We start from the raw sequence: 72,089 nt of genomic DNA on the forward strand, positions 1-72,089 counted from the left end.
GTTCTAATTTTTCGAGAAGTTCCCCGAGCCTATCGTTGGTCTCGGCAATACGATGACACTGTAAGGGAGACTTAGCTTTGCCTCCGCAGAACCAAATCTCCCACGGGGCTAGATGGGGGATTCCCCCTAAAGTCCCACGCACCATTTTTAAGTCATTTTTTGAAAAAATTCCTACGCCAAACCCTCTAGCACGCTCTAACGAATCGGTTGCAGAAAACCCAAGGACCAAAAGCCCGTTTCAAGGCCAGAAGGCTGGTAGAGTCACGAGACAGCCTAAGCCTCCGAGCTACGGCGCTCCCTCACCACCTTTCGCCCAAGGGACGGCTTAGGCTCCAAAGGGGTTTCTTGTAAAGAAATCAGATCGGAGACAACAAGAGGGCAGAGGCTCGGAAATACAAGACAAACGATTAAAGAAACACGAGTACTTTAAAAAGAAAGGCCTCGGCGGCCACAAGCGTTATGATACAAATCTAATTCCTACTCTATTTACATGGCCACCTGGGCCCAGGTCAAGGCTCAGCACCTCCGACATCGGTAGACAGTGGGGGAGGGACCACCTCCTCTTCAAACAACGTTGCCAGCGTGGTGTCAGGGCCTTTCGCCGCCTCCAACAGCTTCGTCACCACCTCGTCGGCCTCGTCGTCATCATCGGGCAAGACGTAGCCATCGCTGATGGCTTGAAGGTCAACACCAACGTAGTGCGAGGCGATGACGGCCAGTGAGCGCTTGATGCCTGTGTGCAGCGCTCCTCAGAGCCGCTCACACACTTGACCACTCAGTGTAGTCAGATAGCTCCCAAGGGAGCTGCCTGACTGAACCCCCTCGACTGCCAAGGCATCGCAGGTGGCATAGGCGGCACTCTTTAGTGCCTCGTGCTCCCCAATCTCGGTCTCGAGCACCGTCTGCACCGCGCTGGAAGCCTCGGCTGCCCGAGTAACCTCCGCCTCTGACTCTACACCATGGAAAATGGAATGAGGTTGAGCGAGGGAAAAAACAACCTAAATTAGGGGCGGAAGCCTACGGAACTCACCCTTGGCCTTCTGCTCCCAGCGTCGGGTCTCGACCTGATAGGCCTTGGCTTTCTCCTTCTAGCGCAGGGCCTCGGCCCAGGAAGCCTCGGCCTTCTCCTTCAGGCGCTGGGCCTCGACCCAAGAAGCCTCGGCCGCCCTAGAAACTTCACTCCCCAGCTCTGCGTGACACAAGGAAGTTAGGGAACAAACATAAGGAAAAGAAAATAAAACAAGGGGACTAGGACTCACCCTCGGCCGCCCCCTCCAAACCACAGCCTCAGTTCGCAAGGCCTCAGCTGCTGTAAGGGCCTCATCCAAAGCACCTTTTGTTAGCTGGTGTGCGCTCTATTCTGCCCTTAGCTGCCCAGCAAGAGCCGTGGCCAAGGCCGTAGCTTCTACGGCTCGAGCCCTGAAGGCATCCCGATCACTGGCCGCGTGGGTGAGCTCCTCCTCCAACTCCTTGACCCACGCCGCCAGAGGGGCGAGCTGCTCCTGGGCTGTGGCCGCCTCGACCTTTGCGTCGGCACAACGAAGGCGGAGGTCCTCCACCTCTATGCTCCGTGCCAATAGGAGCTCATTGGCGCTGGCAAGAAGGCCCTTCTATCGCTGAAGCTGGTCCCAGACATCCCTCTCCCAGCGGAGGAAGATCGACTTCCCAAGAGACTAGGTCTCGAGCTCCTAAGGGAAATAGAACAGGGGTCAATCCCTATAGAGAAAGCCCAGAAAAAGACCACCACATGGGAAAAGAAAGTACGAACCTGGGTGACTTCGGGCAAATCGTTGGCCACCACGGACAGCGCCGTCCATAGAGACCGCTCCACCAGCTGGCGGTACTGCTCGAACGTGTCCCAGCGACCGCCCTCGGCCGCGTCCTCGAGGGCAAATATAGGCCCTACCTCAGGATCATCCCGGCTTTGCCATAGGACACATGGGTGGTTCCACCTATGGGGTTCGGGTCGCACCTGCGTGAGGGCTGAGCTTCCCTCACCCAGAGTTGGAATCGGCTATTCCACGACACCGACCGCCTCGGCGCCGGCCATCTCTTGTGCCCGGGAAGTATCATCAGAGGAGATCAGAAGAATCTCTACCTCCCGAGTGCTCTCTCGCAACGGCGGCGGGCCCTAAACCAAGGGTGCCGCCAAGGCCTTCGCCGCCTTCATCTCCATTTCCTAGGCTAGCAGCCCCGCCACGATCGCGTCAGCGTCGGTGGTCCCGAGGGCTCCAGCCTCTGCCATCGTGGCCTCGGTGGTCCCGGGGGCTCCGGCCTCCACCATCGTGGCCTTGGTGGTCTCGGGGGCTCCGGCCTCCGCCATCGTGGGCTCGGTAGTCGTGAGGGCCCCGGTGCCCGCTGCAGCGGCCTCGATGGTCCCGGGCACCGTAGTCTCCATCGCCCCAACCTGCGAAACCCCGGGGACCTCCTTCCCGATGGTCTCGGCGGCCAAGGGAACCTTGGCCGCATCCGACCCACGAGCCTCGCCATCACGGGGCGGAGGCGCTACCTCCCCTTCCTATGTTAGGCCTGCCTCGGCAGCCCCTCCTGGAGTGGCTGACTCCTTCAGGTCAGCCCTCGCCGATGCCGCACCACGATGCAGGGCGGCTTGCACCTCCGCCACCCAGTGGGTGGTGGAGCCCGGGTTAACCTTGAGCGCTTTGAGGGGCGCCAAGGTAGGCACCTCCGCAGGCCGCTTTCGGCTAAGGACAAGACGATCACAGGGTCAGTACAAGACAAAAGAACAAACGGAAGGCACTGCGACCCCACCAAAAATACACCTACCTCGAGCGGGGCGGCAACTGCTTTGCCACGGCGACCCTCGTCCGCAAAGGCGGCGGCGGCGGTAGAGGCATCGCCTCTGTGTCCATCGGCGTCGGTTGGTCCTCAACGGACCCCGGCGCCCCCTCGATCCTCTACGGGGGCAGTTGTGTCGCCTCCGCCACCACTTGTTCCACCACCATCGCCGAGCCCACCGGGCTGACGACGCGTTTGCCGAACGCCCGCGCCTCAGGCGTGTCAGCCTCGGCCCCAGAGCGGGCAATTGCCGACCCCAGGTCAGCTCCTCCTCCTCCCGGGAGTGTCGGGCTGCTTGCCAATGCCCTGGGCACCACCTCCACTACATCAGGGAGATGGTCTAGGGGACCTTGCCCCACCTCGCCCTCGTCATCCCCATCCGAGGCCTTCATCGGCAGCGACGGCGACGGGGATTCCTCCAACGGGAGACCATCCTTCCTTTGTTGATGGCGGCGCTTGTCCAGCTCCTCGCGCGCGAGGATCTTCTTTGTGCGCTTCACCGCCTTGGCGTCTTTCCGTTTTTTCTGCACGTCGGCGTGTGCCCAGTGATTGCCCGCCGCCTTGCGTCCTCGGGAACAGGCGGCAGAGAGGAGCGCATGTCCCGCATCCCCTACAGGAATGACGAACGCGCATAAAGGAACAAGAAGTAAGAAGAAACGGAGGAGGCTCGGGAGCTACAGCGGCACATGACTTACCAGCGAGAGGAACCCCCGCGATGGTCGCATCATGATGGGGGTCAAGTTGCCACCCCCGCCTCTACCGTCTCCCCCACCCAACGAAGAATTTCCTCGTTGGAAAGGGCGGAGGAGGACATCCGGATGCCCTCAATGGGCTCACCCGGCTTCATCTCGAACAGCCACCGCCATCGAGCCATCAGCGGCAGCACCCTCCGGTGGTGGAAGGCAGCCATGACCATAGCCATGGTAAGGCCACGGCCCCGTAGCCTCTCCAGCCCCTCCAAAAGCGGCTGCAGCTTGGGCTGGTCGTCCTTCGGGACGCCGTACTTCCACCTCTCTGGGTATCTCCCCACAATCCGCCCAGTGTAGGGGGGAAGTCCTCCATCGTCGTTACGAAGGTAGAACCAGCTCGTGTAGCACTGGCGATTGGATGACGCGAGCTAGGCTAGGATGTAGAGGTGCTGGTGGTCCTAGCGCACTTGGAGAGTGCAGCCGCCGGCCCTCATCGCTTTCCTCGTGCCCAACGTGCCCGTCGGCTTAGTGGTGTGCCCTGCCTAGAAGAGATGGAGCCACAACTCCCAATGGGGAGCAATCCCTAAGTACCCCTCATAGATGGCAACGAAGATGGCCTCCTATGCGATAGAGTTGGGGTTGAAGTTGTGTAGCTCCACGCCATAGTAGTGCGGGAGCTCCCGCATGAACCGATCCGCCGGGACGCCGAGGCCGCGCTCGTGAAAGGAGATGAAGCTCACGACGTAGCCATCGCGAGGCCTCGGCTCTGGCTTGCAGTACGGAGCAATCCACTTCGGCCTGTTGGGGTCTGTCACCAGACGAAGGAGTCCACCGTCGACGAGCGACTGGAGTGTCTCCATGGTAACGTCGAAAGGATCCCAGGGGTCTGCCTCGACAACAATGATGTTGCCAGCCATGAGTGCGGTGGAGGGATCGGATGCGGCGGTGAGTTTTTCTCTCTCTCACTCTCTCGCTTTTTCTCGCTTTCCCCCTGGCTTGCTCTTCTCCCTTCTTCTTCTCGGCACCCGCTGCTCTAGCGACGGCTCGATGGAGGCAGAGCTAACATAGGCAAGGTAAGGTGAGGAGGGGTGAGACTCTTTGAGTATTTATGCAGGGGGAAGGTGAAATGAATGGGCGATGAAATTGGGGAAGTTTCCCCTCGATCCGGCGTAGTTAACCATGATCCGATTTTGCCGCCCACGCGCCCACTTCTTTCTCATTAATTATGGGAATAGTTACATCCCATCAACCACGTCACGCTTAGCCACTACGGCAGCATGCGTCGTTTTGCCTCCCCAGGAAACCACCTCAAAAGGCACGTCGCCCGTTGCCGAGCCGATTGGGAAGATATTCCCCTGACCCTATTCCTTTCAGGTGAAGGAACCGGGCTCCGAGCCCGTTACGGTCCAGGGGTTCGAAGGCTAGGCCCCTAGGGGTTTCGATAGCCACCCTAGGATAACAGAGTTAGGGACGACCGTGGGCGAGCCTATACGAGGCTGAGGCCCAAGCAAGCAAAATGCTTGGGACGCCCTAAAGTCATGTTCGAGATCGACAGGGAGGTCTCCAAATGGGATCCCACCGTAGGGAGGCACCGAGCCACCGAGCCCCAGCGAACAGCCTTGGCACCCACTAGAGAAACCCTTCGGTACTTTTGGAGTGCGTCTCTGGATCGCTAGCCATCCCCTAGCAAATGGGGCACGGGCCTCCACTCGGACTCACCCGGTAACAGCTCACCGGAAGTGCCAACGCTCGTGCCCACCGAGGGTAGCCTAGCACATTCCACCCCTCCTTCTGAGCAAAAAGGAAGCGTGAGGGTCATACAAAAAAGCCAGGGGAACCCCCGACGGACCTCTCGCCCCGTGCAGAGGCTAGGGGGCTCTTTCTACAATCTTGCCAAGACCTAGCAACCCCAGTTCGCACTCAAGGGGGCTCGGCAAAACAACCCCTCCTTTCGAGTGAAAAGGAAGCGCGAGGGTCGTACAAAAAGCCAGGGGAGCTCCTGATGACCCTCCTACTTCATGTGGAGGCTAGGGAGCCCTTCCTGCAACCTCGCTGAGACCCCGCGACCAAGGCTCGCGCCCAAAGGGGCCTCGGCAAACAAACCCTCAAGCGCAAGGGGCGTATAAAAAGCTAGGGAAGCTCCTGACGGTCCTCTCGCTCCATGTAAAGGCTAGGGGGCTCTTCCTGCAACCTTGCTGAGACCCAGTGACTCTGGCTCGCACCCGAATGGGCTTGGCAAACAAACCCTTCGTCCGAACGAAAAGGTTATGTGAGGGTCGAACAAAAAAGCCAGGGGACCCCTGACCACCCTCTTGCTCTAGGCGGAGGCTCGGGGGCTCCTCCTGCACCCAAGACAAAGACAAACGATCGAAGCCTGCGCTAGAAGCTTCGTTACAAATATGATAAAGGGCACCGAGCCCGTTACGGTCCAGGGGTTCTAGGGCTGGGCCCCCTAAGGTTTCAACAGCCGCCCTAGGGCAATAGAGTCAGAGACAACTATGGGTGAGCCCACGAATGGCCGAGGCCCAAGCAAGCGAAATGCTTGGGACACCCTAAGTCGTGTCCGAGACCGGCAGAGAGGTCTCCGAATGGGATCCCACCGTAGGGAGGCACCGAGCCACCGACGCCCAGCGAACGGCCTCGGCACCCACTAGAGAAACCCTCTGGTACTCTTGGAGTGCGTCTTTGGACCGCTAGCCATCCCCTAGCGAACGGGGCATGGGCCTCCACTCGAACCTACCCGATAATAGCTCACCGGAAGTGCCAACGCTCGTGCCCACCGAGGGTAGCCTGGCACATTCCACCCCTCATTCCAAGCGAAAAGGAAGCGTGGGGGTCATACAAAAAGCTAGGGGAACCCCTGACAGACCTCTTGCTCCGTGCGGAGGCTAGGGGGCTCTTCCTGTGACCTTGTCGAGACCCCCGCGACCCGAACTCGCACTTGGGGGCTCGGCAAACATGATAAAAACTCCTCACTCAAACACAAAAACAAAAAAGCCCCTGTAGGAGTAACTCCACTCCTCTAGGGCCTCGGGGGCTACACCCGGCGGATGCGCTCGCACGCACCCACCAAAACCTTAGGAAGCAAAACACAATCCCTACGGGAGCGACTGCAAGCCAAGTCTCGATAAACCCTCAGGGAGAGTGCACTCACTCCCCCTGAGGCTTGGGGGCTACTGTCGGGTACCATAAAATGGGGTACGCCGAGCGTACACCAAAAGGGGCACTTAAATCCCATCAACGACAAAGTTAGAGGGTAAGCCATGGGCTCATCACTAGCCCTGTCCGAGCCCACCTGGCTCTTCGTATCCCCTTAGGCCTCTCACAGGAGGTCTCAGCGTCCTGACGCAATTTCCGCCTCGCGCGAGGCCTCTCACGAAAGGCCTCGGCAAGGAGCCCAATCTCCGTCTCGTGCGAGGCCTCATTCTCCGTATCGCTCGAGGCTGGCTTATCCACAGCCCATCGCCCCCGCCTCGACCGGTCTTCCCGACAGCACGTCATGTCCCATTAATACGTCAACCACTCCCGCAATCTCAGCCGGACGATGGCTCGACACCGTAGAATGGCCGACGGGACATGAGGTCGCATCAGCACCATACCGGCTAAGACAGGGCACGGCGGGGATTACCGACCACTGTATTCTGACACTGTGCCCACGATCAGTGCCCGCACTACACTATGCCCCGCGATCCCTGCCTCGAAAACAACATGACATGGGCAGCCTGGCCCAGGTCATCATCGCCTCCGAGCCTCGGCACTCTGCACCGGGGTCTCGGCTATCTCGGGATTCGTGTCTGCCGAGACCCCCCACTGCGGTGCGGCCTCGACACCGACCGAGCCTCGGCCTCGCACACAGTCAATCCACAGCGACCCGCACGCTGACCGCCGCACCCGCTTCGAGGCAGCCCTGGAGCTCCCATGACGCATAGGATCGGATGTGACCTGCACGCCGCCCCAGTGCTCCAAGGACGGACCACTCCGACGACAACTCCGCCATAGGCTACAGGGCTCGGACATGCCGCCTCTGTTCGCATGACGCCGTATAGTTAACACATGTACTGTCCTTGTCCTCCCTTCAAACTATAAAAGGAAAGGACTTGGGCTATTTCTGGGGGGTAGGTTCTCACGAAGGGCAACACTCTGTAACACGCACACTTCCCTGCCGCTTGAGAGCAACGTCTCAAGCAGCCCACATCACTCCTCGCCGAGACCTGGGACTGGTTCCCTCTCTCGCCTAGCTTGTAACCCCGTACTACAAGCACTTCGGTGCAAGGAATACAAGATCAATCTCTCAGACTGGACGTAGGGCCCGAATTGCCCGAACCAGTATAAACCTTGTGTCTCTTTGCATAACCATCGGAATCGGGAACACGCAGGATAAATTCACTAGTTGGTTGAGGACCCCCAGTCCGAAACACCGACAAGTTTAATTTTAGTTACAGAGGATTGCACTGGTACTTACATATAGCTTGTTCAAAATTTGCTCATTATTTGATTAAATGGATAATTGGTTGATCTGGGTTCTAACAAAAATAAGTTTTGTTCATAATCAAAACTATATCAACAACTTAGCGGTAGGAATATTTATTTATTAATGAAAGATAAGTATATTTATTATTTGTTTTATACAGAAGGACAAATAAAATGAAAAAAAAACAAAAGGCATGGGCAAAAAATTAGTCACATATCTTTTTGCATGCATGCCCATACCCAATCCCCATGCATATGTGAGTCGGTGACAATAATAACATGCCACGGGTACATGTTCGTCCAGGAAAACAGGCATGGAGAAATAGGCCACCTCAACCCACGACAATGAGTCTATCTTTGTAGTCCCATAAAAACTTTCCATGATTTAATATTCAGAGGCGAACTGAGTTGGACAAAAAAAAAGTCTTCTTGATTTCTATTTTATCTTTTTCTATTTATTTATTAGTATTCGTATTCAACTTACTCAGGATCGGAGAGATCTATTTATCTAGGTTACCTAGGATATCTTTGGGGAGTTTTTTTTTTCTAGTCCTTTTTTTTTCTTTTCTTTTCTTTTCTTGGCGGGCGGCTTATTTTTTATTTAGACAAATAAGTCACTACTGGCTGGCGTGGGATTTGGGATTCCGATTTTTTTTTCTTGTGCACACGCTCTATTCGTTTTTCTATTTTCTTATTAGCGTACGTAGAGAAGTTTTTTGTTTGATTTTCTTTGTTGCTTTACAGTATATGAATATGTTTTGTTTTTTTCGTGTTCTTTTTCCACATCCCATTGGTTCCGTCACTTCTGATTGGTTTTCAATCCGTTACTTTTTTTCTTTTTCCAATTTTCAATATAAATATTAAAAAACATAGGAATCTAGACTTTCAGTTTCTGACCTAATACGTTTTGAAATTGAACTTCGTATCGCGCTAGACAAAAGATATATTCTAACTTATCTGAACACGGGCTATATATATATAAGTCGAGACAGAAGAAACTCTCTTGTGGGGTAGTTAGAGGGAGGCGGACCAAAAAATATATGGACAAAAAAATTACCGGAAATGCTCCTTTATTACAAGGGATAGATATATCAGTGACGCACAAATATATATGCCTCAAACAATGCATATGCATATAGGTCTTAGAGCTAATGAGACAGGCAGACAGCTGATCATCATGCATCCAAGCATACCAGACAACTGACCATACGCCTTTTCACTGATGTTGCTTATCAAACGACTGACTGACGCAGACTCAAGCACGAGATGCGTCGCTAATGATATGAGATATATCAAGCATGCTTGTGCGTCTTGGACGGCGGCGGCGGCGGCACCGGGTAGCGGTGGACGCATCCGTTCCATGGGTTGTCGGCGTCGGGCGCGGCGTCCCGCAGCGCGCGCCAGACGTTGCTGCACGCCTTGAACCCGGTCCCGAACGCCAGCATCCAGAGGCGGTCGCCGGCGCGGACGCGGCGCTTGGCCTCGAAGTAGGCCAGCTCATAGAACACCAGGCTGCTGGAGGTGTTGCCGAACCGGTGCAGCGTCGACCGCGCCGGCTCCACCACGTAGGGCCCGAACCCCATCAGCCGCGCCACCGAGTCGATCACCGCCTTCCCGCCCGAGTGGATGCAGATGTGCTCGAACGCGCGCAGGAAGTCGGGCACCTCCGCCGCCGCCGCCTTGCGGTTGCCCGCCGCGTAGGCGCGCGCCACGCGCCACGCGTACCGGAGCATCTCGGACACGGGGAGCACCTGGGGCCCCAGCGTGGTGATGTGCCTCCGGAGCGCCGCGCCGGCGACGCGGACCAGGTCCTTGGTGAGCGCCACGCCCAGGTTGCCCTCCTCGTCCTCCATCTGCAGCGCCGCGTTGAAGGCCGCGTCGTCCGCGCCGTGGTGCGTCCGCAGCGTGCGCACCAGCTCGTACTTGGCGTCCGCGCGCCGGGCCGGGACGTCCGTCACCAGCGCCGCCGCACTGCCCACGCGGAAGATGCAGTTGGTCACCAGCATGTGCTTGTTCTTGCCGAAGTACCAGTTCAGGCTCGTGTTCTCCGTCACCACCACCAGCGCGTACCCGCCGGACCCCGCCCGCCGCGCGCGCAGCGAACGCGCCGCCGTGTCGATGCCCACCGTCCCCGCGCTGCAACCCATCCCGGCGACGCTGTACGACTTCACGTCGGCCCGCATCTTGAACCGGTGCACGATCATGGACGCCAGCGACGGCATCGGGGAGAACATGGAGCAGGCCACCACCAGGACGCTGATGTCGCTTGGACTCACGTCCGACTTCGCCAGGAGCTGCTCCACGACGGCGAACAGGCCCTCCTCGGCCTCCTGGATGGCGAAGGCCAGCGTCTTCTCGAACTTGCCCGAGTAGATGAAGGGCGGCGCGAAGGTCTCCTGCCCCAGACCGGACTTGCTGTACACCAGGCGCATGAAGTCGGCGATGTCGTCGGAGTAGCGGCGGCACTTGAGGCCGAAGTACTCGCACACCTCCAGGTTCACCTGCCGCTCCGCGTCCGGGAGGTGGCAGCTGTAGTTCAGGAGGTACACCGGCCGCTGCCGCCTCAGCAGGCGCCGGAGCACGGTGGCCAGGAAGACGAGCGCTGAGGCGACGAGGGGCACGATCACCGGGAGCGGGAGGGTGCGCAGCGATGCCATGGCCGCCGCCGTGCTCGACAACATGACCACCGAGCTCTGCCTGGAGAGCTAGAGTGCACTGCCTAGTTACTGTTAAGTGCACGCACTCTTGGTGTGGTGGCAGGGGACTTGCTCTTGGCTGGAATGTACTTCTATTTTATAGGCATAGAGATACAGTACGATGCCGACAACATACATCCCGTGTTTTTGGCATAGAATGAGGTAGTGTTTAGTTTCCAAAATTTTTCAAGATTTTCTGTCAGATTAAATCTTTGGACGCATGCACGAAGTATTAAATATAAATAAAAAATAAAACTAATTACACAGTTTAGACGAAATTCACGAGACGAATCTTTTAAACCTAATTAGACTATAATTAGAGACTAATTATTAAATAATAACGAAAGTGCTACAGCACTATTTCGCTAAAAATTCCATCACCTAAACGTGTTACTGGAAATAAATATAATTATTATAATAATACATCAATCATTTTCGGACCTAGGATCCTATTTCATAGAGCTTCGAGTGACTACTACTTCTAGCGAGCAGTCTTTTTTTTTTCTCTCCGTCCTTTCAAAGCAAATTAGGTGGCGAGGAGTAAAGTCTACAGACGTCGCATCACGTATTATACTGGATGTCACGTGAAAGTGTTTGCACAGTAATAATAAAATAAATTATAGAAGTCCTCAGTAATCCACGAGTTGAATTTATTAAGTCTAATTAATCCACCATTAGCATATATTTACTATAGCACCACATTGTCAAATTATGGACTAATTAGGCTTAAAAAATTCGTCTCCTAAATTAGTCGCAATCTGTGCAATTAGTTATTTTTTAGTCTATATTTAATACTCCATGTATGTGTCAAACATCCGATGTGATATGGAGTAAACTTTAGGGGGAGAAAATAAACAAGGCCTAAAAGTTCTTTTTTTTGCTATCTTCGGCTCCTCCGCGCACCGGAGCAAAGAACCGAAGATATGACGACCAAAGCTAAGATGTATAAACAGGTATATGGATAGATATTTGGCGGACCCCCCAGGCGATTTGGGCAGCCCCAACCCTAGCTGTCGCCCCCTCTCCTATCTAGCCGTGCCGCCGCTAGCAGGGCCGTGCGCCTTGCCGAGGTGGCGGCGGTGGGGCCCCTCATGATTCGGCAACTTGGTGGCGCGAGCTACGACAGGGCGCCAAGGCGTGGCCTCGCTCGAGTAGCGTGGAGCTCGGTAGGGCCGGCTGGCCGTGGCTATGACAGCGTGGGTAGGAGCCCAGGCAGGCACAGGGTGGTGGCAAGTTAGAGCAACTCAGTATGACCTAAAACAAACTATCCAAACGAATCCTAGTAGAGGATGACATGTGGGTCCCACATGTCATCCTCTCTCATGTTCTTCTCGCCATAGATGGCCGCAGCTGCGTCGTGGGTAGGTCGGAGGTGCGCCGTGGCCAGCCTGCTGCGCACGTTAGAGCCGCCCGCGCCGCTGGGGTAGGCCACCGCGCCACCTTCCTCGCCAGGGCAGGCCGCCGCGCCTACCAGAGCCGCCTCGTGCGCCGGCCAGGGAAGCACGTTCGCCACATTGTTGACATTTCTTAGCATCACTCTTAACTAAGTTGTCATCCCTAGCATGATGCTAGAAATACGTTGTTCGTAATTATGAGAACACTTGTAAACTATATATATAAGGCGTCCGCAAGCGCACATATAATTTACCATTATAGCATTTTACTCGAAGATATACCTAGTATCATTATTTATATTTTATCCACATGGAGGAGCTATGGGGTTGTGTTGACATAGAGATATTGACAAATATGTAAACTTATGATAAAACCACTCTCATGCTATGGCAGGGGTAAGTCAAATGATAAATAAATGATAAGTGTAAGGTAATAATGGTGTTCCAGAGGTAGAAATAGATACTCATAAAATGTAGTAAGGCTAAGCAGAAGATTCGTTAAGAGCAAAATATTCCTAAGTCATTACTTATCTACTAAGTCTTTTGTACATCCAAGTATATACACTCTCATCTATAGTATAACTAACTTTGGATCTATGTATAAGGAACATTACTAAGGAAGATTAAGAACAAAGCTTGTCTTCCTTCGCAATCACGTTCTACATGCTCTACAAACGGAGAGTGGACTACAAAGAACTCAACGGGAGTGTCACATCCACGATCTACCACATGACCCAGAGTGTAGAATGCATCCACAGACAAACAATATCTAAGCACCATGCTTATATAATGTCGACCACTTAACTTACTCAAGTACTGAGCTAAGAGCTTTGTGAACATATACATATATTCATCATCAATCATAACTATATCAAGCATATTACTAGAGCAAACTAGGAACATAATAAATAGCAACATAATATTGAAGTAGCACAAAGTCATAAATAAAGAGATACAATGGCTATACCAGTCTCCAGACGATAGATCCAGAATCCTAAGCGATAATCCAAACTCTACTTAAACCTTGCTAGCTAGCCTATACTAGAAACTTAAAGAATTGGAGCTCTATTCTCTTCTCTCTTGAAACCCTAATTTTCTAATCTAATCTTGACTTATGGCAGCGTGCCCTAGAGGGGGGCAGGCGCTGGTTATATAGGCCGAAGCATCCAACGTGAGCCCTTGGATCAAACTGACTTAAAGGACGGCGTAGATGCATCCTAGGAGGCGATGGGGAACCGACGTATGAAGGAGGCTAATAGGTGGGTCCCACAGGGGCCGAGCGGCCTCTAGGTGGGGCCGGTCGGCCCCACCTAGTAGTGGCTTGCCCCCCTCTTCGGTGTGAAGTACTCTCGAGTCTTCTGGAAACTTCTGGAGTTGGTTTTATTTGACGATTTGATCCTCTTTGACGGTTTTCTGGAATAACCCTGCTAAAAACACAGATTCACCAAAACTCGTGAAAATTATCAGTATAAACCCCTAAGTCTATATTGGTGATCATGTTTATGCTTTTATACAAGTAAAGTTGACTGTTTATGTTGTATGATAACTATCATCAACACACGCCCACGCTGCCGGGGTAGGCCGCCGCGTCAGGGCAAGGCCGTTCGCACTGGGAAGGGTCGGCAGGGATGGCCGAGGGGCGCTAGGGAGATGGCCTGGAGGAACCATGCTGGCGGTGAACCACCAAATCCAGCAGCCCAGAGGTCCAGCGGCGCACCGGGGCGCCGGTAGGGAGGACCGACGGCTGCAAGAATCAAGGAAACGCGAGGAGAACTCGTTCCGCGTAGGGAGGAAGAGCAAAGAAGAAAATAGGTAGCCTGATTTGTTGGGCCAATAGAAGTAGGTAGTGGAAAGAGAAATTTGTTGGGCCGACAGATTTAGGTAGCCTGATAGGTAAAGTACTGGAGTGCGTTTTTTGGCCTCCGCTAACCAAATGTAGGATAGGTAGTGGGTTTAGGTAGTCTCCTGGAGTTGCTCTTAGAAGTTTTTTTTTATTTTACTATCTCTGGCTCCTCCGTGCACTGGAGCAAAGAACTGAAGATATGACGACTAGAGCCTAGATGTATAAACAAGTATATGGATAGATTTTTGGCAGGACGACCATGCCCCCGCGTCGTCCCCCCACGCGAGTGACTCGAGGGCGGCCCCAAGCCTCCATGCGACTTGCCGAGATGGCGGCGGCGGGCCCCTCCTCATGATTCGGTGGCTTGGCAGCGCGGGCTGCGGCGCCCCTCGCTCAAGCCGTGTGGGGCATTCATAGAAGGTCTATCTTTCGGAAGGAAATTGTGGTAGAGTTCAATATTACGTAGGAGATAGAAGGAGGATATATAGTTTCACAATGCAAAACCCACTGCTCCAGGACGATGAAGCTAATAGTGCACTTGAATGGGTGTTGGTTTGGAATGAAGCAAACACGTACATGCCTACTTGGAGATTGTGAATCCGATGACCTATTTATATAAAAAAAGGTTGTTTATAAAAAAAAAGGTTATTTGGATGGAGGCTCCAGTATCTGCCTAGGCCAGGCAACACTCCCAAACATTCAATTTAGGTCCCCTTTGGCAGGGCTCTTGGAGGCTCCGGCTCCTCCTCAAATTCACTGCAGTGACACTATAGCAGGAGCCGTTTCGGAAATCGAGGCAAAAAATGAACTGGAGAGAGTCAGAGCCGGCGAAGCCATGATTTCGAGCTTCACCGGCTCTGTGCTACAGTACTGATACAGTACCTGGAACCGGAGAAGGTGCAGCCCTGCCAAAAAGGGCTTTAATTTCGAGGGTTGGAACCAGGATGGATTTGTCGGACAGGCAAATATGCTAGGAAGGCCTCCATCCAAACATGTTCAAAGCGCACGCAGCATGCTGGTAGACAAAACAGAAGCCCAAGAGAAACCATTCACACTAGATTAATAGTGAAAACCAGTGAAGGAATAACTAAAATTGGCAACGGAGTAGCAAACCAAACTAATATGACCAAGAGACGAAGAGCATCTTCAAGAGCCTTTCTAAATCTCACTCTCTGAATCATCATTTGGAGAGTCATTTACATAAAAATCGCTTTCTATATCTTTTCAGTCTCCAACAGTTTTTTTATATCTCATGCGCATTCTAGAGAGCTATTCTCGTCTTCTATTTTTTGCTAGTAAAAAATCCGGAATAGAAGATGGCTATATTTGGATGACCATTTAGAAAAGCCGTTGGATGTTAGTTTTTTACCAAAATCTCTATTCCTAGTAATTATGAAGGATATGGAGAGTCTCTTGGAAATGCTTTAAGGGTATGTTTGTTTTAGAATTTTTATGGCTTCTGGCCAGGGAGAAGCTAGAAGCTGAAACAAACAACTTACCTATATTGAACTGGTTTTTGAAAAGCTGAAAAGCTATTTTCTGGAGATAAAATCCCTCCGCCCCCGCCCTCGCCACAGACAAAAAGAAAAACATCTAAGTATCAGGAAGTTGTCCGGAAGAGTTTCATTGGTCCTAGAGGAATTTTCTGTCTAGACTGTACGTTTTTCTTTAAGATACAGGGGTTTAGGACTTGACCATGAATGAAAAAATGGAAAAATGCAGATTGATAAAGATGGACTATGGTCAAGGAAGCTAGTGCATGACAACATTTTGTTTTGTATGTCATGCGTCCTCCATTTAACAAGAAATTACTCTATATGTCATGAAAAATTACAGCATCAAAGGATCTATCATCTAGGCAACGCCTAGGTTGTACTCCCTCTAGGTTCCTAAAAGAATGCTTTGGACAGCGACATGGTTTCCAAAGCATAACTTTGTGCTAACGGCAGGACGTGATGGGCCAAGCCTCGCCGCCAACACACAGAGCAAGCCGGGAGAAATTGCGTGGAGCAGATCCCGAGCTCTCCCCAGGCTTAGAAAAACACCAGACCGGATGGTCGTGATTTAGGGCGTGCCAGTCCGCTTGACCCTACAATTGACAAGGAGAAGAATTTGATCAGTAATTTAAGGTGGAACATGTTGGTGATGTTTCAGATAGTTCCAAATGTGCGGCTAAATAACCGATGAAATAAGGCTATCGACTAAAGAGTCGATATCCAGCATGTTCATGATGCAAAGTGAATAAATAAGCATGTCGGCAATTATCAGATATATTTAAACGCATAGATCTTAGCAGCCGATGATCATGAGAGCATGTAAAGATATACTGGATAAACATGAAAGCATCTATACTAACTGAGAAAACATACCGGCTTTTAATCAGGATAAAAACAATCACAAACATATGAGTAGCCATTATATTCTTAATAAATAGGCTATCGGCTAAAATAGCCGACTCCGATGAAAGAAGGCTCATAACATGCAAACACTCGACCATCAAACATGGACAAATCCATAAACCTATCAAATCCAACATATTATCTCTAACAGTGGGGTTCGACTGGGTCGATGACAACCATAATAAAGATAATAGATTAAACCTTTAAAGAATATGGGTCTATTCACACTTGATGGAATCATGAAAGCATATTACGATCGTGAAAGCACGAGTGATCGGCTAAATAGCCGATGTAAACATAGCATGCAGCCGGATGCTATGTTTGACTATAAGCAAGACTTACTACTTCATAATTTCCTATCTATAGTGCTAACAGTGGGGGTCGATCGGATCGATGGCAGCCATAATAGCAGTTCTAGACCAGATCTCATCAACTTGCAAGCTTACTTATGATCTAACATGCCTTGACCACATGCTATCTTCGATCAAAATTGAGATAAAACGACTTCTAGCTGAAACCATCGTCAAAGCGAGATCTAAACCGAAGAAAGCAACAAGACGATGGTTCACAAATATGTAAAGCCGATCCATTCCAAACTTAATCGGGTAAGGGGTGATATTGTTATAAATAGTAAGAATACTAATTATAATAAGATCGATAACTAGCAAATCTATTAAAAACAATAAGGAAACCCTACCAATCTTAATAGATTTAATCGATAACTAATCCATATCAAAATTTATATGAGATCGAGTCAGACCGATGCAACCGTACAAATTTTGATAAGAATCGAAGGGTAACTTGTATCAGAGATTGTAAGAGACTCGATGAAAGGTCTTAATGGCTAGAGGAGGGGTGAATAGCCTATTTAAAAATTCTACAATATCACTTAACAAACCGGTTAGACAATTATGAGGCAAAGCAAGTGTTGCGCTAGCCTACTCAAAATACAATCCACCTACCATAATTCTAGTTTAGATAATATCTATCCACACAATAGTGATGACACTACCCTAAGTTAGTGTGCTCTCAAAAGCTAACTAAAGAGCCACACCAACCAAGCAATTAAGCTCTCACAACTAGCTACACTAAAGAGCTTGATAACTAGTTTGCGGTAAGGTAAAGAGAGTAAGCAAGATAGTTATACCGTCGTGTAGATGAAGGAGCCAATCAATCACAAGGATGAATAACAATGAAGACCAATCACCTCGGAATCAATGATGAACACAATGATTTTTTAGCGAGGTTCACTTGCTTGTCGGCAAGCTAGTTCTCATTGTGGCGATTCACTCACTTGGAGGTTCACGCGCTAATTTGCTTCACACGCCAAACCCTTAATAGGGTGCCGCACAACCAACACAAGATGAGGATCACACAAGCCACGAGCAATCCACTAGTGTACCTTTTGGCTCTCCGTTGGGGAAAGGTCAAGAACACCTCACAATCACCACGATCGGAGCCAGAGACAATCACCACCCTCTGCTCAATGATCCTCCCTGCTCCAAGCCGTCTAGGTGGCGGCAACCACCAAGAGTAATAAGTGAATCCCGCAGTGAAACACGAACACCAAGTGCCTCTAGATGCAAACACTCAAGCAATGCACTTGGATTCTCTCCCAATCTCACAAAGATGATGAATCAATGTTGAAAATGAGTGGGAGGGCTTTGGCTAAGCTCACAAGGTTGCTATGTCACTGCAAATGGTCAAGAGAGTGAGCTTGAGCCGGCTATGGGGCTTAAATAGAAGCCCCCACGAAATAGAGCCGTTATACCTCTTCACTAGGCTAAACACGGGCCGACCGAACGCACCGGTCAGATCGACCAGACGCTGGACCTCAACGTCCGGTCACACGATGCACGCCACGTGTGCCTCTCTTAAAATACTGTGCACCCGATCTCAACGATCAGAAGACCACCGGACGCAGCAGCTAACAGTGATTGGACGCTGAACCCCCAGCGTCCGATCGTTTCTAGTAAGCTTCTAGAAACGATTTTTCCCGACTGGACGCGTCCGGTCATGCTTGATCAGACACAACCGGCGTCTGGTCACACGGTGTCTTCCTCTGTGCTGCCATGTCAGTATGACCAGATGCAGCCTTCTAGCGTCCGGTCGCTGAGCGACCCAACGTCCGATCATGAGACCGAAACGCATGCCCTCTGTTGCCACTGACTGGACGTGCCGGTCCAACCGAGACCAGCGTCCGGTCACTTAAAGTGACCTCCGTCTTTTCTGTCTAGGGCGTCGGTGAAGTTCCTAACCCTTGCTCAAATGTGTGCCAACCACCAAGTGTATCACCTTGTGCACATGTGTTAGCATATTTTCACAAATATTTTTAAGGGTGTTAGCACTCCACTAAATCCTAAATGCATATGCAATGAGTTAGAGTATCTAGTGGCACTTTGATAACCGTATTTTGATACGAGTTTTACCCCTCTTAATAGTACGACTATCAAACCTAAATGTGATCACACTCTCTAAGTGTTTTGATCACCAAAACAAAATAGCTCCTACCATTTATACCTTTGCCTTGAGCCTTTTATTTTTCTCTTTCTTCTTTTCTATTCCAAGCACTTGATCATCACCATGGCATCGCCATCTTCATGTCATGATCTTCATTTGCTTCATCACTTAAAATGTGCTACCTATCTCATGATCACTTGATAAACTAGGTTAGCACTTAGGGTTTCATCAATTCACCAAAACCAAACTAGAGCTTTCACTCGAGCCGGACCGATGCAACCTTACAATAACTGATGATAACTAACTTATACGAAGCTTATAAGAGGTCAGACCTAACCGATGCATGCCGAAGAACTCGCCGAGATCTACTCTACTCTTACTGCTAAGGGGTGGCGTAAGCCGAAAAGTAAAGGTATGGGTTTTTGATTGATCATAGAGATGTCTATTATAATAGCCGGGGTCTAATGTTTATACCTAAGGCTTGACTACGAGTCCTGGTCAAACAAGACATGTTCCAAAAAACATAAAAGAAGACGAACATTCTAAATTAAGATAACTTGGACTCCAATCTTTCTCTTCTACGGAGTCCACCATGCTTTTCTGCTCCTGATCGCCGTCACCTTCCATCGGCACAGCCTATTTTTGAAACGGTGACATCATGGAATTCAGCCGATCCTGATGCCCTTTTGGCAATGTAACCTTGAAGACACTTCAGCTTTCCCTAACAAATGATGAAATCCAAGGGCGCTATACTGATCCAAATTTGGTGTGAACACTTTGACTTTTTATTTTTATAAAAATATTTATTAAAAAATGATATATGCATATTTTTATGAAAATATTTTTTAAGACAAATCTATTCATATGGTTTTCATATTTTTAAACTCAATAATTTAAAAGTTATTCATGATTTATAGTCCCAATGTTCGACGCCTATCATATTGTCACATCTTACTTTTTTTGTTTGGTTTGTTAACATGTACTGGATTGATCCATTGTTAACTCGTCCCTTATAAGCTAACAATTAATATTAGTATAAAGAATATAATTATTTTGTCAAATTTAAAAAATGGACTCACGGTTATTTTTCAAACCAAACAATCTTGTGTCTGCCCTGGTTCAACGCTGTTTGAAACATTGTTCGTATTACAAATAGATTGAGATGTTCCAAGCTAAGTTGATCAATCCATTTACATTATGGACCTGTTCGCTTATCTTATAATTCGTCTTTTTTAACTTATTTTTTTAGCCGGAACAATATTTTTCTCGCACAATAAATCAGCCGAAACAGTATTTCGGTTTATTTTTTCAGCAAAGCGAACCGGAGCTATGACCCTCAGTACCATTTTTATTACAGTTCCACCGGTGTAGCCTAGCTAGTAGCTAGTATATCTACATACATGTCCAAATGCTTTCAAACTAAATATTTAAAATCTCTCATGATTTTATGAACGAAGATTGTTTCAAATAGGGTTCCGCCATAGGGTATTTTTTTACATGTCCAAATGCTTTCAAACTAAATATTTAAAATCTCTCATGATTTTATGAACGAAGATTGTTTCAAATAGGGTTCCGCCATAAGGGTATTTTTTTACTGCATGCATGCATCTCGAACGAGCAGACAGACGTACACAGTAGGTGCACTATATATCCACAGTTAAAACAGCAGACCCAAGTCATATACTACTTTATATCATCACGTCTGTGACTGCGTGCACATGGGCCGTCGATCGACGGATGGAGCCATCCAGGTGGACGCAACAGTTAAAACAGTGTCAGCACTGCACTGCAGCATTAAAACTGATACAGCCTTAATTTATGAGCCTTCACCAAGCCTCTGCCTACCCACCCACACCCACTGCTAGCTACATGCTGTCGGACTGTTTCGTTTGGCCGTGATTTGGTGTAAATGATTATAAATTTTTAGTCAAAATAGTATTTTTTCTTATATAAATCAGTCAATAGTATTTTTTTACGAACCAGTAACCATATGATCCAGCCAACCGAACAGGCTCTATGTCGATCTGTCTCCACGGCATTGGAGTATTGATGGGTGTTTGGGGGCCATGACAGTACTTACTCCCTTTATACCTAAAAAAAATACAGCTGTTTTAGACATGGTCTCTGAAGTATAACTTTGACTTCTTGTTTTTATAAAAATATCTATCGAAAAGTGGTATATATATTTTTATGAAAGTATTTTGAAGAAAAATCTATTTATTATAGTTTTCCTATTTCTAAACTCTATAACTTAAAAGTTATTTATGATTTATATTCGTAATGTTTGATGTAAGCATTACTTAAAAGATTTCGATCGATGGCGTGCATGCATCATGGGCACTCAAAATTCCCATCGGTATGGATCTTAACATTGATGGATGAGCTCGATGGAGACGCGGCCGGCCCCTCCATGAGCAGCAGGAGCCACCATTTTTGGGTAGAGACGGCGATGTGTCGAATACCATACCGAGGGGGAACAGCCAACCAAATGATGAACAGAGCTCGGCAGCTCGCTCGCTCATGGAGCTCCGTCCGGACTCAGGCGGCCAGCCGAGCCGATCTGGGCGGCTTCGGGTGATTTCGGCGCTGGTGATGGCCAGCGGTGGAGTTCTCCGACGCGGATGGTGTGCACAGTGGCCAAGGACGTTGTTGTTATTTTTGTTTTCGTTAGGGGCTTTTGTGCAAGTTGGTCGGGACAGATGTGCCTGTATCCTATTCTTACGTATCTGTATTTGTCTGTGTCAGTGTATGTTTTCCTTATCTAAGGGGCTGTTTGGTTCTTTAGTCGCTCCTAAAATTTATGTCATATCGAATATTTAGATACTAATAAGGAGCATTAAATATAGATTAATTACAAAACTAATTATATAGATGGAGGCTAATTTCCGAGACAAATTTTTTAAGTCTAATTAATCTATCATTAGCGTATGTTTACTGTAGCACCAAGGTGTTAAATCATGGACTAATTAGGCTTAAAAGATTCATCTTGCAAATTAGTCACACTTTGTGCAATTAGTTTCGTAATTAGTCTATATTTAATACTCCATGCATGTGTCTAAATATTCAATGTGACATAAATTTTAGATGGTCTTATAGCAACCAAACAGGGCCTAAGTAATACAGATACGTTTTATCAAAAAAAAAAAAAGAAAAGAAAAAGTTGGTGCTCGATTGGCAGGTGGCAACGGCATGGCGCATCTGATGCAATGCAACGGGCGTTATATTAACGACCGAGCCCGTATCGCATTAATTAATTTGCACGACTTAGCACGGAGCCGGCCAAAGTTGGTGCATGTGGTGATGACGTATCTATCCGCCGCCGTCCGTTAGATCTCTCGTCGCCTACCTCTAGCAATGCAAAGGGGTCCGCCATGCTGCTGCCACAAATGCAGCAATCATTGACTCATGGCCGGCCATGGCTAGGGCCTAGCAGGGCGGTCGTCGATGACCGTGACGCAGAGGTCCATCCACAAGACTCGCGCAGGCCATGTGTGCATTCAAGTTTGGAGGTAGGGGACGGCGTGTGGCAGTGGCAGGACCTAGCTGTAGCTCCTGCCTGCCCCCTGACATGTCGCGCTCTCTCCTCTAGGGACGGCGATGGCCATGCCTCGGCAACCGTGTCGTGACGACGCATGCAGACTCTCTCGCCCATCTTGGAGAGGTGCACTACCTACTGTACGTCCCACCCACCTTGCCGAATTTTCTACTATTTAGCCTTTTTTTAAAAAATTTTCTCAAATAGATCTCTGGCGGAAACAATTTCAAAAATAGACCCTTGGCTCGGCGCCACGGTCACTGGCGCCGAGGTTATGGGCACGGGAAAATGGCCTACCAGGGGCTCGGCGCCAGAGTGACTGGCGCCGAGCCACCTGCATTTAACTCATCCTGCACTTCTTCCCCGAGCGTTCTTCCTCTTATTTCTCCTCGGGTTTTTTTCTTGCCACTTCACCCTACCTCACGAATCGACATATTGGACCTTGAAAACCTTGATTTGATCCATAGATCTTCAAGAGCAAGGTATACTCGCTCACCTCCTTATTTTTCTCGCATCGATTCGGTACATATTAGTCGGATTTTTTAACCTAAGAATCGTCATCACTTAGGGTTTCATTGTATCCCTCAATATATGTATTATACAACCGTATGTTCATTTCAAGGCGTGGAAAAAGCTAGCAAACCAAGCCGCATGTAGTTATGTTATGGGTTTATTGTTGTGGATGAAATGAGAAACCCTATGTTTAGGGTATAATTTTAAAAGTTTTTGGTTCTTAGAACGAAATTGATTGTATTGTAGTTATGGTTCTTATTGATATTTTGTTGTGATGTTTTTATTTATGTTTGTTAAATTACATCCTATTTGTTAGATGCAAGAAATATTTTGGGAGGAGTTTTGACGAAAATGGGGTCATCCTCGAGAATTATACCCCGACGCGTCTAGCAAAGATGCCCCCGTTCCTCCTGACCTTCCTGTCCCTAACTGTGACTGTGGTTTCCCGGCCCATGTTTTTCAATCGAAACATCCGAACACAGCCACGCGTTGCTTCTACACATGTAGTCGGTTTAATGTAAGAAATTGTTTGTACTATCTTTTTTCTTTATTTGTTTAAGTATGGTACTAATATTTTATTGGAATCTCGTTGTGTAGTACCATGAGAGGTGCTTTTTCTTTCAGTGGATCGATGGTATAGACAAGTTTGATCCTAGGTATCTCTTTTTCGACGATTGGTTTAGAGGGAGACATCCACGTGAGCACTTCAAGCGGTGGGTTCCACCCCCCCAACCCTCCGACAATGACGGCTAAGGAGAAGCACCTAGCCACAGTTAGACGACTCGAGGAACCTCCTTTGTGCGATTGCGGAGATCGAGCTGTGATAAACCCTGAGAATACGTTGGAGTTTGTGTGTCCAAACAAGCATAAAGTAAGTGCAAAGTGTATGTGTTAAAATCTTGAGCTATATGTGTTTATGTACTAATGTCTCATTATTTAGGTGTATTCAATGGCGAAGTGTCATTTCAAGGAGTGGTTGTATGGTCCTAAGAACCAATGGCCGGAAGAACCGCAGAGGGTTAAGGAAAAGAAGAAAGAACGGGTAATCTACAAAGCACCTCCTGTCATGTGCGAATGTGGTATAAAATCCAACTATGGCCTAGTCCCTTCGGAGCTTGGAATAGGTCATTATTGCAGCCATATGATTGAGTATGATGAGGTTCGTTATTTTTCTGGTAAACATGAAATCGTATTTTGTTTGTTTTGCTAAGACATATATGATATAATATTTGTTTTAAACAGAGCACTAGGAAATATAGTTGGAATGTTATGATGGTCAAGCTAAGTTCTTGGATGAACTGAAGAAGAGGCAAGTAATTGCACGGAAGAGGGGATATGGACCTGACTAACATCACAAAGAAAAGATGCGTGAGTTTGCTAGACAGAGCGGTATTTATAACCCGATCGATGTTGGGCTTAACAAATGGGGATTGGAGAGGTGGACGACGTTAGAGGAGGAGAGGGCAAGGAATGAGGCAAGGGAGGAGATAAGAGTACAGATGCAGGTCTTGAATGAGCATGTTGCTACATTATGTGTCAGTGAGTGCTTGAAAACCTTTTTTTCGTTGCCTGGTTTTAAATGTAATATTATCGAGTTGCTAACTGATTGCATTTTATACATCAAGGGATTAGTTGCAGCGGGGAACATGCTGCAGAGGTGGCTCGTGCAAGGTATGAGGAGAAGAAGTTAGATGGCCATAGATCATGAGCTGGTCGCACTGTTCAATCACCGATTGTGCTGTGTGATGATGGAGACGAGGATGAGGACAACACTGGTAGACTAAGTGAGCTCATTGCTCTAGCAGAGGCGGGCATACAGGCGTAGGAGGCTGAGGACGACACTGGCAGACTAAGCGAGCTCATCTCTCTAGCAGAGGCGGGCATTCAGGCGTAGAAGCCTGACGACGACACTGGCAGACTGAGCGAGCTCATCGCTCTAGCAGAGGCGGGCTTACAGGCAGAGGAGGATGACGACGCGTTCTTCACTCAGGCCGCAGCGACCATAGATGAAGCGGAGGCCGCTTACTACAAGCGACAGGCAGGTCAGAGCAACACAGTTGAGCCTAGCCACAGCAATAGGGTTGTAGTAGAGGACTGGTACTCGGATGATGAGTTGCTTACTCAGTACGTTTCAGATTGAGGATTTAGAAGTGCATTTGCCCCTTTGTCTACCGTCGGCACTTAGTTGTACTATTAATATGTTTTGTAATATGACATAGTATCGAACTTTTCATTATGTGGTTGTTTTCATTATCAATGGTCTTAATATTCTGCTTAATGATACAGACTTATTTCCATTTGAACACGTGCTGCAAAAAATAATTAACGACATACGATTTTATAGAAATCAACACACGAAACACATTAAATGGCATGTGACTACATGTACCGAACCTGGGTACATAGTTTACCATAAGTTATCACATATCCTCCATACAACGCCTCAACGGTCCTAACAATTGTTCTCACCTTCATGTTGGGTTCTCCCTGCAAAATTCCCATCAACCGCTTGGCAATGAGGGTAGATGTCAACTGCCGATGCCTCAGTGTCAGCTCATGGTCAGCACAATTGTGTGGCCCAATAACTTTTGTGATCTTCCATTTTCCGATCACCTGTTGCTTCCTTGCACAAACCCTCCATGGGCAGTGTTCCTTGTCACACACAACTGTGTAACGGCGCTCCACATATAAATGCAATACCTTATAAGGCCTCTTTCGTATCACTGCAAAAGCCTGCAACCACCTCTTCAAAGCAGGGAGGTCACTGAACACCCTCTCCTCCTCAATTACCATGTTAGGACCGGCCTCAAGAGCTTCTAGGAGCTCATCATCACGTCCTTCTACAAACGCCAGATCAGAATGAGCAAGATCACTAAACTCGTGAACTCTAGGATCACGGCGGTCGGGAAAGATACGCCTCATCATCTCAACATCACTCTCCGTCAGCTCTCCAACAGGACGATCATCATTAGAATCAAGAGCCCTAGCCATCTCATATGGCTCCAAATCATTCATAATTTCAACATTATTGGAGCCACGAAATCCATCTGAAAAGTGCACTTGCGCAGCAACATGGGGCACATCCATATTCTCAAGAATTTCTCCTGCAATGTCATTACAGAAATAAGGAAAGAATGAAACAAATAGATGTAAGGAACGGGATAAGCTCCCAAAAACCATACGGTTAAGACACTTACTCGAATGATTCTGTGTCAAAGGGATCTCATAAGAAGGATCTGCCACGAAAATATGAGTATGACAACCATCTCCAAATAACGCATTGGGGGCAGATTGAGCATCAGGAACCGTAGGCGCAATCTGCACATGCAGGTAAGGTTCTAGAACGGGACAACCTAGGTCAAGGCGAACAACCACGTCTAAACATTGCAGCTGGCTCTTCATAGCTGATCTCACATAGTTGTCCCACTGATCCGCACAACCAATTGAGATCATTCGCCTGAAGATGTTCGGAGGACAACCTAGGTGCAGTACACCATCAACTGCAATATCATCATCTCCAAAGCAATGCATCTCCTCCCGAGCCCTTGCAACCATATCACTAAATGAAGGCCTATCATTGAATAGCATAGGCACGCTTTGCATGTCAAGAAACTCAACATATCCATAACGATCGCTTTCAACCGTGCCTCCATGATATATGGTCACTAGGTTGTTCATCTATTTCAAAAACGTAACGAAACACATGTCCTTTAGTCCAAATTAGACGATAGATAGTACCTAACAAGTACTTTCTAACTACAAACTAAGTAATCATGATAATAACTACGTATATATTTATAGTGTACTCACTAAATAGCAAGATCATATGTAGTTAACTACAAATATAACTACATATCTAAGTAGCTATCTAACTATATCTATTTACTAATGTATCTATGTTTCCATCTATCTACATATATATATATCTCACTAAATCAACTAACTAAGTCATCACAGTATAACTAGTAAATAACAAACATCAACTAAATAGGTATATTGCATATTCATATTTTTTACCTTTCCGGGTCAACGGACGATGGGCGTAGGTAAAGGCGAAGATCCGGGCCTGTGGTGGCGCGGCCAACGACAGAGGTGGCGCGTGGCGGTCGCAGGGTGCCCGGCGCTCCGCGCGGCGAGACCGGCTCGACGGGCGCGGGAGGCGGGGCGAGGCGAGGGCGGCGGTGGACGTCGGCAAGGCGGGGCGAGGCCGAGGCCACCGGTGGAGACAAAGGCGAGGACGGCGGTGGAGGGCGTGGCGGCTCGGCGCTGTAGCCAACCAACGGGCAACAACGCGAGGGCACGGCGGCAAGGGAGCGGAGGCAGCGGCGCGGGCGGGCGCGGAGGCAGCGAGCGCGAGCAGGCGGAGCAGCTGCGGCGCGGGCGGGCAGGCAGGCGTGGCGCGGCGCGGGCGCGGGCGGGCGGCACGACGGGCGCGGGCGCGGGCGCGGGCGGGAGCATGTGGGCGCGGGTGCGGGCGGGCGTGGGCGCGGGCGCGGCGGTGGAGCGGCGACGGCGCGGGCAGGGACGGCTAGGGCGAGATGGGGAAGAAGAAGGGTCGGCCGGTAGATATTTAGGGGGCTCGGCGCTAGAGTGACTGGCACCGAGCTCGGCGCCAAGATCTACGGCGCCAGTCACTCTGGCACCGAGCCCCTGGCAGGCCATTTTCCCGTGCCCAGGACCTCGGCGCCAGTGACCGTGGCGCCGAGTTCGGTGCCAGTAACTCTGGCGCCGAGCCAAGGGTCCATTTCTAGAATTATTTCCGCCAGGGATCTATTTGAGAGAAACTTTCGAAAAAAGGGCCAAATGGTAAAAAATTCGGCCCACCTTGCAAGAGAAGCCTGTAGTATAATAAATAAAATAAAAGGAGATAAAATTCATTCAGTGCCACTGGAATTTACCTTCTCTCTAACTTGCGCCTTGTTTAGTTCCACCCCAAATTCCCAAAAAGTGCTACAGTACCTACCACATCGAATGTTTGCGGCCCGTGCATGGAGCATTAAATGTAGACGAAAAAAACTAATTGCACAGTTTGGTGGAAAATTGCGAGACGAACGTTTTGAGCCTAATTAGTCTATGATTGAATACTAATTGCCAAATAAAAATGAAAGTACTAAAGTAGCCCCAAATTCTAACTTCCTGCAGCTAAACACGTGCTTGGTGTGTTTGGTTCCGAGCCGGAACCGGCCATGCGCGCTGTGACGTCGCCACACTTTATAGCGCCAAAAACGGCCACCTCACCTGTAGCATGGTTTTCCACTAACAAAAGTTATGGCTGTCAAACAGCAGCTTTTGCATGCATGTCGTGCCACAAGTAAGGTGTGGCAACGCACCATGGGGAACCAAACACCCCAGCTCTTGTACCCTCGAATATTAGGATTGCCTTTGTTCTCATTCATCACTCTATAATTTTGGTTCCCCTACATGTCTTGCTTAACTTTCCGTTAAGACCAGTTTTAGTGGGAGTTTCAAAGGAGTTTCATTCTGATAATTAATGTTGCGAAGCATCAGCAAATTTATTGAATTGAAATATTAATTATGAAGAGAGAGAGAGAGAGAGAGAGAGAGTTTCAATCTAGATGAAACCCGTCATTACCATTACCAACACAAAAAACTAACGTGACAGTCTTCGTAACTGTGTCATGAAACTCACTATTAAGACTAGCCTAAGTCCACAAAACAACGCTATATCTCTCATCTAGGCAGAACAAAAAAAAAGAGGCGTCGCAGGGTGTTTTGGCTGTTGTGTGGCCAAGGTGGGGCGCTGAGGGCCAAGCAGCAACCACCCAATGCGCGGGAAGGCGATCGCGGTGGCGAGTGGTGGCTTCTGTGTGGCGGTGATGAGTGCGCATGTACTGAGAGCAGCAACCCGCGGTAGCGGATTTAGAATTTTACCTAAGGTTTGCCGAAAAAATTGAGATACATTCAATAAACCATTTGCTAGTTCAATAAACAATTATAAAATTTGACACATAATTCATTTATATGGATTAAATAACATAATAAGTCTTAAATTTGAAGATTACATTGAAAATTTTTACATAGTACATTATAAAAACATTTCAAATATCATAGTTCAAAATATAAGTATAAGAGAGAGAAAGAGAGTTACAATACTAGTTGTCTGACCGTTTTTAGCCTACACTTTATAATGGGCATGGATGTCTTGATTATATATCTCCATTTACTTAAAAAAAATCACTATCCATGAATATGGCTAGACAATCATCTGAAAGACTCCGAAAAACATATGCAATGTCTTCACTCTTCTAATTTGTTGCATGCTCTTCCAGCCAGCTGAGAATTTGTAAATCAATATTAAATCAAAATCAAGTCCAACAATTATGAATCAAATTTTGATAGGTTCCCTTTTACATCCTGCATGAATGTTGTATGATTTATTATGGACAATGTTTAGTGTATATTTTTAGAAATTTTTTGTGTTTAATAAATCATAGAAAAATTACAATAGTACGGCACTCCAATAAGAATCACTTATAGGAGCTCACATGAGAGTGCAGCCAATACAACCGTGTTTCTCTCCTCTCCCATCTCTCACAGCTAAATACGCTAAAAAGTGGACGCTTTATTAGTGCGACATTCAACTTCGGGTCGTGGGTCTGCCTGTGCGATCCCGCCATGGTGGCCTCTGGGGGTTCGCCTCGCACTCCGCAATCGTCGTCTCAGATACATTTTTCTCAACATCACATGCGTTGCAATCAGACCAAAGTATATTTTCTGGCTTGGGTGCAAGTACTGATGTTGAAATTTAGATGGACATTCTCAGATACATTTTTCTCAACAGTACATGCGTTGCAATGGGAACACATAACGGGCAGGCATCTGAGCTATCAAACTTGCCTTGCTGCATTCAGCGCCGGTGATTCTGCACTTCTACAGTCACACCACACTAACTGGCAGGCATTTGTTCCTTGGACGCAGGCACCGAATGCATTCACCTAAAGAGGATAATCAGTAGGCACACAGACCGTGTCATTTTGTTTTCATGGACTTAAAGTTTGGCACGAGTTTTCTAATAGCATAGTCACTCTTTCTGTCACGTTTATAATCCTTTCATGTTTAATCCTCAACTGCATGTGATTTCCAATGAGACCCTAAGTTTCATATGAAGTTTTTTTCCTGAAATTATATCCACCATAATTAATATGTATATCATGTGTTCAGTTCTATGATGCAAAGGTATGACAAGAAGCCTAAGTTTCATGTGCAGATGCAAAGGTATAACAAGAAGCCATAACAAATGTTGCTGTTTATTCAGTTAGTTATTCACATTATTCATCGATCACTGATTCTGTGTTATGATTTCAGCTGATGTATGAGGAGGCAAGTCAAATAAAAAATGATGCAGTGAGCAGCATAAGGACAATGGCATCATTTTAGCTAAAGAAAAAGTGATGGATTTGTTCAAGAGAAAAATGTGAAGGACCTTTAAGTGGATCAGGACACAAATACAAATGAAATTGGCTTTGGGGTTTCCTTCTTCTTGCTCACATATATGTTGTAAGGAAAATGGACCCTAGGCCCATTTACTTTGGATTTTGGTGTTTGATGACCAACACAACCAAATTGGACTAATGCATTTGCAAGTGATTGTTTTGTAGTTCAATAGGATGCAAGACGTGACTTGGATGAAGGCAACGTGATGATCCGATGATCAACACCATAAGTAAGACCTTAGAAGCACAAGAGAAGACCCAAGATATCAAGCAAAGTCCAAGCATGAAGATAGGAACCAAGCCACACGTAAGATCGCGAAGAAACGAGCTCATAGAAGTGACCAAATGCTGGACCAGACCCTAGCAGCACAGTGACCGGACGCCCCGATCAAAAGGCTCGGCAGCAGTAGTGACCGGACACTAGACCGGACGTTGGCGGCAGATCGACCGGACGCAAAACAGTAGAGTCCGGTCGAGTATACAGAGGTTCTAGAGCGGCGAAAATGCGACTGGACGTGTCCGGTGGCATGTGACCGGACGCTGGCAGCGTCCGATCAGTTGATCGTGGCTCCAACAGTCAGGACGACCGGACGTGTCCGGTCAGGATGTGATCAGCGTCCGGTCAGTAGCAGAAAAGCAGGATTTCATCCCCAACGGCTACTTTCTCAGTGGGGCTTATAAATACAACCCCCAACCGACCATTTGAGTAGAGTGGAGCTAAGGAAACATATCAAGGGTATTGATACACCATTTTTGTGATCTCCACTTGTATAGTGCTTAGTGATTCATTAGGTGATTAGCGTAGGTGCTTTGCGAAGTGCTTAGGTTGATTAGACCACCGCTTATGCGCTTGCTCTAGGTTTAGGCCTAGTGTTTAGTGAGGTTTTCATACCTCTTACCACTCGGTGCTTGCGCGCACCATTTTTGTACATCGGAGGGGCTTGTAGTCTTGTGAGATCACACCAACCGTGTTTGTGGTGTGGCCGCCACCGTGTACCGAAGGGAACAAGGCCCGCGGCGCTTTGGCTAGAAGCTTGATAGTGAAGACGGTGGGGAGCATCCGGGAGAGGCTTGCCGAAAGGCACGTCGGAGACCCACTTACGCGTGGGGAAGGCCCGAGGCTATCCACGGAGTTATCCAACCAGGAGCTTGGCCCTTGCGATGGATTCCTTGTGAGGGGCTTCAACAAGGACTAGGAGAAAGCTTGCATGCTTCTCGATACCTCGGTAAAAATACCAGAGTCGTCGACAGGAGTTTGCATATCTCTACCTTATTGCTTAGCTTCCGCATTTACATTGATTGTATTACTCCTTTTGCGGTAGAAATAGTAACACATTACCAAAACCGTAGTTACACATTTAAATTGTTTATCTTTTACATAGGTTTTGCTAAGGTTAGAAAAAGAGGTCATAGTTTAGAAGTAGACTTTTTAAGTTACCTAATTCACCCCCCCCTCTTAGGCGTCACGGTCCCCTTCAATTGGTATCAGAGCCGATTGGCTCAATTTGGACTTTTGGCTTAACCGCGGTTGAGCCGACGCTATTTAGAGTGGTTGGGATGGATATCTCGAGGCCTCCGCACTTTGACGGCACTAACTTCCTCTATTATAACGCTAGAATGGCTTGCTACCTTGAGGCGGTTGATTTAGGAGTTTGGAGAGTCACTCATGACGGGATGAAATCCATTAAGAATCCCGATAAACCCACAAAGAGTGAAGAAAAGGAAATATATTTTAATGCTAGAGCTAAGAATTGCTTGTTTGAATCTTTTAGTATGGATGTATTTAACCAAGTGTTCATTTTAAATATGACACATGAAATTTGGTTAAAACTCCAAGAGCTCCATGACGGCACATCTAATGTCCGTGAGCAAAAACATTGTCTAGCTAAATAAAATTATGATTCCTTTACAATGAATGATGATGAGCTCGTTCGTGATATGTATTCTTGTTTGAATCTAATTATCAATGAGCTCCATTCAATAGGATTAACAAAGCTAGATGATGCGGACATCATGAGGAAGATCATTTTCGTACTACCACAAAAGAAATATACAAGCATCATCATCATCCTTCACAACATGGAGAACTTGAGCACCATGACCCCGGGCCTAGTCATTGGCAAGATAGTGGCATTTGAAATGTCATGTAGGATGGGTCAAGGCGAAGTCTCTTCATCAAGCAAAAGCAAAGCTCTCGCATATAGCAAGAAAAAGAAGATGAAGGGCAAGCAAGTTGAGACAAGCTTAAGCTCAAGCTCCTCAAGTGAAAATGAAGAAAAAGATGAGGATGATGATGAAGAAGATTCAAGTGAAGATGATGAATCTTCCTCCTCCACCTCCAACCTTAATGAAGAATCAATCAAACTTATCAATAAGGTGGAGAAGATTATCCAAAGGCTCAATGTTAAGGGTGTGCCCATCCAAATCCAAGATCTTATTTTCACCAATCAAAGAAATGATCAAAGAAAGAGAGGATGCTATGGATGCGGCGAGTTGGGGCACTTTGTGGAAGTTTATCTAAACAAGCCCACACCCAAGACAAAAGAAGAAGGTGTGCCGCGTGCAAGAACCAAGCCCTCACATCAATAAGGTCATAGGATGATTCTTCAAGTGAAGAAGAACACCATCACAAGAGGCGAGGGCGCAAGCACTCATCATCAAGCTCTTCTCGTATGTGCCTTATGGCATGAGGTAACAAAAAGCTCATCCTCTAGTAAGAGTGATAGTGATGATGAAATACCTTCTTATGATGAAATTATGCAACAAAATCTTAATTATGCTAAAGTTTGCATTAGTCAACAAAAAAAGCTTGAAAAATTAAAAGGGAGGCTAGATAGTTCACAAGAAATATATAAAACTTTGCTTGAACAATATGAGAACTTTGCTAATCTCAATGTTAAACTATCTACTAAAATTGAGAAACTTGAGGCTAGTGCAACAACAAATGCATGCACAATCAATGATGAGCAACTTGTAAAGAAAAATGAAAAATTAAAAGAAAAGTTAGCTAGCTCACAAGATGCTTATAAAAGTTTGCTTGCTAAAATGGAAACCATGTGCAAACATTGTGATGAGCTAACTAATAAAGTTGCTAATCTTGAAGCCGTTAGTACAACCCCCACCAAGACATCTCAAAGGAAAAGCTCTATCTTTAACATGCCTAAAAAGGATGCTGATACTTCTTGTAATGACTTATGTTTAGACTCACCTTTGTGCAACCAAGTTTGTGTTGAGAAAGTTGTTGTAGATACATGCACATAAGAGGTTGCAAAGGAGAATGAGCAACTCAAGCAAGAAGTAGCTCTCCTCACCAAGGACTTGACTCAAGTGAAAGTCAAGACAAAGCAAGCCCAACTTCATCAAGATAACACCATCAAAGGAGTGAAGAAGCTTGATGATGGACAAACCATGGTTTGCTACGTGTGTCATAAGGAATGGCACATGTCCTATGGGTGCAAGGTGAAGAATGGAGGAGTAAAGAAGAAAGAGAAGAAGCAAACAAGCAAGCTCTCCAACACCTACACCAACAAGGTGGACAAGAAGGCCTCCACACCATACTTGTTAAAGAAGAAGAAAAATGACAAGGTGGTGGCCATCAAGGTGAACAAGCAAGCCAACAATGGGGTCAAACACTTTTGGGTGCCAAAGGAAATCATTTCCAACATGAAGAGCACCAAGAAGGTTTGGATCCCAAAAGGAAAGTGAGAAGTCCGATGGACTTCGGGGAATTTGGAGACTTGGCAAAGTATGGGTGTATTTCATGGAGTGCATCATGATGGACAAAATCATTGCCAAGTGGGTTAGTGAATACTATGGACCCAAATTCCCCTTCCCATGTTAGGTAACTAGATTCAATTTCCTTCAAGTAGTATCAATTTGCATTTCCTACAACTGGTATTTCTTACAAATTGGTATCTTTAAGCATCTAGTTACTTTTCATGCCTATGTTTGCTTTTGCATTCTTATATCTTTTTGTCATGCATACACTAGGTATAGCTTATGGTAGGCTTGCTCGGTTTCATTCTTAACCCTTGGAGCAAACCTACATGGTTTAAAATTGTTTAGAAGCATGGCACATAGCTTGTCTTTTGATTGTTCACCTAATATGTGCCAAAGTCCAAATTATAGATAATTTCTCCCAAATATCATCTTTGAAAATGATTCTCACATTCATGAGATGTCATCTTTCAAGTGGTATTATTGATTCTAAAATCAATGTGCATGACGTCTACAAGTATCCCACACTTGTGTGCACAAATTTAGGAGGAGGTTACTCTACAAGTTGGATGCTTTGAGACTAACACCTTTTTAAGCTTATCATGTGTGTAGTAGTCTCATTGCAAGAAAAATGGAGTCCCCGGAGTTAAGCATCATACTTCAAATATCACCACCTATTGCAAGTGGTAGAAATCAAATTGGTTTCCATATGTGGTATTTCTAAACCGATATCATCATGTTGATTTCATTTTGATATTTATATGCTTTCTCCATGTATTATATAGATTAAATTCCCTTGAGCAATAATTTGCCAAATATGCATATGCCTTGCTTTCTCCCATATGTATGCATATATTTAGGGGGAGCTTAATCTATATAATGTGAGAGTCAAATTTTGTGACCTATTTCACTCTACATACAAAGGATCACAAAGTTTGACCCTCCCTCGTGCTACTAATGTCTTTCTTTTCGATGTTTGATTCCAAAGGGGGAGAATTTGATGGACCAAAAGCAAGCACTAATTTGTAGGACCAAAAGCTAGATCATAATAATTTACAAGTGGTAATGGTCTACAAGTGGTGTCTACAAGTGGTAATGGTCCAAGAAAGGGAGGATAGTGGATTATGGATTAGCCTATGTAATGGGGAGAATTTGCGGCTTAAATCCATAATACCACATGGGGATTTTTGCAAGGGCAAGATAAGTGTTCAAGTGGTATCTTCTAGTCTTACAAATAGTATCTTTAAGCATCATATAACCTTGCCCTTTGCATTGCATCCTAGCAAGTAGATAGTTTTTAAAATTCCAAATTTTTATTATTTACTTGCTTTGGTCGTGTTGTCATCAATCATAAAAAGGGGGAGATTGTAAGGAAAATGGACCCTAGGCCCATTTACTTTGGATTTTGGTGTTTGATGACCAACACAACCAAATTGGACTAATGCATTTGCAAGTGATTGTTTTGTAGTTCAATAGGATGCAAGACGTGACTTGGACGAAGGCAACGTGATGATCCGATGATCAACATCATAAGCAAGACCTTAGAAGCACAAGAGAAGACCCAAAATATCAAGCAAAGTCCAAACATGAAGATAGGAACCAAGCCGCATGCAAGATCACGAAGAAACGAGCTCACAGAAGTGACTGGACGCTGGTAGCACAGTGACCGAACACCCCAACCAAGAGGCTCGGCAGCAACAGTGACCGAACGCTGGACCGAACGCTGGCGGTAGATCGATCGGATGTAGAACAGTAGAGTCCGGTCAAGTATAGAGAGGTTCTAGAGCGGCGAAAATACGACCGGACGCGTCCGGTGGCATGTGACCGGACGCTGGCAGCGTCCAATCAGTTGATCGCGGCTCCAACGGTCGGGACAACTGGACGCGTCTGGTTAGGACGTGATCAGCGTCCGGTCAGTAGCAGAAAAGTGGGATTTTATCCCCAACGGCTACTTTCTCAGTGGGGCTTATAAATACAACCCCAACTGACCATTTGAGTAGAGTGAAGCTAAGGAAACATATCGAGGGTGTTGATACACCATTTTTGTGATCTCCACTTGCATAGTGCTTAGTGATTCATTAGGTGATTAGCGTAGGTGCTTTGCGAAGTGCTTAGGTTGATTAGACCACCGCTTATGCACTTGCTCTAGGTTTAGGCCTAGTGTTTAGTGAGGTTTTCATACCTCTTACCACTCGGTGCTTGCACGCACCATTGTTGTACATCGGAGGGGCTTGTAGTCTTGCGAGATCACACCAACTGCATTTGTGGTGTGGCCGCCACCGTGTACCGAAGGGAACAAGGCCTACGGAGGTTCGGCTGGAAGCTTGATAGCAAAGACGGCGGGGAGCATCTGGGAGAGGCTTGCCGGAAGGCACGTCGGAGACCCACTTGCGCGTGGGGAAGGCCCGAGGCTATCCACTGAGTTACCCAACCGGGTACTTGGCTCTTGCGAGAGATTCCTTGTGATGGGCTCCAACGAGGACTAGGGGAAAGTTTGTGTGCTTCTCGATACCTTGGTAAAAATACCGGAGTGATCGACGGGAGTTTGCATATCTCTACCTTGCTCCTTAGCTTCTGCATTTATATTGATTGTATTACTCTTTTTGCGGTAAAGATAGCAACGCATTAGCAAAATCATAGTTGCACATTTATATAGTTTATCTTTTGCATATGTTTTGCTAAGGTTAGAAAAAGAGGCCATAGTTTAGAAGTAGATTTTTTAAGTTGCCTAATTCACCTCCCCCCCCTCTTAGGCGTCACGGTCCCCTTCATATGTCAAAGTACGGATAAATAAGTAGTAGCCTAGCAGGTGACATCAGTTCTTTCCATCCTGTGATATATATTCCTTTTTGTTCCCTCGTCAGTTGCCAATGAAGTAAAATCAATAAATGCAAAAATCACTGTTGCAGATCTATAGCTTGAAAGCAACAGAGCCTATAAGAATATATATGGATTTTTCAATAGACAAATGTGTGGAGTAATCCATCAAAGCAACAAGGAATATGTATATTTGTTTAAAAAAACTAGAAATTTGTATACCAAAACGGTCCTGAAGCTGTACTAGTGCAATTTATAGATTTACCCATATAATTGTTTTCCTGAATTTATCATCACTCTGCAATACAATGACGACACTTGCAATTGAATAGATACGGCCAACTGTCCAGATGATCAGCTCAGTAGGAGGGTCGCGTGATGAGGTGATGTGCATTAGCATATGCTTTCGGGCTATGAGAAGTTCAGACATAGGCAATTGAATTAGGTTCTTCCTTTGGGGGCATCATGTGAAGTTGCCAATTTATTTCTGTTCTGAATATTAGTAATTTGCTAGGTTTATTCAGAGTAGATATGAGATCTCCACCTCCCAGCTCCAAGGTTGGTAACTTTTAATCATTGCAGTGCTTCATGCTTTCTACAACCAGATATACCACTGATGTTTTTTTGCTAATTATTATCCTAGTAACTTTTGATCATTTCTATTTCAGTTATTGATGGTGGTTCGAAAGAACAGTCTGTGTTTGAAATTTTGAATCATTTATGAATTAGTTTTAGCCTATACAATTGATGAAGCTCAGGTGCCACTCTATAACTATGCTTATTTGAGACGGAGAACTGAGCGGGAGACGGAGGCTCCTACGATAAAGCCGTCGGCACCAGACTCTACCCCGACCCTGCAGCAAAGCTGCCGGCTACTTCAGCCTGCAGTCAGTTCAGTGATAGGGTGGCAGAGTTTACAGATCTGTGTGGCATCACTGGTTGGCGGCACTTGACCCTTTAGTACCATGGCTATTGTGTGCCATCAATGCATTTGTTGTCAGCTGCAGTCCTACAGATATTGGCACTCCATTTGCAGATAAATTCTCAAATAATTTCTACTCATGATAATTGACATGATTCTTTTTTACTCCCTCCGTTCTAAATTATAAGTCGCTTTTGTTTTTTTGGTACATCCATTTTGCTACGCATCTAAATAAATAATATGTCTAGATACATAGCAAAATGGATAAACCAAAAAAAAGTGAAAGCGACTTATAATTTGGAACGGAGGGAGTACTTCTGATATATGCCCACTGATTTATTGGTTTTGATCTTGTTGCTAAAAAATACATGGAAGTAAAATGATGCTTGATTTGGCTATTGCCATGACGATTAGTTTTATCTATTTTAGGCTACAAATTTTAGAGTATCTATACGGTATATTTCACTTAGTGAGTCACCTTTTCGTAGCATTGATTTCTCATCGATGTCAGCCTAAAATTCCTAGGGGCTCTTGCGTTTGTACCCTTATTTTGTATCGAAATTGTGATTTTGCCCCTATTTTTTGACTTTGTAAATTTACCCCTACTGTGCCGTTCACGAAGCACCAGTTTGCCCCTGCTTCGTCATCCACCCCTAACGATGTTAAACTTTGTACAAAAGGACATAAAAGCCCATGCAATTTTGCCCCTATTTGTTATGCCTAATTGTGATTTTACCCTGATTTGGAATTAGACTTTTTTATTATATGCTGACAATTGATTAAATTTGGTCAAACATATTTGACACAACTTGCAATTATTTGAACTCAGATTTAATATTGATAAATATTCAAAATTTTGAGACCAAAACGTTCATAATAATGACAGATGTAACGAGCCGTGTGCACGAGCCGGCAGGTCAGCCCCGTGGTGGCTCCTCGATCTCTGCCCTTGAACCAAACTAGTAGAGTTATATACCAAGAACAAATTTGATTAGGGTCGACTAAAATTTTTACATGCAAAATTCAAAGAAATTTGGCAAAGAACAGAGCTACTCCAATCAAACACAAGGCTCTGTTGAACTCGTTAGCTGGCTGCTCTGCTGGCTACTACAATCAAACAGCGGCGCCGGCGGGAACTGCACAACGGGCGGGGACGGAGCTCCGTGGGTGGCCGGGGATCCAAGGGAAACTGTAAACCACCAACTTGAACAGCTCCTTCTTTCATGGACACGGTAAAGGTGTTGCCACTCCCTTTTTTGCTGCAAGTGCAATTCAAAGCTGAGTCAGAACTGGAAACCAAAATGCACTTACGCACAATAATTTGTACAGCCTACAAGGATGATACAAGTTGCAGCACACATTATCTAAGTTCTTCCTGAGTGCAAATTGCTTGAACTACAAATGATGAGATGAATAGGACAAGTCACATCACAACCCACAACAGTTCATATGACAGTTACAGTCATAGAAAGTTAAATTTACTCTGTTGGAAGGGCAGGACCAGTAAATTTCCATGAGCAGGGACAAACTAATAGATGAATAATCAGGGAGCCAAACTCAATATTTCGGAATTTAATGGCTACATTTTCTATACACATATATATCAGCACTACAATTTTATCAGAAAAGTAAACCATTCTTACCAGACAATGCTATTTCCACAGACCAAAGCAATGCAAGCATTCCAACCTACATGACATGAGAGATTATTGAGGTATTCATGGCTATTAAGATTACAGGATTATATGGTAAATGTTGACAGCAATTTCATAGCACTAGAAATGAGCAAGGAGTAAGAACTCATGAAAGGTAGATTAAAAGGCATCCTATGGGTGCAGCTAAATACCAGGTTACACCATTAACTGTCAACTGCTAAACTTTTCATTTAAAAACTTCCTGCACCAAGAGTTGTTAAAACTTTTTTTTGGCTAAACATTCCCTAAACGAGGAGTCCTAAAATTCAAAGTAAAGAGAGAGCTGATATCATCATCAAGCAGCACATATGCTTTATATCTAGGACCAGGAGTTAGGAAGAAAAGATGATATGAAGCCACCCAAGACCAATGCAAAAGGCTCTGACAACTGGGACTCTACCTTCTGCAACCGATCAGAAAGCTAACACTCTAAAACCTTGTTTTCTAAGGGATCTGTTACTTATTATGCTCCTTTACTGTGATAATTGTAATTTCAGTAAGTAATAACGCAACATTTCAGGGAATTGGGAAAACTGAAGTTCGTACAAAACAGAAAACTGGAAATCTGGAATGATGTGTTATTGTACAGAACTAAAGTAGTGATAAGGAAATAATTTTACATGAATGATTGTGTTGCAGATTAGCAGCTCTAATAGCAAAAGAAAAGTGCAAAATCTTGGCTGATCTCAATTTCAGCGTGTCCGATACAATACACAAACCTACAAAGCTAGACCATCAGAATTTTATTCAAATATATTTTCCAGCATTTACAAGGCCCTTTCTGGCTCCTAAACAGTCATAGATAATCTGAATCAGTCGCAAGCTGCAACCAGAATGATCAAATATTCAAATCTGCAGTTCCACTGCAGATGATGTAGCTTCTTTTTTTTGATAATAATGATGTAGTTTTCAATGGCATGAAAAAAGATATAACTAAAGGAAGAAAGGTCTTACGTTCAGATGGTATAATGGATCCATTTAGTTGGCGACTTAGCCCCACAGCATAATCACACATGTCGATGATTTCCTACAAAAAAGAGGACAAATCAATGCAGTACCAACTGACCTATTCAATAGTGCTGCACATATGAGAATGGCATGTTTTAGGCAAAGTTGCAGTTCTAATAGATATGGAAACAGTAACGAAACCTCATAGATGATAATGTAGTATATATAAATTAACATCCTAAAACAGAAACGCAAAGATGAGCTGTGAAGTGTGAACTCAGTGATGGTACTTTTCATGAGCACAATAAATGGTGTGCAGATTGTAGACAATGCACTAGAAGAAATCAAGCAAGTATGATCCTACCTGAACCTCACCGATCCCTTCAGGAAGAATTTTCCCCATCTCAAGTGACACAAGCGTGCCAAGGTGATGGAGCTTTGCTCGCAGTGCATCACCGATTTGCCTAACAATCTCTCCCTGCTTTGGAGCAGGAATCTGGACACATTGGCAATGACATTATGATTTATGAGCACATTGATAGGAGTAAAATTTTGGAATCAAATCACTTGATGGACGGAAAAGTTTTTAGCAATGCTACCCAGTCCCAGCAATGAACTTGTGGTGTCGTGTACCTTGTTGACATAAAGAAAAACATATAGATTCCAAAATATGATAAACCCAAACATGCATGGAGTCTGAAATTGCAGTATAAATTCTAGTTCACAGATGCAAACCGTACACTAGAGATCCGTGTTCCTGGATCAAATCGAGAACCCATATCACCTGGAATGATCCAAATCATGGAACGGAAGTAGAAGAAAGGCCCTGGATTTGATTTTCGTACGTACCTTGGAGGTTGTGTAGCTATTTACCGACCAATGCAGCTGAATCCCCGGCAGACTGCGAGCCAGGCGGTGAAGAGGATTGTGAGGAGGAGGAGATCCGCGAGGATGACCATCCAGAGCTGCCGCCTCCACGTCCAGGCGGGTCCGGCCCAGCCCCGGTGCGAGGCTCGGTCCCTCTTGGGCGTGGTCCGCGCGGCGAGGTCAGCGTCCCTCCGTGCGGCCTCCTCCTCCGCGTGTGCCTCGGCGGCGAAGACCTCGTCTGCCTCGCGTGCGTCGTCGCCCGGTGGGAGCGGCAGGCACAGCATCTCGTCCCGCATCTGGGCCTCGGGGAGGCATCGCAGGCGGTGGAGCAAGAGCAGGAGCTGCGACGCCGGGAGGTGGGGCGCCCGCGAGATGGCGGCGAGCGCGAGCGGCGGGGACAGGAGCAGCGCGTGCGCGCGCCCGGCGGCGGTGTGCGTGAGGTGGCGGTGGTGCGGGAAGGAGGGAGGATGAGCCACGCCGGGGGGAGGGGGAAGGAGGGAGGAGGAGCTGTGCCGCCGCCGGCAGCTGCGCCTCTGCCAGGCCGCGAAACCATGTGCGGGCCGCGACTTCTCGTCGGAACAGGTCGAGCGAACGGATGAGAGAGGAGAAAGCGACTGAAGGGTATCATTGTCTTTTGATATATGTGTCTTTTCTTTTTCTTTTTTTTATCATTTAATCGAAGCACTTTAGACGGTGGTACAAAACAGGGGTAGATGGGAGCTTCGTTTGAAAAAAAACGAGGATAAAATCACAAAGTTAAAAAAAGAGAGGCAAAATCACAATTGAAGTATTGGACAAGGGCAAGAACGCAATTCTCCCAAATTCCTATGGTCATAGCATATATTTACATGTTTACGGGAAAATGTCCCCTTCTTTTGCATACAGTGACGAATGAAAAGTCACAAAATAACTAAATAAGAGTAATCATGATACATGAACTGCAACCATTGTGCTGATAATTGTTTCAACTTTTATACACTTAAAAGCTTTCCTGTTCGGTAGTGATTAATTGCAGCCATTTCGGCTGCAGCTGCAAGCCAATTGTACTACCATCTACATGTTTTGCCTGTGGAAATGTAGGGGTGTGTGTTAAGTTATTGGAGCCTGCTGTCTCTTTTGCATTTAGCTGATAGCTAAATAATAAAAGCCACTTGTTTTGCACTTGCATTTAGTGCTTCTACTTGGATGAGAGGCGTGGGCTGATTTTCGTGCTGGTGATGGTGGTTATGCTGCCTGTTACATACTGTTGTAGCAAAGGTATGGTTTAATAAATTTTCACTTCTGATTTTTTCGATTTGGCCATATTGCTCAATGGAAAGAACTCTTCTATTGTTCCTACAACTGCTCACCAGTCAGTAAATTAAAAAAATCAGGCAGCAGATTGCATAGGAACTTCTGGATACCCATACCCATCTGGTCTCTGGCTCCTAGGGGCTCTTGTCGCTGCATCAACACATGAAGGAATTCAGTGCCGCTCACAAGAAATTTTGCAAGCTTAGGGCCATATGTTCCGCCTCAAGGCAGGCATGAGGTCGACGCCGCTAACTGATTTTAGATGCCTTAATTACTTTTTTGAGCAAGAATGAGGGAGTGTTGTATAAGGAATCTGAGCGTGCACTATATAGTGTTTTGTATCCATACTATGTAAACATTCTATGAAAACAAAAGGTATTATGTATGAATCACTAAGATGTGAATATTCTGTTGGTCTTGATATTTGCATTTAAACAAATAAATTTCATTCAAGTTTCTTGCTACGAAAGAATATATTTGAAAATTACTTGCATATGTTTATTTTTTTATTATGGTATATGCGCCATCCATTTTAGGCGGATGAGCATTATAGGGACTAGGGGAACTTGTGTTGCGAAGAAATCATTTCTCTCGTTCCAATAATAATGATGTTAACTAGTGGGAAACAAAGGTAGCATTGATATTTTTAATTCATTGTAAGTCCATAGAAGATATAAAATCTATGGCATGTAACTATAGCATATTGTTTTTTTCTTTTCTCACACAACTATCACGAGTACTTTCAGTGTAGTGTGGCTGACAAGATAGATATTGTTGAAGGGAAGTCTCGAGCGGACGGTATATATAACAACACACGGGTACAATCCTAGCTAGGATCATGTTAGGATAATGTTTTTAGATTAATTTGGTCTAGCTATGACACTTTGCTTTTTTGGATTAAATGTCACTTTAACATTGATATTTAATTTTTACAGTATTATTTTATCTTATGATTCTTGTGTTTTTAGTATAAATTATTAGATATCCTGTAGCAACGCACGGGCACGATACCTAGTCATCTAAAAGACTTCGAAAAACATATGCAATGTCTTCACTCTTCTAATTTGTTGCATGCTTCACTCCTCACTCTTCCAGCCGGCTGAGAATTTGTAAATCAATATTAAATCAAAATCAAATCCAACAATTATGAATCAAATTTTGATAGGTTCCCTTTTACATCCTGCATGAATGTTGTACGATTTATTATGGACAATGTTTAGTGTATATTTTTAGAATTTTTTTGTGTTTAATAAATCATGGAAAAATTACAATAGTACGGCACTCCAATAAGAGTCACTTATAGGAGCTCACATGAGAGTGCAGCCAGTAAAACCGTGTTTCTCTCCACTCCCATCTCTCATAGCTAAAAACGCTAAAAAGTGGACGCTTTGTTAGTGCGACATTCAACTTCGGGTCATGGGTCTGCCCGTGCGATCCCGCCATGGTGGCCTCCGAGGGTTCGCCTCGCACTCCGCAATCGTCGTCTCAGGCAATCATGCGCGGTTCACCAAATCAACGCACTGGGAGAAGGGACGATCCCACAACCGCAATTGGATCACGCGCATCCTTGAGGTCCCTGCTCCGCCGCTCAACCCACCATCCTCCGTTCCGCACCGCACCGCCGGCCGGCCAAAGGCCTGAGGCGCCCTACGGCCGGCCCCTCCCGCTCCGCAGCGTGCTTTTCGCCAAGCCTGGGCCGCCCCGCAACGCCAACTGCCGCCGGACGCCAACCCCCGATCCTCCCCACCCAACGCCACGCCGCCTGGCCTGACGAGCAGAAGAAGACATCCAGAAGAACGACTGCATCACCCACCGTGCCCTGAGTAGGGTGGAGCTCCCGGATCCCGCCGCAGCGCCGCTCGTGGGATCGGTGGTGGAGGGGAGCAGGATTCGTCGCGCCACCGGCGGATGCGCCTACCAGCGACCCGCCTCGCCTGCTTGGCTCCCATTGGACCAGTGCAAGCCATCCTCCTGCAGTCTCGCTTTCGCCATCGCGTGTGCCTCCTCATCCTGCACCCTCCTGCCGTCAAGTGCCAACCACAACCTTCGGCACAACAGCCGAAGTGTCGGACCAACGCGCCCAAGAATCCTTACACTAGAGCAGCGCCACAGCAGGCACAAGAAGATTTGCTACTACAAATCTACGATCTAATAATCTTCCTTGTTCCGCAATTATTTATTTGCAATTTCTGTTATATTATTACATGATTAATCAAGCCTATAGGCTATAGCAGGATGAGTAAATCATCCGGGAGTTCTGATTTATTTCATATATAACATTATCAACAACGTCCATTTTTCTTGCTCCTTGGTGGTTGTCCGATGAGTTCGCGTCAGGGTCGTCAATGGCCTTCAGGAAGCCTGCCAGGTATGGTTGCTCTTTGCCATCTGTTTTCAAATTCTTTCTCAACCATACAGAACTTTGGCTCCTACTGTCAAAAGATGCATATTAAGAGGAATTTGGTGTGTAGTTGTTCGGATCAGAATGCATGCCGCAGCTTAAGAGGTGCATGCATGAGCAGGCAAGGCTGGGAAGTCGCTGGGGACCTGCTCACACAAAACATTCTGTCTTTCCTGTATATGCCATCATTGCATTACATTCGACAGCTGCACTTATCAGTAAAGTTACATGGGGAAGCTGCAACAGTTTATTAAACTCACGGGCAATTTCACCAAAATATTTTATTCCTTGCCTATCTATATATTAATTTAGACAGAAGGTCCTATCTATATTAATTTTCACAAACTTTCCTATCTATATTAGGAGTAGGTAGTTGGTGTACTCTTGTACTCAGGAGTAGGTAGTTGACCAACAACTATGTACCTGGCAGAGGTACAGCTAGAGTTGTATATATTCCATCCAAAGGGTAATGGAATACTCAGTTCAGCTGCCATAAACCAAAGGACAGGGCTTCGGCCAACGCTGATGCTTGTGCTAAGTGTGTGTGTGCGTTGTTCTCAATTTCTTCTTCTACCTCTAGCCATAGTGAGTGAGTGTGTGTGCTGGTAAGCTAGTAGCTTACTTGTGCAGGGCAGCTAGGGATCAACAAGTTGTATCAGAGCCGTACAAGCGCTGTCGCCGGACTAACCGCTGGCGATGACGGACGGTTTGGAGATGTGCGACAGCAGCGGCACTGTTGTGGCTGCCCACTCACGACAGGAGGTCGTTGTGCGCATCAGTTGGCCGACGCTGACTCGCATCAACTATGGTGAATGGACGGTGACTATGAAGGTTAAGCTCAGAGCCCGACGGCTCTTGAATGCCATTGATAAGGGCACCGACAATGAAAAAGACGACATGTTAACGTTAGAAGCCATCCTCGCTGCTGTGCCAGCGGAGTACAGGGAGCCATTAGGGGCAAAGAACTCTACTAAGGAGGTGTGGGAGGCCATTACGACGATGCGCGTTGGTTCCGACCGTGCAAAGAAGGCGACGGCCTAGTTGCTGAAGCATGAGTACGCCAACCTCAAGTTCAAGGATGGTGAATCGGTGGAGGACTTCTCCCTCCGTCTACAGACGCTCATCAGCAAGCTGAGGAGCTCCGGCATCACCATCGATAAAGAAGAGGCGGTCTCCAAGTACCTCCACTCCATGCCGGCGAAGTACATCCAGATTGCTCTCTCCATAGAGACGATGCTGGACTTGTCCACCCTCTCCACTAAGGATGTGACAGGCCATCTGCGGGCGGTGGACGAGCGCATGGAGCAGGCCACAGCAGCGATGGACAACGGCAAGCTACTGCTGATAGAAGAGGAGTGGGCTACCCAGATGAAAGAGAAGAAGTCTAGGGAAGCCTCCTCCAGTCGCGGTGGTGATGGCAAGTGCCGTGGCAAGGCTTCTTCGGAGAAGAAGAAGAAGAAGGCAGGCCCTAATGCCAGCCGGTGCTATAGGAAGACGAGCCATTGGGAAAAGGAGTGCCCAAATCGCAAGCAGGAGAAGAAGGCTGAGGCTCATCTGGCACAGGCTGATGATGATGATGAGGCCACTCTCCTGATGGCGACGTTCTGTGCACTGCACGACATTGAGGCCAAGGATAAGGGAGAGGGGATGGCGATGGAAGGGTCTAGGAAGGCTCTGAAGGCTGTCAACCTCGACGAACAGCGTGCCCAAGTCCACCTCGGACGTGTGGGTGGCGAGCAAGAGCAGCGGTGGTACCTGAACTCCGGCGCCAGCAACCACATGATGGACTCCAAGGCAGCCTTCTCCGAGCTCGATGACGATGTGACCGGCATGGTGAAGTTCGATGATGGCTCAAGGATGGTTATCCGAGGGCGCGGCACCATCATCTTTAGGTGCTAGAACGGGGAGCACCGCACACTAACGGGTGTATATTACATCCCGCAGCTACGTTCAAGAATCATTAGCATTGGCCAGCTAGATGAGCGCGGCAGCGAGGTACTGATCAAGGACGGCGTCCTTAGGATCAGGGACTGGGAGCAACGGCTTCTTGCCAAGGTGAAGATGTCCCAGAATTGGTTGTACCTGCTCGACCTAAAGGTGGAGTAGCCCATCTGCTTGGTTGCATGGCGCATGGAGGAGCCATGGCTGTGGCATGCCCGGTATGGACATCTCAGCTTCGACGCTCTTGGTCGGCTGGAGAAGATGGTGACTGGGCTGCCTCACATCGAGCACGTAGGCGAGCTGTGTGACAGCTGCCTAGTCGGGAAGCAAAGAAGGCTGCCATTCTCGAAGACAGTGAAGTACCACATGGTAGAGACACTCGAGCTGGTCCATGGTGACCTCTGCAGGCCGATCATGCTAGCGACGCTCGACGGGCGCAAGTACTTCATCTTGCTGGTGGGTGACTGTAGCCAGTAATGTGGCTGTAGCTTCTGACCAGCAAGAACGAGGTGGCGAAAGCGGTCAAGAAGTTCAAGGCGCGCGCAAAGGCGGAGAGCGGCAAGAAGCTACGGGTGCCGCGGACTGATTGCGGCGGCGAATTCACTTCGGTGGAATTCGCTGCGCACTGCGTGGATCAGGGCATGGTGCGACACCACACCGCACTGTACTCACCACAACAGAATGCCATGGTGGAGCAGCAGAACCAGGCGGTGGTCGGTATGGCTCAATCCATGATGAAGGCTAAGAAGATGTCGGTAGAGTTCTGGGGAGAGACGGTGACCACGGCGGTGTTTATCCTCAACCACGCGCCCACCAAGGCCCTGAAGGGCAAGACACCATTTGAGGCTTGGCATGGATGCAAGATGAATGTGTCCTTCCTCAAGACATTTGGCTGCGTCGGCCATGTGAAGAACACCAAGCCTCACCTCGGCAAGCTGGAAGACAGGAGCATGCCGATGGTGCTCCTAGGCTACGAGGAGGGCAGCAAGACCTATTGGCTTTATGATCCCAAGAGAGGCAAGGTGGTGATCTCTAGGGATGTGGTGTTCGATGAGAAGGCGGCCTCAGATTCGGATAGTCCGAGCATGGGGGAAGCTAGCGGCTTCACTAGCACCTTTATCGTCGAGTGCATGGTCATCCACGATGGTGGAGACGCTGGAGAGGAGGTGCCAACCACTCCAGCAATATAACCGGGCACTCCTAGGGTAGTGCCAAGCACTCCGAAAGGAGTGTCGAGCACTGTAGTGGGGGGTCGAGCACTTTAGCAACAGTGCAGAGTGTCCAGCAGTAGAGTCGACCACTACAGGAGTGGTGCCGACCGCTCCAACAGTGGATCCGACCACTCCAGCAATGGTGTCAAGTGGTCCAGCAGCGATGCCGACCACTCTAGTAGTGGTGCCGAGCTATCCAGCAGTGATGCCGACTACTCTAATAGAACAGGGAAGCCGAGGACCACCAATCGAGTTCACCTCCCCTCCGAGCGACATCAGTGAGTTTGTGGATGCCTTCCACGATGGCGAGGAGGTCCGGTTCCACAGGCTGGACAACATCATCGGCAATGTAGGGGCCACAGGCCTGGCAAGTCAGCTGCTCGATGAACTAGAGTAGTTCCTTGTTAGTGCTGAGGAGCCACCAACGTTTGCAGTGGCTGGACGCGACGCCAATTGGCGATGGGCGATGTTGGAAGAGATGAAGGCATCAAGGACAATGGCACATGGGAGCTGGTAGATCCACCGGTGGGCTGCAGGCCGATCGGCTTGAAGTGGGTCTACATGGTGAAGTGGGACGAGCGTGGTGCCATTGTCAAGTACAAGGCTTGGCTCATCGCCCATGGCTTCATGCAGCGTGAGGGCATCGACTTCGAGGAAGTCTTTGCTCTGGTGATGCGAATGGAGTCCGTTCACTTGCTGTTGGCCATGGCAGCAGTGAAGGATTGGTGTGTCCACCACCTCGACGTCAAGTCTGCATTCCTCAATGGTGAGCTCAAGGAGACGATATTCATCAAGCAAGCTCCGGGCTTTGCCATCAAGGGCACTGAGCACATGGTGCTCAAGCTACGTAAGGCGCTCTACGGGCTGCGGCAAGCCCCTCGGGCGTGGAACACCAAGCTCAATGCCACCTTAGGTGAGCTTGGATTCACTCACTGCGCTACAGAGCACGCGCTCTACACGTGGCGATAGGGGAAGGAGGAGCTCGTCGTCGGCGTGTACATGGATGACTTAATCGTCACCGGAGCGCGAGCAGAGGACATCGATGGTTTCAAGCGTGAGATGGTGGCTCATTTCAAGATGAGCGATCTCAGTGCGCTCTCCTACTACCTTAGTATCGAGGTGAGGTAGGGGAAGTAGAGCATCTCCCTGGGTCAGCGTGCCTACAAAGAGAAGCTGCTGGAGCACAGCAGCATGGCAGAGTGCAAGTCGTGCACGACTCCGATGGAGGAGCGGCTGAAGCTAAGCAAGCACAGCATTGCTGCGAAGGTGGACGCGATGCGCTGCCGGAGTATCGTCGGCGGGCTGTGCTACCTCACTCATACCCGACCGGACATTACGTTCGTGGTTGGGTACATCAGCCATTTCATGGAGGACCCACACGAAGATCACTGGTCGGTAGTGAAAAGGTTGCTGCGCTATATCAAGGGGACGCTTGATTAAGCGATCATCTTCCCCAAGAATAGCGGCAAGGGAGGGTTGCGGCTCATGGTGTTCAGTGAGGCACCCCCAAGGCAAAGGAAGGTGAGCCGGAGCTCACTGTTTTCAGCGATGCGGACATGGCGGGCGACATTGATGGGCGACGGAGCACCTTCGGCGTGCTCGTCTTCTTTGGAGCGGCCTCCATTGCTTGGCAGTCGTTGAAGCAAAAGATCATGGAACTGTCGACGTGTGAGGCGCAGTACTTTGCAGCGGCCATGGCGTGCCAGGCTGTCTGGCTGTGCCAGCTGCTAGGCGAGCTGACTGGTGAGGAAGCTCACCCGCTAGCTCTAATGGTGGACAACCAGCCCGCCATCACCCTCGCCAAGAACCCTGTCCTCCACGACCGGAGCAAGCACATCGACATCAAGTTCCACTTCCTCCAGGACTGCATTGATGGAGGGCAGATCACCATCGAGTTTGTCGAGACCGGCAGACAGCTCGCCGACATCCTCATCAAGTCACTCGGACGCCTACGGTTCATGGAGCTGAGGAAGATGATTGGCATGGATGAGGTCAAGGCATCGAGTTAGCAGCAAGATTAGAGAAAGAATTGTTAGACATAATCTGCTACTCCCCATTCTCTCCTTGGTTGGAGACTGGGGAGTGATCGGCTCTGCTGACCACTCCCTGTTGGGAGTTGGGGACTGATTGGCTCTGTCAACCAGTTTCTGTAGCTGTAGCAGTATTGCAATTGATCACCTCTAGTACATTAGTTGGTAGCTATTATATAAGCCATGTTCTGGTAGCGGGCTGAGGTAAGCTTTGTACTGCTAGGAGTAGTTGGTATACTCTGTACCTTAGGAGTAGATAGTTGGTGTGTACCTTAGAAGTAGGTAGTTGGTGTACTCTTGTACTCAAGAGTAGGTAGCTGGCCAACAATTATGTACCTAGTAGAGGTACAGGTAGAGTTGTATATATTCCATCCAAAGGGCAATGGAATACTCAGTTCAGCTACCACAAACCAAAGGGCAGGGCTTTGGTCAACGCTGGTGCTTATGCTGAGTGTGTGTGCGCTGTTCTCAATCTTTTCTTCTACCTCTAGCTATAGTGAGTGAGTGTATATGCTGGTAAGCTAGTAGCTTACCTGTGCAGGGCAGCCAGGGATCAACAGCTCTGAAATGCCTTTTTATTCTGTGGATTGCTTTCTAAAGTGCTAGAACCACTATATTGGTGTAACTGTTTTGGGCCTGGAAGTTGTATACTGTCTTTAGTAACTGATCATTATTTATGGAATATGAATAATGGTAGTCAGTAGTCTTCATTTGCCATTGAAATCTGAGAGTATGAGCAAGAATTAGGAGTCCTGCAGTACCATGTTGTATCGGCTTCAGCAAACCTTAAGGAAACAATAAATTGTTTTTGCTTACATGTTGTACATAAGAGAAATATTTGCCATGGCTGCTAGAATATACACAGGTTGCTTGCAGTGCATAGTTCTTTTTGTGTGTGAACTTCCATTCTTTTCAGTTATAGGTGGACAGGTGCTGCCCCATTGTAGTTTCATTTACTTGTGGTTTAGTAAAAATGAAAGCGAGAACACTGCTGCCGTGCACCACTTTTTCCTGAATCTGGTGCCTACCTGTGTGCATGTTCGAGTTATTTTGCATGAGAAACCAGAGTTGCTGTAACTTTGCAACTGCACAAGTCTGGAACGTTTCAATTGGTTTTAGAGCAGTGGTTAGCAGCTTCAGATGATTTATACATGGTTTCAATTGGTTTCAATTTATTTGTTCAAATTTAATTCGGTTGTTAATTAAAACAATTCGTCCACCCATTCAGTTAGTTGTTGAATAGGATGATTATTACTGGCAGTGACTTTGCTCAACTGAAATAGATAGTGTTGAATTCAAAGATATCTGTCACTCCAGATGTATTCCTTTCAAAGATATTCCACTCTGATTTTGGTGCAGTCTTTGATTTCCGGCGATTCCATCAATAAAGGGATGCCCTTGTCGTATAGAACTTGCCTTGAAAAATGTGTGCACAAGAAAATAGATTCCCTTGCCACGGTTAGTTGTGATTTTGCTTCAGGTGTTATATGATAGCTTATCTTCATACAGCTAACTATCACTTTGTTTTCGTTTTTGGGCGAAAACTGGGAATTGCTGGAAAGGTGAAAGAGAATTATTTTAGATGATCAGGTGCTCGCCAAGTCTCGATGAATTTAGTGAGGTTTGCTTCCTTGAATTCACAAAGGGGAGCATTATGCAGATTCTTAGCTTTGGGGACGCTGTTGCTGTGTATCCTGCTTGCTGGAAAAGGTCTCCCAAATATTAGTTGGATATGATGTCGTGCTCCAATTTTACATCCAGGTTTGCACTGTCAATTCTCTTGTGCTCCAGGGAGCATATTGAAGCATGAAATGGCATGGAGATGAATAATACAAGGAGGCAGCACAGCTAGGCAAGGTTCATTCAGTTTCCCTCGTATATCAAGTAACATGTTAATGCTTCCGCAACGCTGAAGCCAAAAGGCTTGTCGTTTTCTAGACATTAAAATAATAATTTGTTTATTAAATTTACCGTTGTGTTTGTTCCCATGTCTCATGAAAAGTTTGTAGCTGTATCTCGTTGTATGCAAGCAGATAGTGAGAAATGTTTTTTTTCAATGAATTGGCGTGATGTTGTAGCCACCCTATTTTGTAGCAGGGCATTAACATTAAAATGGCTTACTTGCATATTCAATTTTGGTATGAAAGCTACTTTTTATTTCAGTGAGGGATAACCTCTTTGAAGGGCAGACCTGGTGCAAGCGGCAGAGTCTTACCGCCTGTGACTGGAAGGTCCTGAGTTCAAGTCGCGGTCTCCTCGCATTGCACAGGCGAGGGTAAGGCTTGCCACTGACACCCTTCCCCAGACCCCGCACAGAGCGGGAGCTCTCTGCACAAGGTACGCCTCTTTTTGAGGGATAACCTCTTTGAGGATATTGTTATCAGAGAAATAAACATTCTTAGCAAGCTGATTTAGAAAAACTGTGAGGATAGTTCATCATCAGTTAGTTTGTTGTAAATAGACCTGTTCTTGATGGTCTTGCCACAATTCTATTCAATAGTAGATGCTCAGATAAATTTTTCGGGATCTTATGAGAAGAAATCGACTTAAGATAAATTTTAGAGCTAAATCATATGAAGTACCAGAAGAACTATTGCTCACAAATTTCAGGCCTAGATCATATTAAGTGACATTGCTCAACTGTTTCAGGCTCCTTCCTTTGAACCAGACCGTCAGCATGCCGGGGATCCTAGCAGCAACAGTTGAGCTCACCCACTAACCCCTTTTCTAGCAGTATATTAGAAGCAAAGAATATGGGTCAGCATTTGACAAACAGATGCGGTGAGTAGTTTTGCTATTTTTGGATATGAATATTTCATATTTGTATGGTCTCAACTTGAACCCATGTCTACTGAAACGACCCCGATTTTCACGAAGGGAAATCCACAGCGTCGAAGTGTAATAAGACCGTTGTAGATCATATTACCCAAATTCCAGTCGAATATCACATCCATACAATGATAATATCAGAGTACAAATAGTGCGGAATTACGTACATTATTACATCGCCGCATTGACGGAATCAAAAGTAGCATTCATCCAGAACAGCTTGAAGATAAGATCGCCAAACACGAGCGTAGGCACGAACCCCTCATCCGTCAAACTCCTCAGAGCTAAACTCCTCAGCAGAACCTGTGTGCCAAAATTTATCAGTTGGATTTGTACTGGCCACTTCCAACCCTATGAGCATTGCTTTGTGGAAATTGGATGCAAGTTGGACATAGTCAAGGAAACCTATAAAGCTGGGGTTTCCTATGCATTAGCATATAAGTAAATAATAATAGTTTGTCAAGTTTTAACACTATTCCCACACGCATTCCACTCCATTCCCTTTTCCGAGCCAGGTTTCGATCCTGGGATCGATACACCACCGTCTCCACACCATCACCATACTATAACCATACCATCGCTCAGTCGACAGGCCAACTCCCTCTCGGCACTGTCTCAAGGCACATAGCCCCTGGCTACGACCGACACTCTCTCACGGGGGAAGAAGAGAAGGACTCATCTCTCTATCTAGTTTAAGCGAAACCCAGGAAAGGTCCATAGCCGACGAGTCGGCACATGTATCGATCGATCAACCATACACTCTGCAGAGGTTTTACATAACCACAAGATCCGCCTTCCTCGCTGACCGTCGTCAACTGGGCTGATTCCGGCCGCTTGCTAGCCTAGGATAATGCCACTCTACCATTCAGCCCTGGTACACCCCAAGTCTAGTCTGGGGTGGCTGAAACTGTGAGTCATGAGCCGGGTCCACAAGGTCTCCATGAAGTCTCGGAAGGGTGTGGGGGGAAATCCTCCGCGCCCTGTACCTCCTTACACTGTCCGCTATCAACCTAGCAGTAGTGGCAATATCCTACCAACTAGTCCGGCCGTCCCGCAGCATATAGGGCGAGTGGTACGTAAGGCTTCCTGATGAATCTGAGTACTAGTAAGTCCTTAGGGGTGACCAAGCCAGAATGTCTTCATCAGGGTTTCCATATATCGTGCCACCATAGCACCTCCATCCCGGGCTCCTCCCATCACAGGTTCACACCCAGAACCACCTCATATACCATTTACCCACCACAGGTATCCATTCCAAGGGTGCCTAGGTAGCACCACACGGCATGACTTGCCCCAGGCTCGTCGTATACTCCAACTTGGTCGACACAACCCTCACCCTCCACACACCCAAGTCACACACGCATCACTCTCCCCGTAGTCCAGAATACACCACGCATTAATATAGTATAAGCATAGTAGAAGTACGAGCAATTAAATTATAACAGTGAGCGTGTGTCTAACCTAATAGCAGGGTATGCAGGGGTAAGGTTGTGTCAAGGTAAAGGCCATCAAGAAAGCATACTACCATGCAAGTCCTATCATAGTGTGATTATAACAGTAAAGTAAAGCAATAGCAGTTCTACATTAGCCATGCGTAATAGGTGCTACGAGATTGGGTGGGATGTGGCACCTTCAGTGTAGTCGTCTCCGTACTCCTCACGGTACTCAGGATCCTCGTTCGTTAGGTTCTCCTCTGAGTCTGCAACGTTTGCATTATAGTCGCGTTAGCGATGTCTATAGAGTAGCACAAAGAAGCAATGAAAATTCAAAAGAGCCAAATGCACTCAAACATGGGTTCATTGTGTAGAGCTTGATTTTAGATGAATTTTAGTCCTGGTTTCATATTTTTTTGAGGTCGTATGAATTAGTTATGAATTTCTGAAGTTTAAATCTATTTCTAAAAATGGAAAAAAGGCTGAATTAATCCTGGGCTGACACGTGTCATGCTGTGGTTGGTCCACGTGGCTTGCTGACGTCAGCATGATGTCAGCATCATGGTTTCGAGCTGACAGGTGGATCCCAGCTGACGTCAGCGTGACGTCATCAACGTCGTCCACATCGACAGGTGGGGCCAAAGGCTATTGGGTCACTAACAGGTGGGTCCGATCAATGTCAACGGTGGTCAACGTTGAGTCAACGGTCAATGGTCAACATTCAGGGTCACTAACATGTGGGGCCTGGCTGCTGACGTCAGCAGCTGATGTCAATGTGACGTCAGCATGACGTCACCCTAGCTGCATGGGCTGCTGACATGTGGGTCCCGTGCGACGTCAGCATGACGTTAGTGCCTGTCGTGTGGGTCCAAAGTGTCCGTGTCACTAACATGTGGGGCCTGGTCAATGGTCAACATTGACCAGTCAACGGTCAACACGGTCGGGTATCAACTGGGCTTCGGGTTGGGCCGGGCCGGGCCGGACACGTGGCACGCTGTGATGCTGCCACGTCATGGCCGTGGGCTCTTACTGGGCCTCGTGTTCAGGCTGTGGGTGTGGGCTTGGCTCACGGTGGACCCAAGTTCACGGTCCATGGACCGCAGACTGGTCTACGGTGGACCGAGTCCATTGTCTGTTCCTCTCGGCTCGGCTCATATGCACCGAGTTCACGCAGGGTTGTCAGCGAGGGGGGGTGTTTCCCCTGTCTTTCTCCCACAGCGGCGCTCCTACCAGCGGTGAGCTTCACTGGTGAGCCTCCGTGGCAAGGCTGGTGCCCAACTAGGGAGGGGAAAAGCTACCCTAGGCCACGGCGATCATGACCCTAGGGCCCTAGTGGTGGCCGGGGTCTTCCAAGTCGTTGGCCACGGCGGCTGGCGGCTTGGCGGTGCCCGCCGGTGGCAAGGTCACGCACGTCGGCTCTCCAGTAACTAGGCTAGGCAGACGATGGCTCTGGTGGTTTCATGGGTGCACGACGAAGGCATCCAGGGCTCAAGCGGGGCTTTGGACTCCCAGGTGGCCGTTAGGGGCTCCAGCGGCCATGGCGACACGATGTCGACGGTGATGCGCACGGGCGATCAAGGGGGCTCCTGTGGGGTGGTCACGGCATGGTCACGGGGTGTGCGTGGGTGCATGTGTTCCCAGTGGCCGGGGACAAGGCACTGGCCTATGCGCTCCAGGTGTGGGGCGCCATGGCCGATGGTGAGGTTCGGTGGTAGAGAGAGATCGGAAGGGGGAAAAGCTCACCGTGGGTGGCGTGGAAGAGTGGGTGGTGATGCCGTGTCGATTCGAGGCCGTGCAGCTCTGGTGGCCGTGCAGTGCAGCATTGCCCGCGTTAGTGATGAAGACGACGGCGTCGTCTTCGGCTCCAATGACCTCATCCCCCACGTCGGCTTTGGCATTTTCTTCCCTCCCCTTTCTTCCCCTTCTCCCCCTTCTCTCTTGATTCAGATGCGTTGTGGACGGCCACCAGAGTGGTGGCGGGGCGATAGAGAGGAAACTAGGGGCTCTCGGCCGAGGCTTTTATAGCCGGAGCTTCGGCCATGGCATGGACGAGCGACAGATGGGGATTAAGGGTGATCGGGGCGCGAGCTTGCATCCGACGGTTCCGAGTGATTGCGTGGGCGCGGCGCAAGGAAACAAGGTCATGCCCCGGGCGTGACCCCCCTGGCCCGCCCCTGCCACCGCTGTCGGCCTCCGGTCAGTGGGCGGTTGAGGCATTGGCGTGGAGAAGATGACACTGTGGATGGGGTGGCTGACGTGTGGGGCCTGTGTGGCAGCGGCTGCAAGCGAGGCAGACAGGGCGCGCGGGCGTGGGCGATGCGTTGGGCCACGAGCTCGGCCGCGTGCGCGCCGGGCGAAGGCGGGTGTGGTTGGGCTGGCTGGCTGGCGTGGTGGGGGCTGGCTGGGCTGCTGCATGCTGGCGGGCCAAGAAGCCGAGCAGGCCTAGGCTGCGAGGCCTTCTCCTTTTCCTTTTTCTATTTTTCTTTTTCTATTTTTGTTTTATGCTTCACACATGTGTATATAAATCAAGTAGCTTGTTGCACCCATGGCATAATGTTCCATGGTGAAAAAGTGTTGGTCATGGTATATGTTTGGGATATTGGTTCCATGTTAATGTAATTATTCATTGTGGAATTCAATAATTGGTGGCTTTTATTAATCAATACATAATTCATAAAAATCCAAATCACCATTTTAGTTAACAATGTATGCAACACCTTGATTGTTGGAAATTAAGTAAACATAACTAACAAATGACATGCCATGCTTATGTGTTGACTTGGGTTGGGTTAGACCTAAGGCATCTCTTAGGTTGGGTTTCTATACATGACACTCATCATCACATGGGAGTTTTGAGAAAATTTTTGTAGTTGATAATTTTGGTGTATGGATTTTTGGGTTGTTACAGTCCTACCCCCTTAACAGGATCTCATCCCCAAGATTAAAGCATAACATACTCTTCGAAGAGGTAAGGATATCGTAGCCGGAGGTCAGACTCCTTCTCCCATGTTGCTTCTCTCTTAGTGTGATTACTCTATTAGATCTTGCACATAGGGATAGTCTTGCTTCGGGTCTCTTTGGTATCTCTGCCCAAAATTCTGATAGGATGTTCTTTATACTCAAGTGTATCTTGAATGTCAAGTGTATCAGTTGGAACTACTTCATCGGGCACTCTCAAACACTTTCGTAGTTGTGAGACATGGAATACGGGATGTACACCCGCCAATTCCTCAGGTAGCTCAAGTTTGTAAGCGAGCTTTCCAATTCTCTCGTAAATCTTGTATGGGCCAATAAATCTAGGGGCAAGCTTTCCTTTCACATGGAATCTAACGGTCCCACATAGTGGTGATACCTTGAGATAGATGAAGTCTCCCACATTGAACTCAAGTTCTCTTCTCCTTTTATCAGCATAGCTCTTGTATCGACTCTGAGCAATTCTCAAATTCTCCTTTACTTGAGCAACTCCTTCTTCTACATCTTGAATCTTAGCGGAATCAAAGAATGATCTTTAACTCGGTTGAGACCACATCAAAGGTGTCTTACAAGGTCTGCCATACAGAGCTTCAAACGACGACATCTTGATACTGGCCTGGTAGCTGTTGTTGTAAGAGAACTCTGCATAGGGTAAGCATTTCTTCCAATCAGAGCCATAATTTAGTACACTAGCGCGAAGCATGTCTTCTAAAATCTGATTTACTCGTTTTGTCTGTCCATCTGTCTATGGGTGGTAAGCGGTACTGAAATCAAGTTTAGTTCCAATGGACTTGTGTAGAGCTTCCTAGAATTGGGACACAAACTGAGGACCACGATCAGATACAATACTAGAGGGAGCTCCATGCAATCTGAGAATATGCTCAATATATAGATCCGCTAATTTTTCTGCATTGGTCTTGGTCTTCACTGGTACAAAGTGAGCGATCTTGGTCAAATGATCAACAATCACCTAGATGGAATTGTTGCCTTTCTATGAATGGGGCAATCCAACTATGAAATCCATGGATATGCTCTCCCATTTCTACTCAGGAACGTCAAGAGGCTTTAGCAATCCTGCAGGCCTTTGATGTTCAGCCTTAACTCTATTACAGATGTCACATCATGCCACATGTCCTGCAATGTCCATGCCTTTCCACCAAAAGTGTTTCTTCAAGTCTTAATACATCTTTGAATTCCTAGGGTGTATACAATACTTAGAATCATGGGCTTCTGACAGAATTTCCTCTCATAGGGATGGATCAAAAGGTACACAGATTCTATCCTTGAACTAGATGGTTCCTTGTTCATCCTCATGGTGGTTGGTCTTGTAGCCTAGTTTCATCAGACCATGGAGATACTCAATCTCTTCACAATCTTGCTGAGCTTGACGGATGCGTTCTATGAGATCATACTGTATGCGGAGCTCGTTCAACAAGCCATGCGGTAGTATCTCAAGTTGGAAATCATCAATCTCTTCCTGGAGCTCAGGTGGTATGGATTTAGTGATCAAAGTGTGAGAGTAGCTCTTGCGACTGAGAGCATATACGACTACATTAGCTTTTCCTAGATGATAGTGAATTTCCAGGTCATAGTCCTTGATCAATTCTAGCCATCGGTGTTGCCTCATATTCAGATCTTCTTATGTGAAAAAGTAATTCAAGCTCTTGTGATCGGTGTAGATATCACACTTGTTGCCTATCAAGTAGTGCATCTAGATTTTCAAGGCATGCACAACTGCTGCTAACTCAAGATCATGAGTAGGGTAACGGCTCTCGTGTTCTTTCAACTATTGAGAAGCATAAGCTATCACTCTTTCATCTTGCATCAGTACACAACCAAGTCCTTGGCGGGATGCATCACAATAGACCACGAAATCTTTGCTGATATCAGGCAATGCTAGCATAGGAGTTGTGGTAAGCTTCTGTTTCAATTCTTGGAAGCTTTGCTTGCACTCGGGCGTCCATTCAAACTCCTTAGTCTTCTTTAGAAGGTTAGTCATCGGATGGGCTATCTTGGAGAAGTTTTTGATGAATCGGCGGTAATATCCAGCCAATCCCAAGAAACTTCTGACTTCTGTCACATTATGGGGTTGTTCCCATTCTTTCACAGCCTCAATCTTAGCTAGGTCAACTGTGACACCTTCAGCTGATAGTACATGGCCTAGGAAGGCAACTTCCTGTATCCAAAACTCATATTTGCTGAACTTTGCGTAAAGCTGATGTTGGGCTAGTTTCTCAAGTACAGTTCTTAGATGATGTTCGTGTTCTTCAGCGGTGGATGAATAGACAAGGATGTCATCAATGAATACCACCACAAACTTATCCAGTTCATCCATGGAAACCTTATTCATCATGTTCATGAAGTATACGAAGCATTCGTGAGTCCAAAGGACACCATGGTGAACTCAAACTGACCATACCTAATCACAAAAGCTATCTTCGGGATGTCATTCTCTCGAATCTTCATCTGATGATAGCCAGATCTGAGATCAATCTTCGAGAAATACTTGGCACCTCGAAGCTGATCAAGCAGATCATCAATTCTTGGTAGGGGGTACTTGTTCTTGATGGTGACTGCGTTCAAGTTTTGATAATCAATGCACATTCTCATTGAACCATCCTTCTTCTTGACAAACAGAACGGGGGATCCCCAAGGTGAAGCACTGGGTCTGATATATCCCTTTGAGATGAGCTCATCAAGCTGTTTCTTGAGCTCGGCCAGTTCATCAACTAACATGCGATAGGGTCTCTTGGCAATGGGTCCTATTCCCGGTAATAGATCAATGATGAACTCTACATCACGGTCTGGTGGCATACCCGGTAATTCTTTAGGGAATACATCGGGATAGTCTCTGACTACTGGCACATCATGAACTGTCTTCTCCTCTTTTGTGATTCTGAACTTGCCTTAAGGGCACATAGGATAGAGGTGGACTTTCTAGACTGGGGTTCACATCTAATGACTTGGCCTGATGGGTGGGTCGCTTGGACATATCTAGGTGAACATGATATGATACCTCGGTGAATGGTTAACCAATCCATACCTAGGATGACATCTAGGTTTGTGGAAGGTAACAGGGTTAGGTCAGCTTTAAAGATAAGACCCTCAATGGTAAGACTCACTCCCTTACAGATGTGGGTGCATTTTAGGTCTCCTAAAGGTGAGCTGGTGATGATAGGCTTTTCATGTGGGGTTATAGGCAGGTCATGCTCTTGTGCAAACTTGGATGATATGTATGAACAAGTTGCTCTAGAGTTGAATAGAACTGATGCAGTGTTGCCATTAACTAAAAACATACCGTACACCACGTCAAGGGTAGCTTGTGCTTCCTCGGCGTCCAGATGGTTGAGACGTCCACGAGTAGTAGATCCCTTGAACTGTGACTTCTAAGCAGCTGAGTTCTGTGGGCATTCAGCGGCTTTGTGACCTAGTTGGCCACAAGCAAAGTAGGTGAAAGGCGTACCGCCTGTAGGGGTTGGCGTGGTTGCCTTCCAGTTTCTAGTGCTTGGTGCGGAGCGGTTCTATGCTGGGCATTCATTCGCTAAGCGGAGATGGTTGGAATGGTCCTGAGTGTTATGGTCCTACGTATAATGGTCCCGGGTGTAATGATCCTGAGTAGGGCGGGAGTATTTGGTGGTGTAGCCTCCACTTCCCCTACTCGATCCAGGGTTGTCATCCCTGTTATGGCGAGAGTGCTCCCTAGAGGGTGCATCTCTATGGAACCTCTTGCAATCACATCCACGGAAGGACTCCTTAGGCTTACGCTTCCTCTCCCTGTACTCTTCTCCAGCTTTAGCATGGTCCTTCTCGATCTAGATGCAGTGATCCACTAGAGCACGCAATGTGTTGCTCTCAATACCACCAAATTTCAACTTGATGTGCGGGTTAAGTCCCTTGCGGTAATAGTACAGCTTCTCCTTCTCAGAGTTCACAACATAGGAAGGTGCATAGCGTAGAAGGTTAGTGAAATGGGTAGTGTACTCAGTCACCCTATCCTTTTCCCATCTTGATGTTGCGGAACTCCTCGGCTTTGGCCTCCATGATACCCTTGGGAATGTGGTACTCAGTGAATGCTTCAGCGAACTCATCCCATGAGATGTGGGCAGGGTCCTCATGGGAATCACTGAAACTGTCCCACCAGGCGTGTGCTGCACCTGTGAGCTGGTGTGTGGTAGCTCCAACACACTCATCATCGGTGAAAGTGGTGAGGTCAAGCTTCTTCTCCATTTCCTTGAGCCAGTCATCGGCTACCAGCGGGTTAGGGTCGGTGCCATCATAGGTAGGTGGCCTTAGCTTCAGAAATCCTTCTAGCTTCCTTTGGAAGTCATTCTGCTGACCTCCCTGATGATGGTTTGCTCCTTCAACAAGAGCTACAAGAAGCTGGGTCTGTTGTGCCATCACTTCTGCTAGGTTAGGTGGTGGTGGTGGAGGAATGTTCTCCTTAGGTGGCGAGGTATTCTCCAGGTGGAAGGGTATCCCTCCACGTCCATAGCCACAGCTATGGCCACGGTTGTTGCCACCACGTTCCCCATTTGGTTCAACTGGATCAGGGGTGGGCGCACGTGCATGGTTCATTAGCCAATTTGATCGGCGGTTCGGCATCTGCAACACGGATCATAGAGAATTTAGTGCTTGTGCCAAAAGTGCTTATAATTCAATATGATTACATGATTTCAATGATTTAAAGAAAAACATTTACACTATCCAACACTCATTACAAAGAAGCAATAAGATTCATAAGATGCAATAAGATCCAAAACATCCATTACATGAGTTTTATTACATAGCATCATCTCCAGTAGCTACACTTGAAGATGTGCGAGAATCGTACTACGCATAGCGTCTCATAATACATCTCATAAGGGGTACATCATGGGGTACAACTCATGGAAGCTACTAACATATCTCATGACCACGTAGGGTCATCTACTCTAACTCGTACACCACAGCTAGGATATGACTATTCTCAATCTCGATCTCCTCGTCAGACTTGTGAAGTTGGGACACGTACTTCAAGGCCTTGGCAAGCTCCTCAATAGGCTTGGCTCCAGGTAGGGTAGGGTAGGCATCTAGGTTGAGGCGAGTCAGGGCTAACTCAAACTCCTCTATCCTAGGCTTTGTCTTGCTGCGAATCTCCTTGGGTAGCTAATCCCACATACCCTTCATCTCCCTAAGGCGCTTCCTATCGGACTTCTACCAGGCCTGTCGAGTCCTCTCACACTTGTCCTGTAGGTACTCGTTCTGCTTGAGTGCCTTGATCAGGTGACCCTGGTTGCGAATGGCCTTCTTTCTGAACTCTTCTAGATCTTGAGTCATGGTCTTGTTTCGAGACTAGATCTTCAGCATGTCAATCCCCTTGGATCTCTCTTTGTCTCCTCTACGGTTGAACTCAGCCTTCTTGTCGTCTAACTCTCTCTACAACTCCAAGACCTTACTATCGAGGTAGCAGTTCCTATTGCCTAGGTCAGCGGCTTTATCCTATAAGTCATCAACCTTGGCTCTGTGGATTTCTTCATGGCGGTTGAGCTCATCCTGCAGCTTGGCAACTGTCTCAAGTAGACTAGCTCACTCCTATGCTCCCTGTGAGTCTTGCTCCTAGTGCTCCCATAGAAGGGTCCTGTCCTGATGTCTCTTCTGCTCAAGCTGGGTCATGTACCTGTCGTGCTCTAGTAGGTGGATAGCTGAGATGCGAAGGCATCTATCCTCCTTAGCAAGGATAACTCTGCCAGCTGCGAAACTCTGCTCACTAGGGGTAAGGCTAAGGTCGAGGGCCTAGGGAAGTAGATGGAACTCTATCGTCTTTAGGTGCTCGTAGTGGTCCCTCATCACTCTGCAAAGTGCCTTGTGGGAGACAGCTCGTAGTCCCTCCTCAACTGTGTCCTCTATGGTCATCTCGGTGGAAGCCGGAACAGAAGGTAGGGTGGTGCTCACTGGGAACTCGACTGAGGTGACAACTGGTCCTCTGATTCCTCCTTCCTGAGTTGGTTTCCCGGTGTAGGTGACCTTAACAAGCTCGTCGGGGACACCTAACGTGACGAGAACTCAGCAGAGGGTCTGTGCAAAACCCCCAAGCTCACGTAAGTTGAAGGTAAGCTTGGCGTGGTCCAGAGGTAGTGGTCCTAGAGGCGGTCAGTCGACGTTCATTGCCATCTGCATGGTTTAAGGAATAGGTGTTAGCAGGTCAATAATAGATAAGCCTTGCATAAAAAAATAAATGTAGGGTCGGTATATAACCAAAAGAAGGGTTGTCCACGTCCTATTCTATCGTCCATTTCTAAGGCTTTCGTCCTATGGTCAAGTATGGCTCTGATACCAACTGAAACAACCCCGATTTCCACGAAGGGAAATCCACAGCGTCGAAGTGTAATAAGACCGTTGTAGATCATATTACCCAAATTCTAGTCGAATATCATATCCATACAACGATAATATCAGAGTATAAATAGTGCGGAATTACGTAAATTATTATATCGCCGCATTGGTGGAATCAAAAGTAGCATTCATCCAGAACAGCTTGAAGATAAGATCGCCAAACTCGAGCGTAGGCATGAACCCCTCATCCATCAAACTCCTCGGAGCTAAACTCCTCAGCAGAACCTGTGTGCCAAAATTTATCAGTACGATTTGTACTGGCCACTCCCAACCCTATGAGCATTGCTTTGTAGAAGTTGGATGCAAGTTGGACATAGTCAAAGGAACCTATAAAGCTGGGGTTTCCTATGCATTAGCATATCAAGTAAATAATAATAGTTTGTCAAGTTTTAACACCATTCCCACACGCATTCCACTCCATTCCCTTTTCCGAGCTAGGTTTCGATCCTGGGATTGATACACCACTGTCTCCACACCATCACCATACCATAACCATACCATCGCTCAGTCGATAGGCCAACTCCCTCTCAGCACTGTCTCAAGGCCCGTAGCCCCTGGCTACGACCGACACTCTCTCACGGGGGAAGAAGAGAAGGACTCATCTCTCTATCTAGTTTAAGCGCAACCCAGGAAAGGTCCATAGCCGACGAGTCGGCACATGTATCGATTGATCAACCATACACTCTGTAGAGGTTTTACATAACCACAAGATCCACCTTCCTCGCTGACCGTCGTCAACTGGGCTGATTCTGGCTGCTTGCTAGCCTAGGATAATGCCACTCTACCATTCAGCCCTGGTACACCCCAAGTCTAGTCTAGGGTGGCTGAAACTATGAGTCATGAGCCAGGTCCACAAGGTCTCCATGAAGTCTCAGAAGGGTGTGGGGGGAAATCCTCCGCGCCCTGTACCTCCTTACACTATTCGCTATCAACCTAGCAGTAGTGGCAATATCCTACCAAGTAGTCCGGCCGTCCCGCACCATATAGGGCGAGTGGTACGTAAGGCTTCCTGGTGAATCTGAGTACTAGTAAGTCCTTAGAGGTGACCAAGCCAGAATGTCTTCATCAGGGTTTCCATATATCGTGCCACCATAGCACCTCCATCCCAGGCTCCTCCCATCATAGGTTCACACCTAGGACCACCTCATATACCATTTACCCACCACAGGTATCCATTCCAAGGGTGCCCAGGTAGCACCACACGGCATGACTTGCCCCAGGCTCATCGTATACTCCAACTTGGTCGACACAACCCTCACCCTCCACACACCCAAGTCACACACGCAGCACTCTCCCCGTAGTCCAGAATACACCACGCATTAATGTAGTATAAGCGTAGTAGAAGTACGAGCAATTAAATTATAGCAGTGAGCGTGTGTCTAACCTAATAGCAGGGTATGCAGGGGTAAGGTTGCGTCAAGGTAAAGGCCATCAAGAAAGCATACTACCATGCAAGTCCTATCATAGTGTGATTATAACAGTAAAGTAAAGCAATAGCAGTTCTACATTAGCCATGCGTAATAGGTGCTACGAGATTGGGTGGGATGTGGCACCTTCAGTGTAGTCGTCTCCGTACTCCTCACGGTACTCACAATCCTTGTTCGTCAAGTTCTCCTCCGAGTCTGCAACGTTTGCATTATAGTCACGTTAGCAACGTCTATAGAGTAGCACAAAGAAGCAATGAAAATTCAAAAGAGCCAAATGCACTCAAACATGGGTTCATTGCGTAGAGCTTGATTTTAGATGAATTTTAGTCCTGGTTTCATATTTTTCTGAGGTCGTATGAATTAGTTATGAATTTCTGAAGTTTAAATCTATTTCTGAAAATGGAAAAAAGGCAGAATTAATCCTAGGCTGACACGTGTCATGCTGTGGTTGGTCCACGTGGCTTGCTGACGTCAGCATCACAGTTCCGAGCTGACAGGTGGATCCCAGCTGACGTCAGCGTGACGTCATCAACGTCATCCACATCGACAGGTGGGGCCAAAGGCTATTGGGTCACTAACAGGTGGGTCCGATCAATGTCAACGGTGGTCAACGTTGAGTCAACGGTCAATGGTCAACATTCAGGGTCACTAACATGTGGGGCCTGGCTGCTGACGTCAGCAGCTGATGTCAATGTGACGTCAGCATGACGTCACCCTAGCTGCATGGGTTGCTGACATGTGGGTCCCGTGTGACGTCAGCATGACGTCAGCGCCTGTCGTGTGGGTCCAAAGTGTCTGTGTCACTAACATGTGGGGCCTGGTCAATGGTCAACGTTGACCAGTCAACGGTTAACACGGTCGGGTCTCAACCGGGCTTCGGGTTGGGCTGGTCTGGGCCGGGCCAGGCCGGACACATGGCATGCTATGACGCTGCCATGTCATGGTCGTGGGCTCTTACTGGGCCTCGTGTTCAGGCTGTGGGCGTGGGCTCGGCTCACGGTGGACCCAAGTTCACGGTCCATGGACCGTAGACTGGTCTACGGTGGACCAAGTCCATTGTCTATTCCTCTCGGCTCGGCTCATATGCACCGAGTTCACGCAGGGGTGTCAGCGAGGGGGGGTGTTTCCCCTGTCTTTCTCCCATGGCGGTGCTCCTACCGGTGGTGAGCTTCGTTGGTGAGCCTCCATGGCGAGGCTGGTGCCCAACTGGGGAGGGGAAAAGCTACCCTAGGCCACGGCGATCATGACCCTAGGGCCCTAGTTGTGGCCGGGGTCTTCCAAGTCGTTGGCCATGGCGGCTGGTGGCTCGGCGGTGCCTGCCGGTGGCAAGGTCGCGCACGTTGGCTCTCTAGTAACTAGGCTGGGCAGATGATGGCTCCGGTGGTTTCGTGGGTGCACGACGAAGGTGTCCAGGGCTCAAGCGGGGCTTCGGACTCCCAGGTGGTTGTTAGGGGCTCCAGCGGCCATGGCGACATGATGTCGATGGTGATGCGCACAGGCGATCAAGGGGGCTCCCGCAGGGTGGTCACGGCATGGTCGCGGGGTGTGCGTGGGTGCGTGTGTTCCTAGTGGCCGGGGACAAGGCACTGGCCTATGCGCTCTAGGTGTGGGGCGCCATGGCCGACGGTGAGGTTCGGCGGTAGAGAGAGATCAGAAGGGGAAAAGCTCACCGTGGGTGGCGTGGAAGAGTGGGTGGTGATGCCGTGTCGATTTGAGGTTGTGTAGCTCCGGTGGCCGTGCAGTGCAGCATTGCCCGCGTTAGTGATGAAGACGACGACAGCGTCTTCGGCTCCGACGACCTCCTCCCCCGCGGCGGCTTCGGTGTTTTCTCCCCTCCCCTTTCTTCCCCTTCTTCCCCTTCTCTCTTGATTTGGATGCATTGTGGACGGCCACTAGAGTGGTGGCGGGGTGATGGAGAGGAAACTAGGGGCTCCTGGCCGAGGCTTTTGTAGCCGGAGCTTCGGCCACGGCATGGATGAGCGGCGGATGGGGATTAAGGGTGATCGGGGCGCGAGCTTGCATCCAACGTTTGCGAGTGATTGTGTGGGCGCGGCGCAAGGAAACAAGGTCATGCCTCGGGCGTGACCCCCCTGGCCCGCCCCTGCCACTGCTGTCGGCCTTTGGTCGGCGGGCGGTTGAGGCGTTGGCGTGGAGAAGATGACACTGTGGATGGGGTGGCTGACATGCGGGGCCCGTGTGGCAGCGGCTGTGAGCGAGACAGACAGGGCGTGCGGGCGTGGGCGATGCGCTGGGCCACGAGCTGGGCCATGCACGCGCACCGGTGAAGGTGGGTGTGGTTGGGCTGGCTGGCTGGCGCGGTGGGGGCTGGCTAGGCTGCTGCGCGCTGGCGGGCTGAGAAGCCGAGCAGGCCTGGGCTGCGAGGCCTTCTCCTTTTCCTTTTTCTATTTTTCTTTTTCTTTTTCTTTTTTTGTTTTATGCTTCACACATGTGTATATAAATCAAGTAGCTTGTTGCACCCATGGCATAATGTTCCATGGTGAAAAAGTGTTGGTCATGGTATATGCTTGGGATATTGGTTCCATGTTAATGTAATTATTCGTTGTGGAATTCAATAATTGGTGGCTTTTATTAATCAATACATAATTCATAAAAATCCAAATCACCATTTTAGTTAACAATGTATGCAACACCTTGATTGTTGAAAATTAAGTAAACATAACTAACAAATGATATAACATGCTTATGTGTTGACTTGGGTTGGGTTAGACCTAAGTCATCTCTTAGGTTGGGTTTCTATACATGACACTCATCATCACATGGGAGTTTTGAGAAAAATTTTATAGTTGATAATTTTGGTGTATGGATTTTTGGGTTGTTACATCTACCTTTAAAAATTAAGACCTATGTAGATTGAATTTATAGTGAGGGCAGGGTATATATCTGTGTCCGCTATCTGAAGCCCCATTGTACTGCATTGCCACCTTGCCGGTAAGCAACAACTTAAATTTGGTTGGACTTCATTTACTACAACAGTAGTGTTCTATTTATGTTTGAATACGCACAAGGTAGTCACCAGATAAGTGACAGTTTGGTTTGTACTTCAATTGCCTGATGAAGTGTTGTGTGCTAAAGCTTTCTTATTTACATCTTATAAAAGCATGTAAATGGGTTTTGTCTGCCAAGACAGTGGTGTAAATATGATCTCATGTGACCAATTTGGCTGAAGAGGTTGAAGTGTTACTAGATGGGATTAACTAACTGTTTTGGACAGCCATAGAAATGAGAGATGTCTGCCTCCAAGCGATCCACACTTGGGATGAGTTCATCGCTGCTCTGAATGACAAGCTTGACCTCGGCACCATAGTGAGATGAAGAGGAAATCGACAAAGATGTGAAAGCCCGAACAAAAAGGGAAGGGAAACTTGGAGATGCCAAAACGGTATGCACTCAATTTGACTATCCATAACTTCTAGAAGGAACCCTGTGCTTACTTTGATTCTAGAAAGCCTACAAAGATGTGGCCGTTTTGCAGGCACAACTAATGATTTTTAGGGGTCTTTTGATGAGTGAATAAGATGGGAGTTCATATGATTCAGATCTAGTTTGTATAAAATTGTACCTTAATATAAACCCAAGGTTGACACCGCATTGGTTTTTTTCCTTTTGCGAAACCAGTGTATAGGTTGACTTATTCATCATGAGATCAGACATACTTGTTTTATTTTAGGTTGTTAAGGCATCTATCATTCACATGTATTTCATAGCTAGGAAACCCTTGCCCATCAATTAGTTTCACTCCCTATACTATTTATATTTTTTTCTGAATCCACAGGTTCATTAGTTAGGTCTAATTCAGTGTAATGTTAGTACGGTACCTATATTGACAATGTCCTTTACAATCCTTTTATGTTATCCAGTTTTTGAGTGATTGTTTAATAACCCGACTATTCATATAAACAATCTTTTCATTAAGATCAATACTCGGAGAAGTTTGTGCTGGCAACAGGTCATTCGGTAACTTTTCTATGGCATGACATTAACGTGCATCCCCTTCGGCTTGACTTTTTCTCCATGTCTATAACAATGGGTACTGTCACAAAATGACTCATTAGTTTGGCGGCAGGAGCAGACATAATCCGTTGAAGACAATATATATCTGTAGTAGCGCACGGGATAATACTTGCAATAATGATGTTGCAAACATCATGTTTAAAGTATCACTTGTAATGGCAATGTTGCAAACATCACACACAAAATAGCACTTTGTAATGGCGATGTTGCAAACATCACATGCAAAATATTATTTTTTTTGTAACAATATAACACATTCATACTTATATTGTCGTGGTGTGATTTACATATATACTCGAACCTGTGTACATGATGGTACGGAGATACGGCGAAACTTATTCATTGATTTATTGGCGCACGAAAGAAATGGATATCGGATATTTCTTCCTGTCGATATAAAACATTATCTTAGCTAGAGTTTGTGAGCATGCAACGCCACACTCTCCGTGACTGTGTTAATTTTACGAACTTTGCGTTTTGGATTAAATATGACTTTAACGTCAGTATTTAATTTCATAGTATTGTTATCTTATCATGCAATCAGTGTATTTTTAGTACAAAAATTTAGCTGTCCCATAGCACGCATGGGCACGAACCTAGTCAATACTTAATTCTTAGTTTCACGTTTAATGCAGGTTTTATGACAGGCTTGTTAACAAAAGCAGAGATTTTAAATGGCAACATGATTTCTATGCATTTTATATGGCAAGAGAAATATTATTGATTGATTTGTAACAAATACAATCATGAAACTCGGAGAGACCAGATTGCAGCACATGACAAGCAAATCTTTTGCTGGACAAATGTTGTAAAAGGCATGTGATCCTATCTATGAGTTACCCAGAGAGTCAAAACATTTTAAGTTTGACCAAAATTATAAAAAAAATTACAAAGATTTATGACATCAATTTGGCACACTATGAAAATATAATTAACGAAGAATCTATTGATACTTAATTGGTACCATAGAATTAAATATTATTATTTTATTATATAAATTTAGTGTGCTTTTAACTCTATAATTTGAGATGGAGGGAGCACATCCTAAAAAGGCCCTAAATATTCATTATTCATGAGATGGGTGGGCCCCTCCGACGACGCCTGTGTTTCTAATGGTCTAAAGGAAGCACGCCATGTCATGTTTGGATCATGCTTAATAGGACCCGGGCCATGCTGTGTTTGGATAATAGGCCGTCCCATACCACCCGTTGGGCCTGGCACATCTGCTTCATCTTCTATAGCAGCCCAATGATGAATTTTATCGCACAGGCTCCGCCGACCGCCGAGGCCCTAAAGAAAACAGACGGCTCGTGGTTCGAACCCAGGACCGCCGGCGACCCTCCGCCCGCCACCGCCATGCTCCGTCGCCTCCCCCCTCTCGTCCGCGCCGCCTCCCAGCTCCCCTCCCTTATCCACCATGGCAACTGCCGCCTCCTCCTCTCCACCTCCCCCGCCCCTTTCTCCCTCGAGGCGTACCTCGTGGCCTCCTGCGGCCTCACCCGAGCCCAGGCCAGGAGCGCATCCAAGAAGACGCTCGCCGAGGCATCCAAGTTGTCCGAGAGGGCGTTCAACGATCTCTCCTCCACTCCGGCTTCGACCCCGACGCCGTCCTCGCCCTGCTCTCCAGCATCGGCCTCTCCCGCGCCGACATCGCCGACGTCGTCGCTGCCGACCCGCTGCTCCTCCGGTCCCGGGTGGACAGACTCGAGCCGCGCATTCTCGCCCTCCGCGACCGCGTCGGCCTGTCCGTTCCCCAGATCGCCCGCTTCCTCCTGCTCGGCTCCTGGGCGCTCCGCAAATGCGGCGACGTCGCGCCCAAGATCAAGTTCTTCGTCTCCTTGTACGGCTCGTTCGATCAGTTCCTAGTGGTCATGAAGAGGACCCGAACACTTCTTGCCAGGAACGTTGATAGGGTGATCAAGCCGAACATCGCCCTGCTTCTCCAGTGTGGCCTAAGTGTTCGAGATATTGCCCAGCTGTCTTCGAGGGAGACCTGGCTGCTTGAGTCCAGCCCAGAGCGTGTGAAAGAGTTCGTGCTGCGCGCGGAAGAGCTTGGGGTGCCCCGCAGCTCGGGAATGTTCAAGCAAGCGTTGGCTGCTGTAGCCTGTACAACCAAAGAGAACTGTGCTGCCAGGCTTGACTTCTTCAAGAGTAGTCTTGGCTGCTCCAAGAGTGAAGTTGCTACTGCTGTGTCCAAGAAGCCAAGCATTATAGCAATATCTGACGAAAGTCTTCTCCGCAAGATTCACTTCTTCATCAACGAGGTTGGACTGGATCCACAGTCCATTTTGCAAAGGCCTGTCCTCTTAACATACAGCCTGGAGAAGCGACTAGTCCCTCGGCATTGTGTCATGAAGGCCCTGCTGGCAAAGGGATTGCTCAAGGGAAATGTCAGCTTTTACACATGGGCTCAAATGGGAGAGGAGACTTTCAGATTGAAGTTTGTCGACCCTCACAAGGACTCTGTTACTGGGCTTGCAGATGCTTATGCCACTGCACGTGGCGGCAGTGTGCCCCCATAATTCAGCTTTAACATCTTAAAGTGTTTTAATATTCTCAGTATTATTCAGGCAGATGGTATAATTTCTACTCATGCTCATTGGGAACTGTCCATGCTACAGACTGCTTTTGGTTTCTGTAATGGAACTACTGATCTTTAACTGCTCATAGTCCCAGTTCAGGATTTGGTCATATATGAGAAACTGGTTTGAACTATTCTGGGTCCTTACTGTTTGAGTGTAGTAGCAGACTAGTAGTCACTTCTTTTGTCTAGCACATGATTGAAGCTTATTCTCAAGTTGTTCTTCTGCAGATAGGTCCTTATTATACTTCTTAAGCTACTAGGAATTTGTTCACACTAGTCACTGATACTTCTATGAAGCTTGCCTATTTTGTATTTAGTTGAATTCGTTACTCTCACTTCTTCTGTCGTT

At 47.4% G+C, this 72,089-nt stretch overlaps 2 protein-coding genes and 1 pseudogene across 2 annotated transcripts; 2 read left to right on the forward strand and 1 right to left on the reverse strand.

The window, feature by feature from the left end:
- Positions 1 to 9,009: 9,009 nt before the first annotated feature.
- On the reverse strand, positions 9,010 to 10,716 carry LOC136546084 (3-ketoacyl-CoA synthase 17-like). The gene has a single exon (XM_066538060.1). It carries the CDS (start codon positions 10,634 to 10,636, stop codon positions 9,248 to 9,250), a length of 1,389 nt encoding a protein of 462 aa, XP_066394157.1. The 5' UTR covers positions 10,637 to 10,716; the 3' UTR covers positions 9,010 to 9,247.
- Positions 10,717 to 26,831: 16,115 nt separating this feature from the next.
- LOC136544022 (uncharacterized) lies at positions 26,832 to 27,389 on the forward strand. The gene has a single exon (XM_066536310.1). The coding sequence runs from the start codon at positions 26,832 to 26,834 to the stop codon at positions 27,387 to 27,389; it is 558 nt and encodes a 185-aa protein (XP_066392407.1).
- Positions 27,390 to 70,326: 42,937 nt separating this feature from the next.
- The window catches only part of LOC136544023 (transcription termination factor MTERF9, chloroplastic-like), a 5,371-nt pseudogene continuing 3,608 nt past the window's right edge, over positions 70,327 to 72,089 (forward strand).

This window comes from Miscanthus floridulus, chromosome 3 (genome assembly GCF_019320115.1).
Source record: "Miscanthus floridulus cultivar M001 chromosome 3, ASM1932011v1, whole genome shotgun sequence".
NCBI lineage: Eukaryota > Viridiplantae > Streptophyta > Magnoliopsida > Poales > Poaceae > Miscanthus > Miscanthus floridulus.

What these genes read in the sequence shown, in the direction of transcription:
- LOC136546084 (XM_066538060.1), bottom strand. Translation starts at nt 10,636, where the DNA reads ATGTTGTCGAGCACGGCGGCGGCCATGGCATCGCTGCGCACCCTCCCG.
- LOC136544022 (XM_066536310.1), top strand. Translation starts at nt 26,832, where the DNA reads ATGGGCGTAGGTAAAGGCGAAGATCCGGGCCTGTGGTGGCGCGGCCAA.